Below are 72089 nucleotides of genomic sequence, written 5' to 3'. Positions count from 1 at the left end.
GTCAGTAGCAGTAGTTCAGGTTGCTGTAATTTTAAATTAACTGTGAGATGAATCTGACATTTCCCTACCGCTGAATAGAGGACTTGAGCAATTCTTTAGCTCTTCACAAAGATGACATAATTAATTCAGTAACATCACTTCTATAAGCAGATATAGAAAAGGAAGACACAGAAGCACCTACTCTGTGACTAAGAGCTGAATGAACAACAGGGTTACTTACTCCAGTGTTCCTGAAATTGATTGTATTTTTTTTAACATTCAACACAATTTGTGCTGCAAAGACCCATCTTCCCCTCTCCTGTCAGCACACAATCAGGACTTACTAGCTGGTGATAATTTACAGCCAAAAGGCCAGATAATCTTTCCCCAGCTGGTTCCAAGAAGCATTTCTAACCCCTGATTAACCCAGAGCAAATTCTTCTTCAATCCAAGTCTAGCTGCTCTTCTCTGTCTCCTTTCTGAGGGGGCAGAGTGTGCGGGGAAACAGATCCCCTGCCAATATAAACCACCATTGCTTTGCTGGCTGAAGGGGACCTCTGTCAAGATGAACAACAGATGCTCCATCGCACCCCACCCCATACCATCCCCTTCCTCTTGCCAGGGGAGCACAAGAGATCACCTCCCATCCTCATCTGAAGAGGAGCTTTCCCTGCTGCCAGGGACACCTGGTTAGAAATCTCCACCCAGCTGAAGCACACAATGTTCTAATGCAGTGGAAATTAAACAGAACCATGAACTGGGACCAAAGTCTCTATTGACAGTGATATTATTTGAAAAGATAAGACTTTAAATGTGTACTGCACAAGATAAAGCCTGGACAAGCAGACAATAAAAAAGCAGCTTTTTTCCCACTTTTTTTTAGTCTTTTTAATGCAAGATTGCTTAGCATAGTGTTATAATAAATATGATTTTAAATGGTTTCGAGGAATTAGAAATATAAAGCCCCAGAACATTACCATTTACTGTAACTGCCTCAAAGAAATAGACAAAAATTAGTTCTTTCATTTCAAAGCAGCTATGTCTCCTTAAGCCACCTGTTAAAGAAAGATGAATTAATGTATTGTCTTGAATTTAAAGCACCCAATGCTCAAAAGATGTGTGTATAAAAGCACCAGTCCTCCCAGGCAGCATATACCTGCACACTTGCTGTATTTCTAAACACAGCATGCAGGAGGTATTTTCAAAAGATAAAACTTACCTGAAATGTTTATCATTTGTACCTGAAACACTGAGCAGTTTCAGATCAAAGGAGTTACATCCTGGACCAATTTTGATCCCTGGCTTGGCCTGCTCAGGTAACTCTGACAGACAAAGACCCTCAAAGGCCTTCCCAGCTGTTGACTTGTCACAGAAAATGCAGAGGAGTGCATACAGTTTCTGGACCCTGCTGATGCTTCCCAACAGCTGGCCAACCTCAGAGGGACCAGATGATTTGGGATGTTACTACTGCCTGCACCTGAAATGCAGCTTCTGCATTTCATCCTAAAAGACCATTTTTTTCTTTTTTTCCGTACTAGAACTTTATTTTCTGCTCTATTTTCCAATTCATTTTACAAGAAAATTTGTTGGCATTTTGAAATTTTTAGTTTGGTTGTTTTTTCTTACCTTTTTACATTTTAAAACATTTCAAGAAACTTCAAGAACAAGCTGGAGAACAGCAGAACCAATAAAGCCCTTTTTCCTATGCATTTATGCTCTCTGTCCCCTACATCCTCCCAACCAACCAAATTCCACCATGTCCCCTTGAACACCTCCAGCTCTAGCAGAGACTGCACAAGAGGCAGCACAAGCTGTACCTGTTCCTGAGCTGCATGCTGTTTTGATGGACCTACCCTTGCCTAGTTCTTTCTGTTTCTCTGTAAATGATCCTCTGTCAGGTGATAACATTTGTAGAATGTATAAATTTGTAGAAGCACAATTGTCTTTGAGACAGTTACTCTTATTTCAAATGTGATTGAAATTGGCCAACCTGTTAAAAAATTACGATGGTGGAAGAGAGACTGGCAAGGAGACAGATGGCAGACAGCTCAGCTTCTCTAGCCTCAACTGAGCTGATTGAGAAGTGGGAATGTTTTCACCCTCTCACGAAAAATTATATCACTCTTTCATTAAAATTCAAAACTTAGTTTCCCGACATTAAAAATGTGACTTTTCCAACTGGTCAAAATTAGCATGAAAGCAGGGATGTCTCAGCAAAACAATACTTGGTACTTCACCAAGGAATGAAGCCATTCTAAGCAAGGAATTACAATACAGTGGGAGGAAGAACATGATAATCAGAACAATAAAACAAAACACACCCAGAAGCCTGGCGAGTCCCACATGTGCTCATGCTGAACAGTGGGCATCCCAGCAAGAGCAGCAACAAGCAGATTGCTAAACCCAACCTCATATATGCACAGCAATGCTGTACACCAAGCACATAGAGAACCTGACATACTTTACCAGCAGCTTTATGGGTGGCCTCATTCAGGCCAAGCTGCTCAAGTCTTGGCACCATGACATATGGCCCATTCCCCACTCTCCCTGAGTTCAATGCCAGCAGCTTCACCATAGGGTGTGCTGAGCTTGCATGGGGACACAGGCAAGTCTGTCCAAAGGAATAAAACCCACTCTGGGTAGCCCTATGCTAGTGATCAGACTCAGAAAACCCACCCAATGTGACAATACCTTCACCTTCCTTTTCACCCCACAGTGGCTGGGGACATTCCCACAAGGATGTTGTGAGACTGCAGGAGCAGCAAAGCAAGTGTAGCGTTCCCAGCAGTGCCAAAGTCCTTTAAAGTAATTGCTGGTACTCCTTTGTGTTGGGTTTACATGGGACAAATAGCGCAGAGCTGGTGAGGGGTCAGCTGACGGTCAGGGTGAATTTAAGTGGTTTTTAGAAAAACGCATAGGGTGAAACAGCATTTGAATAATCAGGCCAGGAAAGTACTGCCCTGCTAACAACCCAGGCCATGCCACTCCTTTGGCAGCAGTGCCCACCTGAGCTCCCAGACCCCAGAGTAAAACACCTACTTCATCATCAGTATGCATCAAGGAAGGTGAGTTTTTCAGAACTCCATGTCTCCCTGGGCAGCTGAGGTTGAAAAAAGTTAGTGTAGTACCCCATTTCCTTGCCATCTTTTAGATTAAGGACTCTGGCCTGGCTTTTCTGTGCACCCAGACATGGTTCATATTGGCTGCCGTTGCTGAGGCTTCCAGGGACTGAAGCTACCAACTGTTGCCAGGAAAAGAAACTATTTCTGGGCTGGTCCTGGAAAGCCAGCTCTGTGGATGCCAGCAGGGATTCAGAAATCATGGTTTCTTATGTCTCCCTCAAAGATAGCACTGCTATTCTGAGAGGAACAAACTACTCCCAGCTCAAAATCACCAATTTGGACATTTTTTTTAGCTTACATCTTTTTCTGTCTCAATGGAGGCACAGATTACAACTGTGACCTGGCAGAAATATACCACACACAAAAATACATCGTGATCAAAGGTACACGCAAGCAAATGTAGCCATAAGATAAAGACATACCCCTCACCACTGTGGTGATGTGCACAGCCTTATGACAGCCCAATTTCAGTTTTCCAGCCCAATGCTTGAACTCTTACCTGTTTCCAAAGCAAGACACATACACTCCATGGCCATTCCAACTGCTACAGGGGCATCCCTTGGCATGATATACACCTGGTCTGGATGTCAGCAAAGCTGGTATCTACACACAGGAAATATGCTGGTGACATTGACCCCTACATGCCCTGATGCAAGTACCAACACATTCATTGGTGTATAGGAGAACCAGTGGCTGGAGGACCATCACTGAAGGTGTGTGAGGGCCTGCTCCCCAACTCCTGACAGGGGTCAGATAAGGGATGGGGAAACAGCAGACATCACATGCATAGGCAGCCGTTTTCCTTCCCCACATAGAACTGGCTGGAAGGTGGTATACAGGGGGAGGCAGACGTGCAGCATAGGAGCCTCTTCAGTTCCCTAAAGCCCCCAGCAGCCCTCACCTCCTGCCACAGGGCCCCTCTGTCCTTGCAGACAGACAGGGGGACCAAGGGGATATTTCGTGTTCCTCCCAGTTATACATTATACACCAGACACCTGCATCTTTGTTCTGAACAAAGTACATCCACCTCTCCTAGATGCATATTCACTCTGTTCTGTCACAATATGAAAAAAAAGATACACCAGTTTTGCATGTCTACATGAGCCATCTGCTCCTATTTTATTCATAAAAACCTGTAACAACAGCATTTGCCATAACAAAATAAGACTGTTTCTAATATGTGGATGGTTGTACGTGTGAGAGGATAATTTCATCCCAGAATTCTGCGGAAGCTGGGTTTAATGCCTTTTTTTTCCAGCCAGATATCATCTAGACATTAGTATTCCAAACATAGCATATAATTAGCAAGAGACGATATATTGTATGATCATGCACGTTAGCACTTAAATAGAATAAAAACGTTCCATTGTCAAGTCCATAAAAACTAAGAATAAACCCATACCACTCTTTCTGTTGAATAGCCAAACATCTTTTCATTGGTTTTTTCATCTTTTTATCAGTTTTGCACTTCAGCTCTTTCTATCACACACACAGCAAGTGAAATGATGCTCATGCCATTCCAGTGGCCTCACCAGTCAATATCAGCCATTTATTAACTACATTGAATATAAAATTTTCAGTGCAAATCTTTGAACTTTACAAAGTGAAAAGGGTATATGAATTTATTTCTTACAACCTTCTCAGTATGAATAAGTCTCCTTTTATAGTTGTATTTACCATAAAAATAATTCAGCAATAAATTCAAGCTCTGGAAGTCTTACTTTTGAACTGACAGAAGTTAGCAACCTGTTCTTTTATTGATTTGTCTGCACTATTATTTAAAGTTATCAATTTTATAAATCTTGTGCTTGTACATTTCAGGCTGGGAAAGGAGTGTTGAGATCTCTCTTACTCTTGATGCACCCTCAGCCACAGAGCTGAATCACTCTGAATACCAACCAGCTCACTACCTGCCCATGGTCCACGCTGAAAATATGACAACAATTAAAGGAAAAACCTTACAGGTAATTATTGTACTAAACATCAGGAAGGAGATGCAGTGAATTTACAACGCTGTCCTGTGGCAAAGCTGGTGGAAGGGAAAAACTACCACATCACAGAAGAAAACCTGCAGAAGAAAGAAAAGATGCACACATCCCTCAGCACAGCATCACCAGTGTCCAGCTGTGACTGCAACAGTGAGACAACAGAAACTTGTACCTCCCAGAAATGGTATATGGCTCCAATATAGAAATAAACCAATAAACACTAAAAATAACTTATTACGTACAGTATATTTAAATCAACAGTCAAATATACATTGAGATGTGTTTCATGCAAATGCCCTGGGGCATTCTACCATAAAAAACATTTTCATATATACAACATATAAATACCACACAGTATTTAAATGTTGAATCTACCAAATGATTACTTCATTTACTCTTCTTGACAAACAAAACTCTTCTGGGAAAAAGTCAGTGAAGTTACAGTTAAGACTAGAGCCCAGAAAGACAAAAACCACAGCAATGCTAGCAGAGGACTATAGGAGAGATGGAGTACTGGCTTAAATGGAAAACCTGTGCTTGAGGTGCCACATAGTGACAGAAAAGGTTGGAGGATAGGCTTTATCCTGAGCAGCATGAAGATAAAATATTGCTACCAGGCAGATCTCTGTAGATATTAATGAGAGGATGGGAGATGCAATGATGGAGACAGTGTGAAGGAAAAGCACCTGGAAAGTGTTAACGAGACACAACAAGGATGAGGAAAGCTAGCAAAATTGTATGATTTCCCCAGCTGCTAATGAAAGAAATTTGCAGTGCTATCCTAATTCTGAGAAATTAAAGGAGAGTGAAGTATTTGGCACAATGAAGCACCTTCCTTGGAGGTCAAGGCTAATTAATGGCTGTGGGACTCAGGAGAGAATTTAGCTTTTGTCTGAATCCTGAGTTCTCATTCTTCACTCATGGCCAAGATCAGATTTTTGTCTTATTATTCAAAGAGATAAGCCCATGCTGGGTATGATGTTACAGGGGATAGAGACACCTCCAGAGTATTTGTTATTTATTTGATGGTCACCTATTACAGCCAGGAGGAAACACGAGCGCCAGGAGCTAACGTTCTCACTTCCTCACACCTGCAGCTACTCAAGGAGCTGTGGTTTCTGTTAAACCACTTCTGTTAAGTAAAACCCAACTATTTGCTTTCTAATTTTCTAGATAGAAGAGCAACTAACAGGTCCAAATGGAGCTTCATAACACCCATCAGACTCCTGGGTCTCCTTTTCAACTTTTTTCAACCTTAGCTGCCTAATGCTCACTGGATGCAACATGGTGATCATATAGTTTATTGTGGTGCAGGATCATACAGACTACCACAGCTTACCTGCATCACTGCCAAGCAGCAGACTTCCTTCTGATTCATCTGTGATACCCTGTAGGATGCTGTGTTTTATGTCCCTGTGATGGGTAATACCCAAATACCACACAGGTTCCCAAATTAGAATGAAAAAATTCTCAGCATTGGACTTCTACCTGCCTTCTACAAGCACTGGGTTTTCCCTGCTCTGTGTACAGAGACCTGTCTAGTGGCAGTGCTCAGCTCAGGCTGTTCTGCTTTGCAGAGAGATGTCAAAATTCATCCTCCTATGGCAAACTCGGGAGCAGAGCAGGGGGAAGAAAATCTCACCCTCAGCCTTCTATTCTGGGGGAGCAGCACAGGGAGAGCCCAGCCAGCAGCTCTGCTCTTACACCCTCATTTGTACAGATGGCTTGTGTGGAGCAGAGAGGAATTGTTAACACTAGAAGAGATGAATGGTATCTACCAAGTTCTTTATCCAGGCTACAGTATTGACCTATATCTGCTTCATAAAGGTGAAAAAACATGGATAGCTGTGTGGGTTGAGCAGGAACATCTTCCTGCTGCCAGCTGGCAAACAGCTTGGGGATTACAGCATGAAGATTAATAGCCTTTGTCATTTGTAAGTGCAGATGCTAACCTTACTCATATGACAGACTCATCTTCTTTGGATCCTATGCCTGTTTGCTGTTCCAGAAAGATGACCTTGGGCTGCTGTGAGAGGCAAAATATTTACACATTCATTTCTTAGGGCCTACAGCGTAGGCTGCAGGAAGACATGAGCTCACTCAGCACTGAGAAAAAAGGAGGCAAAAAAAAAAGCTGTGTGCCTTCAGCTTGGAACCATGCAGAGAAACTGGGTTTTAGCTCAGGCTTCATGCCAGTGCAGCCCGGCTGCACTGCTTTCTGGAGTACAGAGTGAGCAAACCCCCAGCTCTACAGCAGCACAAGCACACTGAGAGCCTTCCCTCCCCACCACCTTCCTGGCCGCTGCTTGGGGTTTTCATTTCGTGCCTGACAGCTTGTTAAATCTGCACCAGATTCTGAATAAACACCCAAACCAGCTATGCTGAGTTACTCTGTGCATCTTTCCAAGTTTTAGGATCTGTCAGCTTCTGGTTGCTTTTCTCACAGAAGCACATCAGCTGGGAGAAAGCATCACTACCTGGGGCATGAGAATGTATTTGCTGGGGTAGCACACACTGAAGGGAAAAAAACTGCCTCATTCAAAGTGTGAGTACTTCCTCAAACCCTGGCTGCTTTTTTTCCCTCAAACCATAGTCGCAAACATCACACTTAGTACATTTTAAATGGAAAGTGGATGTTCCTGCATACTAATTCCTTCAGGCTCTGTTGTACTTTTACAGAGCATGATGCTATGAACAAAAGAAAGGAGAAAGCAAGCAGAGAACAGGTTGTTTCCTCTGTCATTTACTCAGTCCACACTACAGTGAACGGGTGTCATTACTTCGTAACTATTAAAGTATCACAGCCCAGCCAACAAGCTTCAAACTCCACAAGTGGACTAGAAAGCAGAACAGCAAGGTCTTGGTCATGAGCATCATAACTTTAAGACGACCCCTACAGGAGTCAGCTCCCCTGGAGCCTCAGGGGTAATGTGATAGAGAAGGCCATATTCTTTGCTCAGCCTTTCTGTCCACTTTTCGTGCTGAAGGGCAGAAGGCAGCTGAGAAGCCGAGAGATGAAGTGCTGTGATCACACAGATTAAAGACGATGATAAATATGGGAGCGGAAAGAAAGCTCTGCAGGCATGCTAGCTCCAAGGTCATCACCAGCTTCAACTGGAGGAGAAAATGAGGAAACGCCTGCTCCTATGTCAAGCTGCCACCTTCAGCTTTGTGCTGGATAAATGATCAATAGCAACTGGCAGCCTTTGGCTCTGTGCACCCAGGAACATCTAAAGACATTCATGACTGAAGATCAGTCGATTATGTAAAGCACCAAATAACTTATCGGGATCTGCAGCTGCTAAATATATACCCAAGTATTGTTCGTGTGACCCAGGAGCTGCACAACCCACTTTACCTCTCAAGGGAAACACAGACAAGCCAGAGCAACAGGAGAGAGCAGGCCACAGCAGGGTCCAGGTAATTAAAGACATTGGCAAAAAGGAAACCCAAACAGATCAAACGATGTAGTAGACCATCCAGATAAAGCCTTTACAAATGGGCACTTCAGTAAGCTGTAGCTGTAGCTCAGTGGGCTAAAAGACGTACTCCTTCCTGTGGGCATCAGTTGAAAGTCACCATTATTACAGGGAATACAAACATGGTGAGATCATTCTATTCTGTTGTCAATACACATTAAAAACAATAAATAAATCAAGAGCAGAGTGCCTGGCAGGACAGGGGCATGCTGGCTGGAGAGAAACCAAGGAAGGAACAGACTGCAACTACCTGAACGATGCTGCTCAAGATAGAGAGATGTGTCCAGAGCACTTGCCCACAATATTTTGGGCTTATGCCAGTGCATTTAGCTCCTTCCCACACAATGGTTTTGTGGGTTTTCAGGCTGTGATTTTTATTTTTCTCTCTCAAGAGAAGAAAATTCAAATAAGCTAAAAGGGGATTCCAGGCAGTGGTGTTAGAAAACATGAGTGCATTAGGAAACCTCCATTACCTGGACTTGCAAGTCCCAAGCATTCCCACAACCAGGTCAGCCATTTCTTTCCTGGTTGATAAACTCCCCATGTCCCTCCCACATCTCTTCTCCCCCCCTGGAGCCCCACAGAAGCAGAGATCAGCCACCAGCATCAGCACCCATGTGGACGAAAGTCAGCGGAGCACTGTGGTCAAGTCTACTGACCATTGCCAACTGCAAGCCAAGAATGGCAATCCTTCTGGGAATACAATCTTGTCAACCACTTCCAAAAGAAATAAGGGGTTGAAGCAGTGATTGAAAGGGCAGTTGTATTTACATAAGACAATGAACACAAGCCCAGCCTGTATCAATATTAGCAATGGCTAATTCAATCTGTCAATGGGAAGAATATGGAATATGGAGGAGCCGCTGCAAAGCCTTCATTTCACAGACAGTTAATCCCAAAAAGAGAAATAAGCCACAAAAGCAAGAAAAATCAAGGTAGCAAGCAGGAGCAACCCCAGCATCCAGCACTGTATTAATCCCAAGATTCCTAATTTCTTCCATTGCTTCTGTAGGAACATAATGAATCCCACAAATGCACTAACATTTTAAGCCATAGCATCAAAACCTCAATGTTCCATTTGCATCATCCCTTTTCCCTTGCCTCTAAACTTTTCTAGTAAAAAGTCAGGCCAAAGTGTTGTTGCAAAGATACAGCAACCTGCTTCCATCAGAGAGAAGGTTTTAACATGTGCTCAGATATTAACTTACTTTAAATAAGTTAGTTGCACTTGCTTTGCTCTGACTCCTGATACTCTACACTGAAATTATATATTAAAATTCAATTCCCTTAATGCTGTATCTTCAGAAAAGATCTTGATGTGAAAATGGCATGGAAGTCCAAAACCAGTTTACTTCATTACTTTTTAAGAGTATCTTTTCCACTCTTTTTAATCGCCCTGTTATAAATCTGGCTTATCTCCAGTTCAATGAGAAACATATTATCAGCTTATACTTTTTCCCTTAGCTAATCATGAAACATAAGCAATACTTTGCAGGCTCAAGAGGTTATGAAGAAAACCTCACTAAGTTTATTATACATACACATCCCAGATAATAAAATTAATTATAAACACTTGTATATACATTTTATGCAGTTCAGGAAAAAAAGATGCAGAGACTGGAAAACAACTGAAATCAGCAAATGCACCTTTTCAATTGGGATGCTTCTTTACTTTTTTCTGGAATAAAAGTACATGATAAAAAAACATTTATATTCTGCTGGTTAACACTCACATGCTCATTTTCTCTTGCACTGGTAATGCAGCAATGTTAACAGTGCCGTCAAAAATGTATTTACTTGCTGAGCTGTATTTGGGTTATTTGTGATACAAAGCCCCAGTAGTTCAAAGCAGATATTACACCAGCTTATCTAGGCAGCAACCCTCTTACATAGGATACCCACCATCAGAAAAATGATGCTCAGACAGGTAAGTGATAAGAATATATAAAACCATGTCCTGTCAAATAATTTTTATCACCTATACCAGATGTCCTTCTGCATGCAGATTATTCTGTCTACCTCACGAGGACAGACAAAGACTGTGTGTATGACAAGTGATAACCTGTACGTATCACACCACTGCCCGCAGGGTCTGGCTAGCCTGGATTTATATGATGTAAACCTGCACCGAGTATCAATTTTGGTCAAACAGCCAGTGCCAAAATTTGCATTAGTTAGATTTGCACAGCACCGTTGAAGGGAAGGAGACACTGTGGTGCAGTGGAAGGCAGAATTTGGTGCCAGGTCTCAGTAAATGACAAAAACAAAACATGAAGTGATTCAGCACAGACAAACCTTTTCAGCAAAATAATTCATATGTCTTGCTATCATCAGCAGGAAAGGGGAGTTGATAGTATTTGAAGATCTCAGCACCTTACTGCCTACATACCACTACCACAGTGGAGGATGAACATCCTCTGCTGTGTCACACACAACATTGCAACAGCTAACAACTGCTGAACTTTCAATAGTTTAGTAGCAGACTAAGCCACGTCCCCTATCCATCATCTCTATAACTTCAAGTCACAGAGACAGGAAATAAGATTAAAATAGAAAATGACAATATAGTCTGTACCACAACTACATAAAAGTGTCATCACCTCCTCCAGCAAGATTGCTCCTTGCATTGTTTTTAGTTAAAGGCAGGAAGCATAATACTTTTCTCTGGTGTTAGTTCAACAGAGCCAGCAGCTGCTCAAGGGGGGGTCCCCTGGATCCCGTTCCTTGCCTGCAGGAGAGCTTGCCCCAGAGATGAGGTGACATGGTCTGGCATCCTCCGCTGCATTGTGTGTCAAAACCAGTCCCCTTTCAGATGCTGAGAAGATAGTACAGGACAGCACATTCAAAGAGCCCTCAGCACTGAGTTGTGCTTAACAGAGTCAAAAAGCAACCACAATCTAAAACCTTTTTGTATAATGCTCACAGAAATGCTTTTCTGAATGAACCTTGCTTAAAAAGCAAAGTAACATATGAGTAAAACAGTGATGCAGAAGAGAGTGATTCAGGCACAAAGGTGGATGTGCAGCTTGTTCTGGTCTTTTTTGGTATTTGTGATGACAGAAGCCAGGAACTTCAAGTAAACTTCTAAACATGCATTGCATAACTGCAATATAAAATTTATATTAGGTATCTCTCATGCAAACCCATGGCAATGCAGGCTAACAAGTGCACAGGATGCTTAATTAAAAATACTGATAGTCCTTAGTGCTAATAACAGTTTTTAGTACAGAAAAACAGTAGTAATATCTAGGCACTTGAAAGTTGACAAAAAATTCAAGTGTGTTTTCCCATGCTGCCTGGAAAATATACCATTCAGTTTACAGTAGTACAAAATGCTTATTTCTAGGACTTAGAAACACCATAATACAAAGGGAGAGAATGTGATCTGCATGCAGGTTAGCCTCTCTGTGAGCTATCTGCATGTCAAGAATATCTGCAAACTTCACTAATATAAATAAGGGAGGAACGGAAGAGAAAGTTTACTCCAGAAGGAAATAGCATCAAAATTGTCCTGTGAGGATCAAACCTGTGACAAAATGAGTGAGACAATGACCAAGGAAAGGATTTTGTAGGTATTCCCACTGCTTCTCCCCAGGATTAATTATTTGGATGTACAATAGGCAGGACAACCTGGAAAGACAAGAACTAAACTTGCTTCCCAGGCCTTGCCATCTTTAATACCTGTGACTGCTGATACTGAAGTCAGGTTAAAGCGCAAGTGACCTGTCAGAGCACTGTGCTTGCCATGGCACAGCTTTTTGCTGCTGACTGAGAACAAGGAAAGACAGCTCATCACATCAAGACCCACAGGCTGTCCTGGTAACCACTAGGACTCCAGCAGCATGTGCCACCTGCAGACCTGTGTCCCCTTCGATTCCTTCATTTCTTGCCAATGACTTTGTTCTTCCTCTCCACTGCTGTTCTGACCCATAGAAATCCATCCAATCATCTCTTTACGCTTCATGCTGCGTCTGTTGTATATGGAGATCATTAGTGTGACATCAGAGAGCTGGAAGAGAGCAACCTGGAAGATGAAAGTTTCTTTGTAGACAGGGTTGGGCTGTCCTCGACGGATGGAGGTTTTGCAGTGAGACATCTCCTGACCCACAGAGTTGCGCAGGCAGAGCTTTCCATAAGTATCTAGGACAAAAAAGAGGAAATAGTATGTTAGGCACAGACGGCAGAATAAATGAAAGCCCCAAGCAATCAAAAAAACACCCCCAAAACCTCCAGGTATAGTAGCTTTGTCTACAGTGAATAATAGATGAGGGCTGGACTGCTGTCATTAGAAAATCCTTGAGATGAGAAACAGCAGGATTGGATTTCCTCATATTCAGCTGAGGAGAAAAAGGATGAAACTGATGCATGTTTCAGACCTACTTTCTTGAAAAGAGGAGGAAATCTGGCTCCCAAGACTAGCTAACCTGTCTAAGACTAACAGAAACTATCAGCAATCTCTATGGATTCTCCCCATCAAATAATGAGTCTCTACCTTCACCCTTCTCCCTCACAGTCAAGTTTCATTGGGGCTGTCTTACCAGGGCTTGCCTTGGTTTCACTTGCCTATCCACCCCTCTCCTTTGGAAGAATGCCTCTATGACCTTTATCTAATACAGCAAACAAAAAGGGTCCTGAAAGAGATGGAAAGGAAACCTGCATGCATTGTGAAATTATTTGATCTCACATGACAGTTTCTAGGCTTTTTCCAAATTTTCATTTGTCCTGATTTTGAAGGAAAGTATAATGATGTAATTGTTTAAACTATTTTGGTGGACTCAAGGTCAGTTTTATTCACTGTTTAAAGTCAATACAAGGAATAAAAAGGCTTAGTAGATACAGAAGAGGGATGGTTCAGGTCAGTGTTCCTATAAATCCACCCTTAAAACTCTTGTTGCTCCTGTATTAATTAATTTACCTCTGTTACATGATCACTAATACCTTGGTCTCAGGCTGAGCTCTGTTGTTCCAATGCTCTACAGACCCAGCTCAGTGTAAGTTTTCACCTCGCTCTGCACGTGATGGTAACAGATTACTTGTCAAGAAAAGTCCCCTCCTAACCCCTTTGTGATCTGTGCTTGAGATTCTCTGCAAGTGAAGCTTATTTCAGAGTATGCTGAAGATAAGAAATAAATAACAAGCCTCCGTCTATGGCATTTCTATCGTCTTCTGTTCCCTTCTGATGTGATATTTTACGCACTTATCTACTGAGCAACACAAGGTGTGAAATTACACTTCAGGTGTGAAAACACTTCTGTGTCTCCAAAGCAGGGCTTTCCACTCCTCTCAAACTGTTTTACTGAAAAAGCTGTCAGGAGACTGACAATCAAGGAGCAAATTGTGAGCCTGCACAGCTGTACAGCTATCTAGTTACTGCGGGGGAAAGTTCAGTCCAGTCATTAGCTGGGGGTGCTAACCTGTCTCCCAGCGTAACCCTGGAGATGAAGTAGATAACAAAGACCTACCCGTTAGACAGAAAAGCAGAGCTCTGACCTGAAATGTTTTCCTGATTGTTTCTGGGAAGAAAAGAACTGCTATACCTAGAGGTGAATTAATTCCCACAGTAATATTCAATGTTGGTGGTGCTGAGGGGCTGAAAACTATAACGACTTCGCACACATCAGAAACACAAAGCCCAAGAGAGGAGTCTGTTCTAGCTTGACTCAATGTGAAACAACGCAAGCAAACTACCAGACACAGTCTCTTGCAGAGCTTGTAGGGATGTCACTTGCTTTTCACTGACAAACTGCAACACTCACTGCTCCTCCTATGAAAGTCCTGGCTGCTGGTCTGAGGCTGTGAGGAACTCGCTGGAAATAAAGTGGGGAGTAGGGGTTTTATGGGTCTTTTAAATGTCTTAATATTCTTCTTTTTTTGTAAGGAGGGGATTTCAAAATAATGAAAAATCTCCACCAGGTTGATTCTTAAATACAAACAAACAGCTAATTAGTACAATTCCCAGTTTGAATTTTAGGTTTTTTTCTTTCTTTCAAATTGGAAGCTTCCATTTTCATGTAATTTCTGTGCATTTTCCAGACCAATCCCATTTATAGGCAGAAAGCAGAAAGCTGAAGACGCTTGTTTCTGCTGACACAAAAAAGAGGTAGGTGCTGAGACCTAGGAATTTATGGAGGTGAGAGACTATCTCTGTTTGCTCCTGGACCAATAACTCAATTTTTTTTCTAGATGTGTCCTTGGTGTTATACTGATTGTTACTTGGTGTTAAACTGATTTCCCCACTACCCTCTGAGAAGTGCTTTGCTGAGTGTGAGGGCATTTGAGTGGGATCATGGTAGGACTGGGTCAACAAGGACAGACTGGGGGCATGCAGCAGCACTGGAAAGGTCCTGCTTTTTGATCTCTTGGCAGCTCCTGGGAGGGTTTCCCCAGCTGAGGACTGCTACAAACACTGTCACTGCTCTCCTATCTGGCTATGGCAATGTGCAATATAACCAACAGCAGATGAAGTACGTTTTAGCTTACCTTCCCATGCTACTTGAGGGAAAGGGCACCCACACATGCTTGTGTCTCTTTTTCTGAGAAGACAGGAAGAGGACTGAAATCTAGATTTTCCTCTCAGTTCCTTCTGACTGCTGCCAGTATTGGCAGCAGCTCAGGTGAGATTCATCACACCTAACTGCAGGCACATTCAATTGAGTGCTCCCCAGAGGAGTCAACCAATTTATAATCAATACCACCAGAAGAAGCACAAGGCACAATTCAGCAGCGATCTAGTAGACAATGCTACCATTACAGATGATATAAGTTTTAACACTAAATCAAGTACCACAGCTAAAATACTTCATAGGATGCTGTTTCAGGATGTCCCAGTTAATTTTCCAGGCAATGAATGGGTGAGTTTCTTGCAATTGGAAACTCTAGGATGCCAAACCTTTGACTGATGCCTCCACTTTTGCAAGTGAGGAGTAATATAGCTGGCTTCAAAGAAAAACAAGCATCACATGACTGGTGACTTGTATCCAACAGAGATCAAAGTCATAAAATTGGGCTTTTTCTTTAATACACATCAGATCCACTACATAATTCTGCACCAATGCCCTTTCTATATGGTATCAAGGTAGATGAGGATTGTGCATGTATCCTCTGGATCAGGCAAGAACATGAAGGCAGGGAGGAGACTATGCTCAGGGCAAAGACAATACCATGAGCCCTTTTCATGCCCATGTAAACACAGGCACAAAACCAGTGTAAGTGACAACTAAAACAGATTGCTAACTCTTCTCAAATTTATTCCATTGGATGTAATTTACCCGCCAAAAAAATCAGGCTTGCCTGAACAGAAAAGAGTAGGTGTGAATAATTTATTTAGCATTTAAAATTTGCTTTGCAGAGCTGGTACATATGAGGCTGAGCTGATATTCTGCTCCACTAACTACATTTTAAGACTGTGGTTTGCCCTTATTCCATTGTGCTCTTTGCAGCATCTTTTAGGTGTCTCATTAGGAAACACTTCATAGTTCTCCTTATGGGTCAGTCTGGTTCTCCCTTCCATTTGGCTTTGTCAAAGAAAAATCATCCCCAGATACACAGTGAAATTTGTGGAACTACAGCAAGGATGAACTTGAAAATTTACTGAGGAATGTATGTGCAAGAGCATCCATTCATTATGAAGGCAAACGTTTTCCACCTAATGACATGCTCAGATTCAATAATGGCCTCATTACTGTGGTATCTCAGCACTCTTTGCTCTTCAGTGTATTTACTCTCAGGCCACCTCTGTCAAGCACAAAAGAAGAGAGATTAAGGCTTGACATTCTTTAAAATGCCTAAGTGCTCACCTTCTATTTAGGCACCTATCCCCCTGACATGAAGGAGAGTGAGACCTCTTAATATCTGTGAGCCTGAGACTGCAGCTTGCCCACAGTTACACAGAAGCCTGTGAAGAAGCGAGAACAACATCTAATTTTGCCAAGACCTATTTTAGCACTGCATCCATCAGGCTCTCCTTTCCATATAGGCTTTGAAACAGAAGTTCTTTCTACAGCTCATCTTTAAACTAATTTTTCATCTCTGGTATGAGTGGATTGAACAATGTTACCGCATACATAAAATATCAACACCTCTGCATTTAATACCAGAGTGAAAAGCACTGAATCAAGGAAGGCTGCAAGAAGCCAGACACATTTTGGGCTGGCGCTGCATAATCTTACTCCAGAGGTTTGGCCAAACCTCTCCTTGTGCAGACTGCTCTGTCTCCATCAATACTGCCCTAACCATAAAACACCTCTTGAGAGCTCATCTGCAAAGCCAATCACTTTATCTGTGATTCTTCTAATGACCCATTTCTGTCATCATCCTTCTAAGGGAGCTAACTGAAAATGACAACTCAGGGGAATAATCAACTATAATTTATATGTTCACGTTTTTCAAGCAGGGACCGTAATGTTCATTCTGTTTTCATTTACCCTAAGTTCCACCATTATTAATAAAACTAAGCCATGAACAAGAACACTGCAAGTACAAAAGCATCTAACAACCTGCTTGAATTTATATTTAGAAAGGAAATAAACAACCAAAGACTCCTGACCCTTTAGGTCTGTGGATTGCAGAGTACAAAACAGTGCCGTACAGACTTTCCCACCCGCACACCAGGCAAGCTAGCTCATTTCCAAAAGCAGTATAACCATGTCAGCATGCTGCAATCCAGACTAATAGCAGCCACAGTAAAATAAAGCCTTGGGCCTAGAGCTTAATTTCACCCAGCTGGCATGCCCACGCTCCTAGCCTACATGATAAATGGTAGTATTGCATGGCAAAGCAGCCCCAGAGCTTGCTTCTGTGCTATCTGTACAGAACAGCTCAACACGAGGTCTCTGAGACCCAGAAGACCATTTCTCCACCAGGCATGGCTTTACCTCTCAATTAAACCAACAGTGAGCAGAAATACTCTGAACCTAGCTCATTATAACTGGATTGGAGAAAGAGCAGGGAGGAGAATTAGACCCAAGCTTTTGTTCCCAGCCCCACATGGTGAGTATCTGCATGAGGCCAGAGGCAGGTTATGGCCTATTCTATAAATTGTACAAGAGCTCAGAGCTGCTTGTTAAGTTGCTGAGGAGACAACTTGTCTTCCCTTAGTACACCAAGTCTCTGCTGCTCAGGTCCCCTCTCCTGTGGCTGGCCGCTTTCACACAAGGAAAAAGCTGGGATCAGGCAACCTTCAAAACACGAGTCATTAGAGAACTGACCAGCAGTGCCTTTAATTTAGAGTGCAGCAGAAATGAGTGCTCTACTCTCTGGAAGCACTGTTAGGCCTTGTTGTGGTTTAAGCCCAGCTGGTAACTCAGAACCATTCAGCCATTTGCTCACTCCTGCCCTCTTCTCCTCCAGTCCCATGTAATTCCCATGTGTTGAGATAAGAACAGTCCAGTAACTAAGGTATAACACAAACCACTGCTGCTACCACCAGTAATAATGATAAGGGAAATAACAAGGGAAGAGAATATAAATCTAAGAGGGGAAAAGGAAAACAATAAACACATGCAATGCGCAATATAACTGCTCACCACCTGCTAACCGATACCCAGCATAACCCAAGCAGTGACCTGGGCTGTCTGGGTGACTCCCCCCCAGTTTATATACTGGACATGACATGCTGTGGTATGGAATACCCCTTTGGCTAGTTCAGGTCAGGTGCTCTGTCTCTGCTTCCTCCTGGCTTCTTGTGCCCCTCGTCACTGACAGAGCATGAGACTGAAAAGTCCTTGATCAGAGTAAACATTACTTAGCAACTACTAAAACAATGGTGTGCTAACAGCGCTGTTCTCAGACTAAATCCAAAAACACAGCACTGCACCAGCTACTAGGAAGAGAAAAATAGCTGCTATAGATGAACCCAGGACAGGCCTAGGGGAGGAAATTGACAGCATGGACTTGTTTCATGCAAAGAGACAGGCTAAAGAGGAGCAGACCAGGGCTGTCTGGAAGCAATGCCCAGGTGTCTCAGGAAAGAAAGCTGCTTCCAGAGAGCCTCCGAGCTCAGTTCCTTGGTGAACTCCATGTCCACTCCTTTTTACAGTGCCAGCTCTCACCTGGCACACGAGTTGGACTGGAGAGCCAGCTTACCACCTCCCTACACTCTCCAACCCTGAGGAGGTGCAGCTTGTTTTGGGAGGGGAAAGAAAAAAGAATTTTTTTTCCTTGTCCACAGCTGTGAGCCTGGGGGAGGCATCACCACACATTCTACTTCAAATGCACTCCTTTGATTCAGAAATATCTTCATTTTTATACCCAGCAAGTGTAACACATATGATACTTTTCATAGACCTTTTAGAAATATAAAACTATTGAAAACATTACTGGATAACTACATGCTATCATTGGACATCCAATTATCATGGGATATCCCCCACAAAAATCTCACAATATCTTCTTGAAAATCCATTATTCTGTGACTTGTTTTTCTGAGCCTGATCAGTCCCAGGTCTCACGTGTGATGGGAAGAGCTGTACCAAGCCAGTCCATCCACCCAACAGTACCCAATACCAAATGCCTTATTAAGTCCATTGAAATATGGCAAATACAGCATATGCTGATTCTCTCCCAAATACCCTCCCAGCCTCCAGCCATTTGTGAGTCAAGTCAGAGGCAGTGCTTTTGTATATGTTGGTCATCAGTGAAGTTTTCTCTGTGACCTTGTCCTGTGTTGTACCGGACTTAAGCATCCACAATGTTCTTTAGTGAGGAATTCAATAACATTGAAGAGCTGTCCCCTCTTCAGGACCTGCTACCTCCTTGCTTCATTTCGTGATCCTTTGGTTTTGTAACAGGAAATACAACAAGTAACTGTTGCCAATTCACTTTCTCAATGACACTTATGATTGCATAGACCTTTGTGAAATATTCCTTTTTCTCCTTTTGTCATAGCATGATGGGAGGCACAGTCTGTTCAGCTGCAGCTTGCTGCAGCTGCTCCCATACCTGTGATTGTCTCTAATACAGGTCTTTCTAATTCTGCTGTATTCTATTTTAATAAAGAGAGCCAAAACTGTACACAGTATTTATTACACTGGTGACTGTATATTTACAGTCAAATACCAATTATTCATTTTGTCCTGTGTGTATTTCTAACCTTTAATTTGTTTGGGATATGTTTTCATTACTACTGCTCATGCTTGATTTTCCTGGACATATTTATTATAAGTATAATAAATATATTACTCCCAAGTAGCTCCAAGTCCATCCAGATTAAGTTTGTATTTCACACCTTCCCCCATGCAATATCGTACATTCATCCATACTTCATCTTCCACCTTACTACCCAGCTGCTCATTACAAAGACATCTTTCTGGAGCTCCTTGTATCTGCCTTCATCTTTAATAGCCTGAGCAAAACTTTCTTAGCTGATCTTATAATAAATTTATTCAAGCTATATTCAAGAATGCAACAAAAAGATGTAGGACAATTGGTCTTGTACAAACTTACTGTAAGGAACCGGCAAGTACTTGGCAGCAAGTAGCTGTCCAACACCTCTATTGCTCTGTTAACCAAGATCTTTGGAGGACTGAATACATCCCAGCTTGCTTTGGTACAGATCCCCCTTCTATTACTGATAAGATGGAAGCATGAATTGGAAATCTTTAGAAGCCCATGCAAGTTCCCTGTTCAGCTCTAGATATGCAGGTTAAAAGCAGGGGTTTGGTTTGTTTGGGTTTGCTTGTTTTTTGTTGTTGTTTTTGTTGTTTGGGTTTTTTTTTCTTTTGTTTAGTTTTGGGGTTTTTTTCCCAGCTTCCTGGTCTGATTTGGAGTAATTAAAAAACTTAACCTGTGCCTCGGTTATCCAGGAATGAAATAGATATAGTAACTTTTCTTCTCTCATAAACAAGTTCATAAAATAAAATCCACTAACGGGTTTCAACCACTCTGATACCAGAGCAATCAGGATCCTAGTTTTTCTAAGGAAGCATCTTCTGTACTCCTCAGCATTGTTGTATGTGGCTCAGATGTTTGTTTTCAGACAAGGCTTTATGCCAAGAATTTATCCTGTTCTAAATAGAAATCCTGATAGCTTGTTCTCTCCCTCCTGTCTTCTCCAGCATTAATGCTATTATATTTGTTTAATGGGGTTAATATGCTGCTGGTATAATAATGATCATGTATGGATGTAATAATTATGTGTGATTAATTCTGCAGCTGCTGAAAAACTTGGAAGACTTTCCTTAGGCAAGGGAATATCTTCACAATAGTCCTTCTCAAATTGCATTACACACAGATGTAAACCATAAAAGAAACGCAGAAGGGGAAAGAATTAAGGATGGATTAGAAGAGAGAGAACTGCACCCAGCAAATCAGCTGATGAAGAGAAGACTGAGGGGTGACCTCATCAATGTTTACAAATATGTAAAGAGTGGGTGTCAGAATGATGGAGCTAGGTTTTTTTCAGTGATATCCAGTGATAGGACAAGGGGCAATGGGTGTAAACTGGAGCATAGGAGGTTCCATGTGAACATCAGGAAGAACTTCTTTACTGTGAAAGTCACAGAGCACTGGAACAGGTTGCCCAGGGGGGTTGTGGAGTCTCCTACGTTGGAGATATTCAAGGCCTGCCTGGACAAGTTCCTGTGTGATGTACTCTAGGTTACCCTGCTCTTGCAGGGGGGTTGGACCAGATGATCTTTTGAGGTCCCTTCCTACCCTTGGGATTCTGGGATTCTGTGATGAAGGTTGAACATCATGTGAACAGAGACCATCACTCTGTTGCATGTTTATACATTGACTAGCACAAATGATTCCTGGTCTATCACTATGGATTCAAGGTACCATGCACATAGCATGTAACTGGTTATGAATTTTTTTAAGATATGTCTGCCAGTGGTATAGGTTTCGCTTGTTACTTTTATAATAATGAACATCCTTCAAACTAACACACTGTGTTTTGTTCTAAGAAGACACAATAACACAGACCAAAATATGAACCTCTGCATAATGTTAGCATAAGTTAATGATATTTACAAGAACCAAAGAGAATGAGGTGCACAGCATACAAGCCATTAGGACTAAAATACAAAGAGTGTCCACACCTGACAAAACCGTAGATGTTTTTCTGCATAAGGCTTTTTGGCACACACTAATAATTTACAGTCCAATGCTGCAGCCATACTCTTGAGTGCTCTTAAGTGCTCTGAGTGATAATGGATCTATTTGTGTGATCAGAGATTGTAGACCCAGGCCTATAGCTCAGCGTGTTCCCAAAACAATACCTGGACACTTATCTTTGACCAAACTGTCCTTAAATTCCACATATGTGACCTGAAGAGAAGACACTGCCTACAAGATATAAGTCTCCAAGTTGTCCACCTGTTTTCTAACCCAGTTATTACTCATATAATCACCCATGACTTTGATGTTTACCTTACTCAGTTTAAAGGTTTAAGTGAAGGAGAAGATACACCCAGGAAAAACTGAGATGTGCACAATCTTCCTGTTCTTCTCTAGAAAACCATCTGGTTTAGCCTCTGCTGTCTTTAACACCTAGAATCACCAATGCTCCAGTCCAGATCCTTCTGTACACAGTGAAATCCCTGTGCAAGGATGCCAAGCAATGAGCACACACAATGTAGGAGATTCTGAGCTCACCTATGCAGGACTGCAGGTATCAGATGAGAAGGTCAAGGTGGGCAAACAGCACACCTGGAGAATCTGCTGTTGTGCATGACTCTCGTGACATTCCCCATAGCTGCAGTTGTCAGCAGCAGCCAATACTAGACACTGGGCTGCAAGAGGACCACATATGGGTACTGTACAGGCTCTGTACATGCAGGGCTAGGAATGGAGATGGATTCTGCCCGTTGACTTCTTTCAGTCGTACCATAAATGGCTGCCCTGAACAGCAGTCTGTGCTTGATATTTCAGTGTCCTGAAGCACTGTTATATTTGAAATCCCCACAACAATTTCAAGAAATAAATCACTCCCTCTGAGCCTCAAACAACAGAACTGCAGATAGGATATATTTGAGAAAACACAGAGGCTATTTGCTCACCCTCCAGAAAGGGAGATAGCAGTTTTAGTTTTCACCCAGAGAAGCACTTATTGAGCATCTCATTCAGCCACCAGCATGTTTCAGACAGTAACGATCGGACCTCACAGCACTCCTCTGCAGTGCCTGCACGACTTATCAGTGAAATGCTACTCAAGCATCTGAGACAAGGGCTGGTTTTCTTCTTTCTAACTTCTTTCAGTTTCTGCTTCACCGGGTTTTCCTTTTCTCATCACACTATAGGGAACTTCATAGGAGCAGAAGAATAATGTTCAATGCAGAAGCAACAATGTGACTTGGAATAAAAGAAGCAGGTTGTGATAGGTTCAGAATTCACCTGTAATCATTTATGAATTTCTGTGTTTTACCTATAAACTGATTTAATGCTACAAGATACTGGTCTGACAATGCTGAAGTTGACCTGGATACAGAAAGGATGTAAAGAAACAGCTCAATATAACCTTAACAGTGAAGACTGGAGAACTGTTATGAAGCAATGCCAGGACTATTAGTTTGGATGTCTGACAGAAGTTATTGTCCAGTTTATTAAACTAATTAGACTAGGCTTATCTGAATTCCTGCAAACACAAACATGGAAAATTCAGGCAGAATCTAAATCAAAAAGTCCCTCAAGATATGTATCATTTTCCCATAAGCTGCTCCTGTTCTCCTCTCATCAACACAGAATGCTTCTCAGGTTTAAAGTTGCTGCCAACCGAACTACTGCACTTCGGTACACCCACCAGCTAAGAAGCTGAATGGGATGTCTAATCAAGGCAGCTAAACTTTCCCACGCTGAAAACTAACATGTACACACATGGCTAACCTGCCAAACACTATCCAACCGGAGGCCCAGGACAGACACAACTCGCCAGCATTTATAGACAAGTTATAGGGCTGCTCAGCTTACTGTATCACATGGAGCTACACAACATGCGCCCAGAAAGACATCTGTTAGAAGAATACCAAAACCTGTGAATAATTTAGACATAATATTGCAATTAGGAAGCTGGAAGGCAATTATTTGAGTTCTATATAGCGAAGACATTCAATTTATGGGAAAAGAGTGGGCACTACATATGCCTGACCAAGCCAGACACAAGACAACTTGTGCAGGGCCTGATTTAAGAACAGAAGTGCTGCACAATGCACATCTTCAGGCAGCTAAGGAACAAAACTCCAATACCACAGGTAGACATGAAAACATGCCAGAAAAAAATTGTAATGAATTAACCTGGAGCTGTATTTGGACTACTTGAATTTCATTTCTGAGAATAAAACTTTAGGATGTATCTCCACTGCAGCATATATAAACACAGGTGAGCTTGCTTGCTACAGCATGTACTAAGACATTTGCCTTAGTCTGCCTTTGCTTTTAATTACTAAAAAGGTGTCAACTTGAAACCTTCTAGTAAAACATGTTCTTGCAAACAAGACCATATCTTTAACTCACATGGACACCTATGTTGCCACAGCTAATGCAGGACTTGCAAAGACTGTACAGGCTGGGGTCATGGTCTTTTACTGCTGCATAGACTTGCCCTTAATTCTCAAGGGACTAATGACAGATTATTTCTGTAATATACTTAAGTATAGTTTAGTGGAAACTTAAGTCTGCACATCCATATACTGAAATATTACATAAATATTCTGTTAGCTCTGACCCAAAATGCACAGCATCTTGCAAAAGCAACCTTAGCTTTTTGCAAGTTGGAGATACTGTGTCAAATCCAATGAAGGCAAGTGGCTGTCAAAGGTTACTACCTGTGACAGGCAGGCAAGCACATCACAGAAAGCAAACACATGGACAAACAAGAAAATGTTATTTCACATAGCCATTAGCTGATGATTTCAGACAGGAGGCAAACGAACAATACAAGATGAATACACCACTGCCATTCAACCCCTGAATGAGAGACCCCAGCAACAAAGCAGGTAACACCATACACTATGGCTGCACGACGTCATCTGTATCATGGACATTAGCACCACTATCTTTGTCAGGGAGTAACTACAGCTCAGGCACTAACTAAACCTCCTGTAATGCAGTTCTCATTTTTTCCTTTAGGTATTGCAGGAAGAGAACTCAACTGCTGCAACCCAGAAGAGCAACTTTCAAAACTTCTTTCTGCAGAAAATTTCATTTTGTGGCAGCAGAGAATTCCCATCAGCAGGATCCCAAAGGGCCCCAAGCACCAGGTCACCTAGCCCTCAGCAGCACAGCAAGGGGACTAAACAAAGTATAGCCCAGGGAAACACTTAATGGCACTAGGCAGGGCCTCTGCAGGTCACATGGTAACATATAATTGCTTGAAAAGTGCTTCTTTCTTTCTATGGATCTGCTGAGAATTGCTCTGTTCTTTGGGTATAATAGCACTTCTGCCATAATCAGATCATGTCAAGGTATATGCAATAAAAGAGACATTCAAGTATTACTGTCCCATCAGCTGTGTCTTCATGATTGCTTCCAATTACATGGTAAAATTTATCAGCACACGTATTTGAAATAATGCTTTAAATTTTCAATCAAATGTTCTCCAAGGAAACCTACCTCAGCAATGACATAATTGAGTATCCTGAGGAAGAAAATAAAAAGCAAATTTTGACTCAATGGTGTTATTTAATAGCAGTGAAAGTACTTACCAGGTGGCCTATTAATGGCGAGGTTTCGGAAATGACTGCCTTTGATCACTTCCACTGACAGCCGCCCTGTAGTGGCATTGTATGACAATCCCACGAGCAGCTCTGGCACACCTCCATGTGACAGGGACTGTGTTGAAGAAGCACTATCGCTGTGAGAGATTGCTGACAGACTAAGCTGAGAGTCTGCACTCTGTAGGGAAAGAGCACTGAAAGACTCATCAGGACATTCACCACCACCCTCCCTTAATTTATATCTTTTACCCTTGTTTAGTAAGATCTTTCTTAAGAAACAACAATGACTAAGAATGAATTACAATGGGGCTCCAGCAGAATCAGAGCATCACTTTTACAAAAACACACCTCTGAACTTACTCTTTAAAGATGAGGAACTCTGAGTAATGTGTTATCACTAGTGTAAATTAAAGCCTCTGAGGTAAGTATACATTGTACTACCTCAAACACACAGTAAATCTCCTTGACAATGTCTTTTGGATGGAATGCATTTTGCAGTTTGGGGGTTTTGGGTCATGTATAGTGTATTTTCTTACTTTCTTTCTTTGCTACTATGATGCTCTCTCTATCCCACCCTACCCCCCCTGCCACCTTCAGCTGGAAAATAGTTTATTGATTTCATGTGCACCACCTCTCACTCAGCTTTTTTTAGACAATGAATCATGACAGAGCTCATCTATACAAATTGATTGGCAGAGCCAGAGCAAGATACGACTGTGATGTGCATGGAAGACTGTAAAGGAGCACAACCAGTTCTTTCTCACATGACCCACCTTTTCACTTCCACTCTCATGAAAAGGCACATTACTAGGCATTTCTGATAATGTGGGAACTGCACAACACAGAAATCCATAAGCCAAAGTTAGTGCCAAATGATGTAGTTCCTGCAGTGGTAGTAGTACAGATCCACCTATGTAACAATGCACAAAAAACTACTGTCCTTGTTGAAATTAAGACATAATTAGCCCTTGGTGGTTCCAGGACCAGCCTATTATTTCTGAATGACACAGCATTTGATGATGTATTTATATGTAGTACCTCTACATGATTTTGTTTAAGCTTGCTAGCTGAGCCACTGTTAATAACACACAGCTTTCTGTGGGGAAGGTATGCCCTTACTGATAAATTTTCAAGTGACAGTAGGACAGATCCACCAGTTGAACCCTAACAGCTCTGAATGAAAGGTGTCAGTACAGCTGGTCCTCATTCACCAGGTGAACAATTTTACAGAGTCCATGTTTCTTCCATCAGACTTACACTCAAGTTACTCCTTGGCTCCAAGACCAGTGTCACTTTTGCTTCCCCTTCCTGGCTGATGTTGCTCAGGCAGAACAACTGCTCTCCCATCATCTTCTCTCCAATTATCTTGTGCACTGCATAGAGCCGGAAACGAATGCCATGGCTGCTTAACTCCTCTGGCTCCAGCTTACTGAAGGTAATTTTATCCTTGAACACAGGGATCGGTCCCCTCTGAACACTTGTCTTACCCCTCTGTTTCTTGCTAGGCATCAGCACTGTGTGCACTTGCCAGGTGTTCACTCCACTGCGGTCTTTGTCTGGGATATCCCGTGCTTCTAAGACAGTAACTACTAACTTTTGACTTGAGGCTTTATAGTTGAAGAGGATGTCTAGATCACCACATTTACAGATGGGTTCATGAGCACTATGATGAGCTGGTATGCTATTCACTTCAATATGTTCCTGCAAAGAGAAGGAAGAAATAAAAGTCCCATTGAAGTTCAACTGCTTCTGTGATCCCAACTCTATTTGAAAGAAATTGTTCTCCTCACTTGCAGTTGCAAGTGTAGGCAGTTGCTCTGCAAAATAAGGATCCCACTGTTTCTAGAAAGGCCAGGGACAGTTAATTGCCTCATTTTGTGTACTACTCCTCAAACAATCTAGTAAGCAACACCACTTGTTGAAGCATTTCCAAATAAAAGTTTTATCAATGTTTTGCAGGCGACTTCATTTGGCAAAAAAATCTAGAAAAAAACTAAAAAAAACCCCACCCCAAAACAAACCAAAAAACCCTCAATTTTGAGATATTAATGATTAATCCTGAGACATCGAGGTTTAGTTTGATTAAAAAAACCCTATTTTCATCTATTACTTCGAATATACACTGGAATTATTTCAAAAAATTTTTTTTCCATTACTAAAATCAAACAATTCAGTCAAACCTGTTAACTCTTTAGATATTTTGTTCTGCTGGAAATTAAAACAAAAATTAAGCACTGCATTTGGGTTGATGGGAGGGGAAATCAAGATGTCAGAATTTCTTGCAGAATAGAAATTCCATTTCTAGATGTTGCCTTATAATTCAATGGCTTTTCTACAGCTAAAGCAACGATAATGAAGAAAAACAGTCTGATTAAATACATATTTACTCTTTATTCTCTTTTTAAATCTCCTCAAAAAAAAGCATCTATTCCAGTTTGGATACTAATACATTTGGAATAAAAATTCAAAATAAACAATCAAAACATGCTGAAACCAATCTTTTATCTGCTTTTAAAACCAAAACCACTCTGATAAAACAAGATAAAAAGCATGGATGCTCACCTTATCTTTTGATGAGTAGGCGTGTGCATTTCTGTTCAAAAGTACTTTTTTATCTTAGAGCTAGAATGTGCTTCATATGATAAAGTGGTTGCTATAGAGATCAATGACTTGTATTTAAACATGAGTATACACTGTACTAGGGAAAGATTTTCAGTTAATAGCCAGAAGGTGAATTAAGGCCTGTCACTAGCAGTCTGAGTCACCCTCCTCCTCAAACATTTATCTTCTTTCACATTTCAAGTAACACTTCTTTTCAATATCTTATTGTTTAGAGTACAGATCAGGAATCTTATTGGTAAGAGTACAATTGATGGGCCACAGGACTTCTGACGTAATTCCCTTCACAAGTGTCTAGGGTGGCATGTCTCTCAAACAAGACCTTGGACAAACCTCAAAAATTTTATCTACTTGCTGTCAATCTGCTTTTTGAGCACTCAAATTCATCTGCCATGATGTGCAATGCTCCAGCTTTTCATATGTGCTTAAGATTCATACATATGAATACAAAAGTCCATGCATGCATATTAGTGACGGAGACCTGCTGCCATCACTGCTTGGATAACACACAGAATTACTTGGTTGCCCATAGAAATGCCTTTCTGCATGAACAGCAGGCTGCAAAGACAAAAATGCAAGGCAGGCCAGCTTGCCTGAAGGGAATATGATGTTATGTAAATGCTAAGTGCTGCTGTGTAGCTGTCAAGTTATTTCTGTCTGGCTGATGAAATAATATCTAAGAAGGAAACGTAACGGGATTGCACTTGACTCATGTTCCACATGTTCATTCCTCCCCACTTTCATCTGTGCATTTGCTATTGAGGAGATGGAATCAAGGCACATTTAAGAACTGCTGCTAAAGTGAGGAGATAACTGTGCCTGCAGCATAACTTTGCTTTCATCAACATGCCTGAGCTAGAGAATGCAAATTCATCATAAATCCACAGGTACAAAGATTGAAGAGCACTTTTCTGCCCCAACAGGGCTGAGTATCTCACCTCCTGGCAGCATGTAGAGTAGTCTGAAGATCAGCTATCATCTGGTTTTTGACAGAAAAACTAGAAAGAGTCTAGATTTCAGGAAATTTCAGTATATACTACTATAGCTCTGGCCACATCCACTGCAGAGAAAACTGAATGAACTGGAGGCAAAGAGGGAAAGAGAAATGACAGATTCTGTGGCACTGACCTTTCTGTGGGCAGCCAAGCTTTAGAGACATCATGGGCTGGTCCTATCAGACTATTTGGGACTCACCCCTGTACAGGTTTTCAGCACATGAAGCTTACAGATGCTCTATCATCTTTTTGTGGAAGTCATTAACAGAATTCCCCTCAGCTTCCAGACCTGGGCTGGGGTTGTCCTTTCATGAACATACCAGTTATACAGACATTTAAACTGAAATACAAGGAAAGTGTGGATTTTAGGTACATCATCCAAATTTCTTTCTTTCTCTTTTCTCAACACAAGCTGTTGAGACTTCAAGCCAAGTATACAGATTGATACTGTATGTCTAACCCAGTTGTCCAGTACAGCCAATATCCACTTCACTGGGTAAAATAAGTAAATATCTGCCAGAGAAACCTGAAAGAGTTTCACAGACAAGGTTTAAAATAGTACTTGTGGTTGCACCCCAGGGGCACAAAATTACCATTTTTGTTTCTAAAGAGAGGTCCTTTGAGTGGAGCATAACAGTGCTTGGACATTTCTGGCTTGTCAGAACATTTAGTTCCTACAATAAAGTCTTTCATTAATCTACACAATACTTTTGGGTGAGAAGCTGCTTGTAGTACATAAACTGGGACTTAGTCATACCTGCCTCCTGATTCTATAATCATTCTTTGCATTTTTAAAATGTAGATACCAGGAGGAAAACAAGAAATGTATTCCAAAGAAATGCAAGAGGACACTGGAGACATCGCAGCACATGTAAACCATGGGAATGTACATCAAATGTGGAAAAGGAGAAATGATCCTCAGAAAGGCAGACAAACAGTGCATGTCAGAGGCACACAGCAAAGAGAGAAAAGGGCTGCCAGTGCATGGAGCTCCCATGTGTAGTGTAGTATCTGGGGGAACCGGATTGTACAGCAAATCAAAATCTGTTCAAAACTCCTCTTAGGGCTGCAGCAGATGCACCAGGAACTGCTTTCCATCTCCTTAACTTGCTGCAGGCAGCATACTCTGAGGAAAAGAACCTTTTCCCTCAAAGCCTTGTTGCTCAGAATTTGATGATGGTATTCATTCCACAGCTAAAGAACAGTCCCTTATAACTAAGGCTGAAGATGTGACCTTTGTACTGTTCTTTTAATATATCTGGTGCAGGCTGATTTATTTTTTTTTTTCAAGAAATTTAATCTTGTGGTAAAGTAATAATGAAAACCCACCCATGACACTGAAAAAATAGGAGAGAAAAGGGAGATGCTAAGTCATCAGGTGTTTACAATGCCTTAAAATCTGCAGTGTTTTCTTAAGTCTTCAAATTAAAGGTGCAGAGCTAAGGAAAAGCAGAGGCACTCCAACCTCAGGCTCCCTCCTTCCCTGGAAGGATGCCTAGTATCAATGAGGACCAGAATTCTGATCACTTGGCTAAGTCATGGGCCACCCTCACCAGCTCCTTCAGCTTTCCAGATGCTTCCACTGCCTAAGCCATAGAAACTACCTGGAAAAAGAGGCACAGGTCTCACCCAGCGACCACACACCAGGTTCCTAGACACTCACCCTGCACATACAGCCAATAACAAAGCCCTGGGCTGCTACAGAGTGCTCTTTGCTAAATGATAGTAAATGCTGTCAGGCAGCTGATGGCTCCAATTTCAATTCAGAGATTGCAGTCAGAAATGAAGCTATAAAACAGCTTCTCTGAATGAGTGTTAGTAGCAAGAGGTAAAATACCAGAAAAAGGGAAAACATGTAGAGAGGAGCATATGTTCAAGCACACATGCACGGGGAAGTAGCACTATCTTATTCTGTGCTGACCAATTTTTCACTTCATTTCTCCTCTAATATTTTTTGGCCTCAATACTCTTTGAAAGCTTACACTGTGTGTAATACATGATAATTCACCATACCTTGGGGCTCCAAGGCGATGAGCTGTCAGTAGCATCATTTACTTCAAATCTCTGGTTGGTATCCACTTCCAAACATCCTTCTGTGGCTTGCCGCCTAATGCCATCAGCAATACTGGACTCCATCCTAGGCTCTTTATGCTGCCCCATGCCCCTACTCTCAGTTGTTGCTCTTGAATCAACAGATAAATGGTCATCTTCACCATAGGATAGGTTGTCTTGGTAACTCAGTTGGCTTAGTCCATCCAGACCTAATAATTTTCAAAATAAAATAATTTCAGAGGGATTAGAAAAAATTCCTCTCTCTCCACCTCCCAAAATGTGCTTTTCTCTCTTTTCCTTTCTTTTGCACTTATCTCCAGTGCACGCAAGACAGTTTCTGAACTTACAAAACACCATAGACTGTATAAATTACTCAGTGGAGTGGACATGGCTGCTTCTCACCCCATCCTGACCTGAGAAACCGTCTGCCTTTACTTGAAGAAGTTAACTAACAAATGTAATTATCAGTTGAGTTTTGGGGATATTGAAGTGCCTTGGGGCTGCCTTGCAACCCCAAAGCAACTGTTTCCATGCAAACACAGGTCAGACAAAAAACTGAAAGGCACTGCACAGGCCTGATGAACAGGTATCAGCAATTTGCTTATACGCAGGAGGATAAGGAGGAGGAAACAAACGGAGTTAGCGTTGCCCCATGTGGGTGGTGCTGGTGAGGAAAGGAGTTTCCTAACAGGGTGCCACCACAACCCTACTACTCATCCCGGGGAACATGGGAGCACATGACCAGTCCCACAAGCCAACTAGGAATCTCCAAATCCCATAATGGGGCTAAATTGTCTAAAGAGAGACAGAAGGGAGATGTGCTCCTTCATTTCCTGGAGCATTCACAAACTCCGTGGCAACTCATTCCAGTGCCTCACCACCCTCACAGTAAAGAACTTTCTCCTTATATCCAATCGAAACTTCCCCTGTTTAAGTTTTAACCTGTTATCCCTTTTCCTATCACTACAGTCCCTAATGAATAGTCCATCCCCAGCATCCCTGTAGGCCCCCTTCAGATACTGGAAGGCTGCTATGAGGTTTCCATGCAGCCTTCTCTTCTCCAGGCTCAACAGCCCCAACTTTCTCAGCCTGTCTTCATACAGGAGGTGCTCCAGTCCCCTGATCATCCTCGTGGCCCTCCTCTGGACTTGTTCCAACACTACCATGTTCTTTTTATGTTGAGGACACCAGAACTGCACACAATGCTCCAAGTGAGGTCTCACAAGAGCAGAGTAGAGGGGCAGGATCACCTCCTTCAACCTGCTGGTCACACTCCTTTTGATGCAGCCCAGAATACGGTTGGCTTTCTGGGTTGTGAGTGCACACTGAAGCTGGCTCATGTTCATTTTCTCATCAACCAACATTCCCAAGTCCTTTTCCACAGGGCTGCTCTGAATCTCTTCTCTGTCCATCCTGTAGCTGTGCCTGGGATTGCTCCAACCCAGGTGTAGAACCTTGCATTTGTCATGGTTAAACTTCATAAGTTTGGAATCAGCTCACCGCACAAGCATGTCACGGTCTCTCTGAATGGCATTCCTTCCCTCCAGCATTATCAACTGAACCACACAGCTTGGTGTCATCAGCAAACTTGCTGAGGGCACACTCAGTCCCACTGCCCATGTCACTGACAATGATGTTGAACAAGATCGGTCCCAACACTGATCCCTGAGGAGCACCACTTGTTACTGGTCTCCAGCTGAACACTGAGCCATTGACCACAACTCTTTGCATGAGGCAAAGTCCACGCGACCTGGTGAGATGCATCCCAGGGTTCTGAGGGAACTGGTTGATGTAGTTGCTAAGTTGCTCTCCATTATACTTGAAAAGTCATGCCAGTCAGGTGAAGACACCAAAAAAAGGGGAACTCCATACTCATTCTTTAAAAGGGTAAAAAGGGGGACCCTGGGAACTACCAGTCAGTCTCATCTCTGTGCCCAGCAGGGTCATGGAACAGGTCTTTCCTGGAAGATATCCAGGAATACAGGTGACAGAAAAGTTATTAGACACAGCCAATATAGCATCACAGAGGGAAAACCCTACCTGAGTAATCTGGTGGCCATCTGTGCTGGACAGACTGCATTGGTGGATAAGAGAAGACCAAAAGATGTCATGCAACTTAAATTCTGTAAGGCCTTTGACATGGCCCCACACAATATCCTCAATGTCCAATCAGAGATTAGTGAAAGTGGTGTAACTCAGTGGTCTATACTGAGACCAGTACTGTTCAGTATCTTTACTAATGACATAAAGGGATTGAGTGCACCTTCAGCAAGTTTGCAGATAACTTCAAGCTGAGTGGCACATTTGAAACTTTTGAGGGAAGGAATGCCAACCAGAGGTACTTTGACAGACATTAGAAGTGGGCTAATATCAACCTCATGAAGTTCAACAAGGCCAAGTATAAAATCCCACATATGGGTCAGTATCAGTACAGTAGAGGCTGAAGGATGAAGGGATTAAGAGCAGCCCTGCAGAAACCTCAGCAGTAAATGTAATGTTTCTGATTCATACCTGCTCCACAAAAAAAGAGGGGAAAAAACAAAACAAAAAACCCCAAACAAACAAACAAACAATAACCACAAAGGCCCCAGCCCAAAACAACAAAGGGAATGGGGATTAAACACAGGAAATATTTCCTGGAAGTGTGCAGAAATCCCTGCCCTCCTTGACTGCTCTTTCAATTTAACAGCTCAGAGATTAGAATAACTTTATCCTATTTTTTCACTTATGAATGTTCTCACATCCTCCCTCCCAGTAAAATGCATCATACATGGGCACTTCAACAGAGAAGTCGGAGGGCACCTCACAGCTTTGTAATTATGTGTACATATTGCATGTGTAATTATGGTCCTCTTCTGAGACATGGGAGATGATCCTTCAGGAGGAAAAAGGAATCCAAATTCAGATCTCCCTGTGCTCTTCCCACTCCCTTCCGAAATGCAAAGCCCACCTCTTCTCCTCCTCATGCTCCCCTGGCAGACCTAGTACTAAATCCGAAAGCCCTCATTGTCTCAACAATACCATGAGCTGAAACTCTTGAGTAAGGACAGAAAGCAGTTTGATATTTTTATATTACTCCCATTTTTCTCTACAAAATCAGAAAATAGAAAGAAGTAAACACAAGAACGTAAGCAAGAAATAAAATAACAGAAATTTCACAAATTTACTGAGACTGAATGGGTACAGGCACTCCTTAAGGCATTTAATTAGCAAGCCAATGTCTAATACACATTTTAAACAGCGGGTCATCCATCAAAGCACACACCACACAGCAGGCTTTCAGAATAAAATGCTACTGTAGTAAGAAATTATCCTTACACAATTGTCTCGTGGTTTTGACTCCTGCTGAGATAATATCTAGATCAATAATAGAGGAATTTACAAAAACTACATTAAAGCCATAAAAGGCTATTCATAACAGAACTCCAGAAACATATTAATAGAGCAAGCCATCTCCCTAAGACTTGGGCACAAAATGTGTTAGGAAAGCAAATGTAGTATTCACGGAAAGGAACAGAAAAGGTGATTCACCAAAACCATTCAGTGAAACAGTCTTTAAATTTAAAGTAGTTTGGTAAGAGATGATCATTTACAAATATCAGTATTATAGGATCATTACAGGTAATAACTATACAGACTGGAGCAACTACACCTCTCCAATTACGTCTGTTCTAAAATTATATTCACCAAAAAAAATGGTGAAAACAGAAGTTCTTCATGTAAAGGAAAAGGTCAGAGCAGTAAAATGCCTGTAATTTACCTGAGAGATCTTTAAGGAATAAAATGTCAAATGTCTTATGTATACCTGACATGAATAAACAGTACAGCATCAGGAATATACATTGAGACAGCATTATCTAACTATTTCAAATTTAGTTAGCCAAAAGTCCCCACAGAGCAATAGCAGTCAGTTCTAAAATTAAGGGTAGATAGTACTTTATACTAAAAGAATGTGATTTGATTATTTTTTTTCCAGTCCTGCTTCCCAGACTTTCCCTGTTGTGTCACACGTGTCCACAGGCCAGGAAGGAGGCAAGGGGAATACTGAGGAACAGAAATCACCAATAAAACAGGAAAGTCTGCATTCAGGGTTGGAGAAGTGGCTATGAAGAAACTGAAGAAAATGATGAGCATCACCTCCAAACAGAACCCAAAGGCACTGGTACATGGAAGCATCTCTCCAAAGACACAGGAAAGCTCAGCACATCAAACACTGAAAATCAGGCTGAAAAATGCCCCCTCACATCTGCAGATAAGTGGCCTGGTTAACCTACAGTATCTTTCTTTTTCAGTAGTACACAATCTCTCAGTTTATGAAGAGTTACAATGGGCCAAAGAAAAGTCCCGAGAGGCCTCATCACTCCCTAACCCACACTGCCAGAGTTAAAAGATGGAGTTCAGTAGATCTTGTTAAATTAACGCCACACAGTTCATTGACCAGCAAGAAACACTGAGATGAAGAGTTCCATGTATGCCTATTACCTGTGCTGACCAAGGTGATATTTGCTTTGTGGCTTGCAATGAATCACTGCGCTTTTACAAGAAAAAGTAAGTCTTTTGTTTGTGATTTTCCAGAATGAAAGAAATTTGATCCTGTCTTCTAGAGTGTATGGAAACTGTACATAAACATATGCTGAAAGTTAAAAGCCTGTTTAAATATGGATCAGAGGAGGGAAGGATTTCAATATGAATCTAGGTACTTCTGGACTTGAAATCCTCCTACCTACTAACAATGATTTTCAAATCTTTTTTCCTGAAAGACAGTAACAGCAGCAGAGAGATGAGTCTGTGAGACTGAGGCATATTTGTCCTCATGCAGCACTAATCCTCTGACCTGGTTTTTGGTACAGTCCCAGCCCCAAATCACTGTATGGTATGCCATCATACCATACACTGTAAGGTATGCTCCCTTATACTGAACTAAATCAGATGCAGGGAGACAAAGCAGTGCTCCTGCCCCTAGATATTTTGAGATTAGCCATCAAAAAGTGATAAAAAACTTCCTAGAAGAGCCTCAAAGGAGAAGAATTATTATCCAATTACAATAAATCTAAACAAAAATGCCTTGTAAATTTTAGGGGTTAAAGAGAAAAAGGATCTTAAATTTCAAGTGACATTTTGTAATCAGGCCAAGATTGTTTAATTTACCACATGCTGGGTAATGCCTGAGAAGACTCCATGTTTCCAGAACTAAAATAGGCTCTTTATTAACAGGGTGATTTGCAGAGAGGCTGTGGGCAGAGCTGGCATTCAAACCATTCAGCTCCCCAAGAGCATCCTCCAAACACTTCCTTCCTGCAGTGAGCACTCCTCTTTCCAAGCTCTATTCAGCTTACTACAGAGATTTTTAACAGGCGAAAGTTAAAGCTAAATGAGTCCGAAAAGCAGACTGCCATGACACTGATAACAGAAACAGGGGGTCAAGGAAAATCTCATGTAAGAAAATCTCATGATGTGAGAAAACTTTGCCGTATGTCAAGGCTGAGTGGGAGAGAAGCTATTCAGGGCTCTCTGAGATGCTCAACTTCGCTGCATGCCTAAATTGGTTACAAAGTTCTGATTTTGTGAGAAAACTACCAGCTACATGAGGAAAAGGTCTGGTAAGAGAACACAAGGAGAAGAGAAGTCTTGGGCAGAGTCCAAAGAAGGTCTGAAAGTGCCAGGAGCCTTGGCATTTTCAAAAGATCCTTCATCACTCTCACCCAGAAAGGACCAGAGGGCACACTCAGCTGAAACAGTGTTTGATACACCCTTAGGGCACAATGATCTCTTCATATCCACATACCTGTCTGTGTTTTGTGATCACACTAGAGACCAAAATGGTCTCTCACATAAATGGAGTTCTCAGACCAGCAACTGGAGCAGCAGGCTGTGGAGTTATCTAGGATTTACCCCAACCATTCAGCTTTTCTCCCAAGCATATTGGCAGCCGTGGGTGTGTGCAACTATTGCTGTACACCCAGTAACAGCAGCTCTACATGCCTCAAGCCTCTCTGGGTTTGAAGGAGACCTGACATACCCAAAGATTAGCTAGATCTTAGGCACCTGTTCATAACAAAGGGTCTAATCTTGAGCTTATTTAAGAATGAGGCAGAGTACTGAATGTCTTAGTGGAAGTAAGCTTCAACATCTGGTTTCATCTAGTTTCTGAACACCTATTTCAACAATATCAATATTACCTCTGAAAAGAAAATTAAGAGGAACTCTGCACCATCTTATGTCAGAAGAAGAGTTCAATGGAGAGCCATCTTTTAAAAAGATTGCTCTAATCAGATGGTGCAATAAAATCAAGCAATTATATTTCAAAACTAAAACATCCTACAGAATTAGAAACAAAGGGCACTTTCACGCCTCTTCCCTCTAATAAGCTTCTCCAGATTTTAGAATGTGTTCAGGCCAATTTTCTAAGTAGCTATGTTTTTAAATGCATTTCATCTCTGTTTGTATAAAAGAGTCATTACATTAGTCCATATAAGATCATAAAAGACTTCCCTTCTGTGCCATAAATTTTAGTTTCTGTCATTGCCTGACATTTGGCGTATGTGCTGGCAAATGATACAGCATAATTCACTGTTCACCTCGTGTTTGCAAAGCTGCTAACAAAAGGAGACATTCAACTTCTAAAAAAGGCTTGCTAAAGAAATTATTTTGGTAGCACAGATAAAAATAATTAGAACAAAGTCCTGTAATCTTTACTCTGGCAAAATTTGTGATAAAATACATGAAAATCCCAGTTGATTAAGAGACAGAATTCAAAAGCCATATACAGTTAATGGAAAGATCTTCATGGACTTCAGTAGGACATGGATCCAGACCTTTCCCTCTAAGCATTTTAGAAACGAGCTGCAGGTAACCAATAAGGAAACCAAGTAAGAGAGAAAGCAAGATTCAGGACTTGCTCTCCACAACAAAAGAACCTCTCCACGTTGAGGCTTTGGAGTCTTAGACTCCAACTTCCTAAACCTTATTGCATGCAAACAGTACCTTTGCATTCAGATACCTATGTACCATACTCCTCATGTCTGGAGAGCAAACAGCTAAATTTGGGTCTATGGTCCACCCCTGCTGGTGTTGCTTTTTCAGATACTTCTGATCAAAAAATTTGTTAGCATGACAGAGATATCAAACTGCTTAATCACCTCAGCATCGCTGCCTGGAGATGCTGTCTGTTATTCATCCTCCCTGTAATGGTTTACTGGCAAAAAAAGTCACAACTCAGGCTTTAGACTGTCTGCTGCCCTTAGCCAAGAAACCAGAAGACACAGGACATTCCTAGCTCTCAGAAGGACCTTCCAGGGAGAAAAAGGGGATCCAGGGTTCAGGGAGGATTAGGAAATGAACTGGAGAATCACCTGCTTCTTCAAACCTCTGTAAAGCCTGTGAATTTTATACTGTATCAGCAACATTTATATATTATTAGACCTTGCCCAACTCTGCATGTGACTCTATTGGGTTTTTATTAAGGTGTTTGACAGAGTAGAGTACTAAGACACAACACAGAGAACCACTTGTAAAATCATTAGCATGTGCAAAGACTAAGTAGTAAGCAAAGTACTTGAAAACTTTTTCATGTTTCCAGGCCTCTGCAGTTCCTGCTAAGGTGGAGAGGGAACTTCTTTTGTGTAGAAAAAGTAACTCAGACATAACCTGCTCTGGGTTAATACCAGGAACACATAATTACAGCACTTGGCTAACAGGCACTGCTGACTCCATCTGCCAGCAGCAGAGGAACTCAGGAGACCAATGTAAATTATAACCTTTAAAAGTGAAGATACGCATTTGAGCATGTCCCTGTGAGTGCCCTTCCCCTCCTGCTACCAAGACGTGTTTTGAATATGAGATGACTGCACCCTCATTAGTGCGTGAATATCCACCAGATGGGTGAAGGAGGGTTCAATACATACTATATATACTTGGCCTTGCTTTATCAGGATGAAAATGCAGAGGCATTTTGCTGATCTCCCTGCCATCAGCATGAAGGAAGTGCAACAGCAGGACATTTAGATCCACTGACAGCACAGAGAAAGGAGCAGTGGGGACAAAGGGCAGTTGGTGTGCACATGCATGTTTGTGTGTGAACAAGCCAGCTGTCGAGTATGGTTGGTGCACTTGAGCATGGAATGTACGATATGGTTGCCAAGACTCACTTTGATAATCACTATGGTAAACCCAAGCAGCTGAAATAAAGGACATTGCCGATGAGCAATGAGTAGGGGGCAGCTTTCTCAGTGACACTGCCTGGTTTGGGAGGGAAAGCATGCTTTTTCACCTCAAATCTCACAACAGTCATACAGCCAGAGGTGGGGAAACTGGATCCTGATTTTACATACTGTGTTAGGTCTATTAAAAATCTGTAGTATAAACTTAATGACAACTGCTGTCACTGCTCCATAAATTTATCTGCACAGAAGACAGCACTCAGCTCCGCAGGCAGAGAGGACAAAGCAAGGAAGCTGGCAGTACCAGAGCAAACTGCTCCCACCACCAGCCCAGCAGGAGCTGGCTTCTTCCATGCTGACACGCTGGTAGACTTGACCCTCTGGTCTGATTGGCCACTGTTTGACAATAAGCTTGCTGTTCCTTCTAGAAAATTGTTCTCAACTGGAGGAAAAAGCTAACAGTTCCTAACTTTTACACATTAGTTTGTAAATTATCAGTGACCAGCTGTCATAAAAATCAATTATTTTTATATAAGCTGTTAAAAATAAGTTTATTGGAAATATTTTAGGACTTATTTCAAACTGTATAAACCCTATAGCCTAAATGTGCTATGATCTAAAGCTCTTCAACTGTGTTGTCAGTTCAACATGAGCATATAGAATGATAGAATCATAGAATAGTTAGGGTTGGAAAGGACCTTAAGATCATCCAGTTCCAACCCCCCTGCCATGGGCAGGGACACCTCACACTAAACCATATCACCTAAAGCTCATGCAACCTCTACAGAATTATTTTAAATGCTCAGCAAATCCTGTTAAGTTCTATTTATATGTGTAGAACCTTTGGATATTTAGGATAAATAAAAATTATTCTACTTAAAATGAAGTCCACTTTTTACTCAAACAGCTTACCAAAAAATCAGGAGTAAAATATCATCCTTAGTAATTAAGCCACATCTTCCACCATTTTATAAAACAACCATAACACTATAAACCCAGTTACGTGGACATGAGGCTGTATACCTGATGTGCTTTAACGTAGTGTGCAGTTCTGGTTATTACAAGAAATTTCACAAAGGGCATGTGAATGAGCACTCCTGGGCTGCTCCTGTGAGAACAACCCCTGGATGACCTGCATGTAACTCCCTGCAAAAGAGAGCACAGCTCATTTTCTAAGACAGAATAAGAAAGGTGAAGGGATGGAAGGGAAGAGTTTGACCTTGATTTTAACTTTACTAATACTCAAAGCATGACTCCATCACTTGCTATAACACTGGATGCTATTTCTTACTGGCATCCAGGAAAATTAAACAGCGACACTGGACAATCTGTATCAGCTTGATATGTCTGCTGTTGAACCTCCACCTGAGCAGCAGACAGCTCCATGTCAACTTAATATCTCTGTATTAATAAAACTAACTTTACCCAGGGGAGAGAAAAATGTTCACCATTCAAATATACAAGTGTCCTGATTAGGAAAGGACAAGGGGGAAACATTTTCTGTATCACCATGGAAACTGAAATAAAGGACCCATAATTACAATCTAAATTCTGGAAAGATAATGAATACATCTTGAGATCTGCAGATGTTGCAGAGCATATACATATTTCTAGCAACTTCAACTCAATTACCCCTATGCAGCATCTGGTTTACAAATCAACTTCCCAGCACTCACAAGGAGGCATGTGGGATGTTTTTTCCTCTGGAGGAGATAGTGGGGGAGGAAGGAGGGTGACCTCTTTTTCTTGAAAGATATTTCAAACTACCACTATTTATTCAGAAATCTCAAACAATCAGTCACAAAGTAAGCTCACAGGCAACCAAACACACGAAGCTAAAATGCGTAAAATAAATAATTCAAGAATTCTCCCCAATGTTAGCAAGTATAAAGAATAACTTATTATTTGTTCAAAGCTTATCCAAGAAAAAAAAAGGGAAAAAAAAGAACAAAATACATAGTGTAGGTGTAAAATATAGATGTACTGCATGTGTCCTGTCTGCCTGCATGTCAAAAACCCAGCAATAACAAACGGCAGTCATTTTGGCTGAACAATGAAAAGTTTGCAAATGCCAAGTCTCTGCTTTTCCTACACATTTAATGCTGCCCTTGTGTGCCTGCTTTCTTCTTAAAGGTTTTGATCCTGTTTCACAGAAGTCAGTGACAACATCACCAAGCCCTGAAGGAAGCAGAAGTACTAAACAAAAAAAAATCTATTTGACCATGTAACCAAAGACAATATCAGTACCTCTATGCATAATGCATATACTTGGAGCATCCCAGGAGCACTCTGTGGTGTGTTCTTTGCTATTATAGAAACAGTCACATAGACCTGGCCTTAAAATTTTCATGATCAGGATGACAGAGAGAAACAGTGATCTGCAACAGCTCCCAAATCATCAACATCCAGAATACCCAATGCACATAGAAAGAAAACAGCTTTTCTTCTGAACAACTGGAAAGGTCTGCTGCAAACAAGGGATTTGTTAAAGCTTCTCAGAAAAAAAGAAGAAACATTTTGTAAAGGGAACATGCAGCAACATATGTGGAGTTGCTACAACCCATTCCTATGCAACTACAGCTCTGATTTGCACTGTCTTCAATCTGTAATATTCTTGCTTTTGCTGTCAACCGTCTAAATTGAAGTTCAGACTGAAGTTCAAAGCAACGTAAGTACCCAATTTACAGTCTTGACTAAGGAAAACACCCTGTAGCTTCACAAAAAATCCAAAACATCCATCTAGACCACAAATGTATTTAAAATTGATGAAGAACGTGCTGTGATACAGTAAACCCATGCTTCTGCACATACCATTATGGGCAAAGAGACTGTGCACAGTGACTGTGCATCATTGACTAACATGGACTGGTCATTTCCTAACACACAAAAGGCTACCTTCAGCTGGGCTTTCTCCTTGCACCCTGACCTATGTGGTTTTGTCACTTTCTGATAGGTAAAGCAACCAGGGAACCATTTGGTACCCAGTCTTAAAGGCAAGGTCCATTTGACGAGTGTCAAGTGACAGCGTCCTGCTTCTGCAACATATCAATCCCTACCTGTTAATCTGTTCTCACCCTATAACCAAATCAACTGGGAAGCTCTCAGAGGTGAACACAGTGGGTTGTCTAGATGTCTGCATGCAATGCAGGCAGAGAGAATCACAACTTGGCAGCTTTCATACCAGGGGAGTTTTCCAACAAAAATTGAAATGTCAGAGAGTATTTGGAAGCAAGACATTATTTGTCTCTGTCCATCAAGCATCTCTATAGTCGAACAACACAGCACTCAGAGCAATAAACTCCAATTCTGCACACTGCTGTGCAAAGAGAGAGAGAACTGCCAACAGAAAACAGCATGAAAATCAACATATTTTCCTGTTGCTTTTTTCTTACTCCCAGATTTGGATTTCAAAAACAGGAACATGGGATTCAGCTTCAAACTGACTCTTACTTTGCCACCTAAGGTTCTTCCTTAGCTGAAGGAAATGGCAGCCAAGAAGCAGAAGCACAATCATCCCTGATTTTATCAGTCACCTACTTTACATTTTATGTGTAGAGTAAGTTTAAGTCAGGCATCATTTATGCTATGGGGATTTATCAGCACAGGTCCAGGATATGTGGAAAAGTGGAAGAAAAAAGAGATTACACACTGTAGGAGACACTGCTAAATCAGGAAATCCCTTAGTGTGGATGCAGTTACATACCTTTGCCAGTACAGGTTAGGCTGCTTGAAGAAAACATGCAGCTGCAGAGGCAGAAAAGCACCTCCTGTCAGCAGATGCTGTGTCTAAGCTGGAGACACTCCAGGGTGCAGTGTATGCTCTGGAGTGGGGGGCTGTAAATGCTCATGGCTTTGGAAAAAGAACAAACTCCTGGATCCCAATGGCTGATGAGTTAGAAAACACTGTATTTTTCTTCCAACAGAAAAATAACTCTAACTTTTTAAGCATTATATTTATGACAGGTTTCCTGGTAGCTTTTGTTCTACAATGGGGTCCCAGTCAATCGCCTCTTCTACATTGCTTGGCTTGGATACACACTTCTCCTTCTAATGAAAAGGAGCCACTTCGAAGGCCTCTCCACTACATTTAAGGAAGTTTCTCTGAATTGGCACTAGGTTTTTACACAGGGGAAGTTCAGGTTGGATATAATTAAGTTCTTCACTGTGAGGGTGTTGAGGCCCTGGAATGGGTTGTCCAGAGAAGTGGTAAATGCTCCATCCCTGGCAGTGTCCAAGGCCATGTTGAACAGAGCCTTGGGTGACATGGTCTAGTGTGAGGTGTCCCTGCCCATGGCAGGGTTGTTGGAAATAGATGATTTTAAAGTCATTTCAAACCTAAACCATTCTATGATTCTTCCAGAAAATGGCCTTCCACCTAGTAGAAATCAGACTGGCCAAAGAAATGCTCAGGAAACCCAGGACACTGACTCTTGCTCCTCTTCGAAGCAGTTTCACTACCCTGCACTCACAACCTGGCAGACCCAGCATATGCATGCTGACTATACAACATTCATAGCACCCAACATTGTAAACATAAGGCTCTGTTTGCTGATTAACAAGGTGAAAACCAACTCCCTTGCAAGGATATTTGCTTGGGGTTGCTACAGATAACAACTGCATTGCAGCAGGGCAGATATTTATTTTCCCACTGATTTTTCTAATTAAACTCTGTTTGCTACCAGAGGGTTGATTCACCACAGCCCAGTTTCACCACTGTTGTAACACCACCGTTTCCATAGCACTCCTGGGGAAATCACAGATTTCAGCAGCAGCAGTGGGTGAGTGTGTAGTGCAACAAGACTCACATGCATTCAGGATCAAAGCGGTTACACAAAAGGGACAATCCTGTCCTCCTTCCCTTCCCCTTGTTTCAGTTTTAGCAATAATGTGGCCAGCTCACCTGATGCAGTAGTACTAGGGAAGGGGCAGGTAACCCTCAGCTGAAGCAAAGAGCTGGTCCAGTTCACTCTACAGTGGCATCCTTGTGAGGACAGACATGGAAAGTAGCACAACTGTGTGATCGGGGAAGGGCAATATATCTCAGCTGCAGTTTTACATCAGCTACAGATAATTGCAAAACTGGACCCTCAGGCCCAATGGTTATATAGCTACATTATTTACAGCAATAAGTCTAGACCCCAAAACTGACCCTGTGAAGCAGAAGTTCAGCAAACCTCTGTGCTCTCATTAATCCAAATTCCAGGCTTTCTCTCCATCACCACCATTCTCATACTATTTGCTGGAAAATACTCCCACACAGATTATGCTGCTACATATAGAGCATATGTGCTCCTCAGCCTGAGGAGAAAAAATGCCTCCAAGCTCCCGGCTTGTGTGGGCAAGCACTCATGACCAGTGCAATGAGTTTCCTCCAGGGATGTTTCATTTCACATGGATACTGAGCTCTCCAAACAGCAAAGCACCCATTTGAATGTCAGGTAGGGTGGTGAAGCCATGAGATCATGAGCTATTATCAGGGTCACCAGAAAGGATTTTCTGTAGGTTTTTCTATGCACTGATTTAAAATTTAACCTAAGTCATCCATGTTGGTCTACAAATAGGTACTGATGAAGCCTCCCTAACTCCATCTGGGGAAACTGCAAGAGAACCACACAAACAGCATTTGCAGAGGTACAGCCCAACCACACCCTCCTCACCTACTTTACATTTTTCATGTGGATTAAGGACCTGTTGGTCCATGGAAGACCAACACAGCCCAACAGTACCATCAACTGTATATAAAACTGCACACTTTTTCCTCCATGGCTGTAATCTTCCTCTCTTCTTTCACTGCAGCCTTTCCCTTCAGGAAACTTTCAGGAGGCTGTGATGCCACTGAAAATGATGACTGCTGCCAACAGGTCATTCCAACAGCCAAAAATCAACTGGGCACAAAGAAGTCGTATCTTATCTGGCAAGAAGTGAGGACCAACATCAGCTCATCTTTTGGCAGTGATCTCATCTCATGTAAGCTTACATTAGCAATTTTTGTGCTGTTAAGCAATGCAAAGATGCTAGGAAGAAACAAAAATGAATTATGCATGCTTCCAAAGGTCTTAATGGTCATTCCCTTCTGCAAGCATTTGCCTGCCATCATGGGTTTGCACAAGTAGCTTTCTACAAAGTGGGCCAAGCTAGCAACACCAACCAAAATAAAATAAAATACAGTAAATACTACTGTTTGTATCAGCACATTGAAATACTATGCTCCAGCTCTGCACAGAGTGCTCCTAGTATGCCTTCACGTAACCCCCACCACAACACAATGAGATCATTCACACCTGCCTCGTCTGTAGTAGGAGATGGAAGGTGAGGAGGCAGGGTTTCTAGGAGAGAGGCAGCACTTCCCAGATGCTGCCAAGATGCTGTTTATCAGTAAATGAAGCCTCTTGAGTCCCAAACAACCTTCCCAGAGGAAGATAGTGTTGCAATTGCCATATGGGGAGTGGGAAGAGGATGCCACTTAGCAAAAGTGGATCAGAAAATACATGCACAAATGCACACAATTTGTTCTGTAACCACATTGAATGGTAAAATCCATTTCTTCCTCTCAAATACACCCTTCTACATACAGCTTATGCAACCTTCTAGATGGCAAGAGCAGATGACAAGTACTACTCAACACAGCATTCTTCCTCAGGCCCCCGAAAGACCTAGACACAAAGAAGCTCTGCCCACCAGATGAGGAACTTAGTGAAAACCCAAACTACTGATCTCCTCTGAGCTTGCAAAGATACTGTGTCTAAAATCACTGAGTGAGGGTAAACGGCAATGATGACATGCACAAGACAGAGCCCACAATGGCAAGACCTTTGAAAATTGTGTTTTCAACCACTCTTTGGTTTCATCCCCTCAGCTGTAAATCTGATATGCCACAATCCACCCTCCTTTCAGAGCTATTGTGTACTCTCATCAGCATACACTTTGGCACCAGCAATGAAGATCTTTCATAATTTGAAACTTTGAAAAGACAGAATTGCAAAGGAGTACTTTAAATATAAAAAGAAACATGGTACCACCTTCACAAGGACAAAAGTCTGTGCACAAACACTTTCTGAGTGGTTCTGAATCTCCCAGAGAGAAAGCCTTCAGTGCAAATTCACGTCTGCACTTCATTTCAGAAAGCAGAGGACTCATACCGCTTTCTTCAGAGAGCAGATGCATATCCACAGTCACGTTAGCGCTTTCTCCCACTTGAGCAGCCTGGAGTATTTTCTGTGAAGTGCTCCTGTCCACTGCCTGTCTTTGCTTTCCTTCACTTAGTCCTACTGGTGCTATTGATTCAGTGCAGCCCCTAAATGTCCTGTTTTGAGTACAGGCAGTGATTTTTAGAGGGCTACATTCTGGCTAGAACACTGGCTGGCTCCATAGCCAGACAGGTGATAAAGTTTACAAACACCTGGGATCTTAACATGGAAACTGGCCATCTATCTACTTTAGTCTTAGGCTCAGGCAGACATTTATTTATCACACATGCAGCATCTTTTTGTTATGGGTATATTTTGTTATATGGGTTTATAGGACATCACAAAAATTTCCTTTTTGCCTACAAATTCCTGGCTGTAGGAAGGGTCATTTACTGAGGTCAGGAGTGTTCATATACAGCAGAAAGAATAATTTCCTCCATGACTGCAATTACTGGCAAAAAAAAAAAACAGTGACCTCTGTTAAGCTGGAGGCCAAGGTAAGTAAATGCAATAGTGCTTCCTAGTTCTAAAATCTCCCAGAGCATCAGAGGAGGCCTCCCCTTACACACGTATTGAGGATAGCTATCTAGCCATCTAGACAAGACTCCTATTAGGACATTAAAATTCTGAGTGGTCTAAAGTCGGAAATAATTATTTTAGTGCAACTGAAATGCAATCTTTAGCTAGCACTGAGATTGTCTAATTGGGGGGGGGGGGGGGAAGTCTCCAAGGACTTCATGCAGTTTAAGTGTAGTGATTACCTATCTGTTACCCTAGGGTTATGAAAACAATGTCAGGTATCTCAGGAGACTCTTCAATCACAGAACTCTCTGTGCAAAAAAAGTCCAGCTCTGATTCAGTAGACTGAGCTCTGCTGATGTGCCTGTCCCCACGCCTTTTTAGAGTCTGCTGAAACTGCTAATTTAATGGTAACTTTGACTTTTTGTTTCCAAAGGACACAGTCCCTGACTAAGAAGTGGGCTAAAGCCATTGCCCTCATGGCACAATTATTGCTGCTCTTCACCTTTTTCATTATTACGTTTTTTTTTTCTCTACAGATTCAGGCTGGGAAGTGGATGGACCGGCCAGCTCTACCTCTCTGCTTGTGGTGCATTACATTTAGAAGTGTCTTACTGCTTCACTGCTTTTTTTAACCGCAGATTTTTAGCCAAATGTGTAATGATGGATTTTACAGCCACAGTCTTGCCAGCCACCCCAGTCAGCTGAGCAGCAGTGTCTTAGTTGCAGGGGAATGCAAAGGCTGCTCTCCCCCCATTCTGCAATGGGAGACAGTTTCTCTGTCAGAAACACTGAAGTTTGATTATTAAGGAAGGTCTCAAAGAAGCTGCAATAGAAAGTTCATCTGTCACACCTATATGATTTGCAAACGGTGGCAGCGATCTGCATGCATGGAAGGGTCTGCCTTCCCATCACTAACCTCTTAAATCAAGCACCTGGCATTACAGTATTTCCTGCTGAACTACTTTCTCGTTTTTAAACTGTGAATCAAAAGCATCCAAAGTGAAAAAAAAAAAAAAAATCCTGCATTTTCTTGAGTCCTTGTCACAACATTATTAGCATCATTTAAGTACAGACCAGGACCTGGCAGCAGCCAAACCTGCACCCTGCTGATTGTCATGCCTCACTGTGTCTAACAGACTCTTGACTTAAGAACCCAGTATTTCATTGCTCAAACATTTCATTAGATCCCTAAGCCTAAAAATGGTTTTCAATAACGTGTGTGCTGCTTTGGGGCCTCAGAAAAGCCACTTTGGGAGCTAGGAAACATTTCCTGGGAGGCAAAATGACATCAAAAACATATTTGATAAAAAGAAGAAGGCATAATGATGGTTTTTACTCTAATGTTATTTTACTTCATTTCGGAAGCATATTGTAAGCTTAAGAGAGGGGAAAAAACATTGCATTTTGCTTTTCCTATTTTTTAAAACAAAATGATTCTCATCTGAAGTTTGGTTGTTGGCTTTTTTTCCCCTAAACCAAATAAACTATATATTGGAATGACCTTGTAGCGAGATTCTGTGGCTCTTTAATCACCAGTGGCTGCTAAATGAAGCATATCTATTTTCTGTTACATTACTATTGGCAACCAGGTCTTCAGTAAGTGCCCAGAAATATTTCCATGGCAACAAAAAGCATTCAGCATTGCTACTGTTTTGTGCCAATCTAGCTTTAAAATATTCTATTGTGGAGAGAAATATGGTACATTAAGTGAAATAAACTCAAGATGCAATGTTCTGAAAAGAATATAAGGATAAACAAGAAACATGTATTTTTCAGAAATGGGGTAAAAAAATGCCAAATGGAAGGAAAAATATTCAAAGCTAATATAATGCTACTGAACGTCTTTGCTGAATGTCAGCAAGCCCATATGCTCACTTACATTGACAGGTTTAGGTAACAAAGCTAACAGAAATAAGGATACCTCAAACATCTTCTCTTGATCTTTTTAATCCATGACTGAAATTTTAAGTTGCCAGGATATTACAGTCTCTCTGCATGTCTAGGTTATCATCAGAAGAGTTCACACTCTTGATGCTAGAGAATGAATCTAAAGGAAAAAGAGGAAATAAAGAGTTGAAAAATAAAATACAAAGAGCATGTGTGTGTTTTGGAAGTGAAGGGTCATGTAGAAGAGCAAAACAAGTTCTTCCACATCAAAGAGCTTGTGGAAGACATTTTCAAAACACAGCTCAGCACTTTCCCATTATACAACTGAGTTTTGAGAAAAAAGGCATCATCTCCCAGCCCTCCAACTCTCAAGCTTTGAGACCACTGGACAGCCTTTTGTCCAGAGCATTACAGAGATAAAAAGATAAATGACTATTTGAGAGCATTTGAAGTGACATTCTCTCTGGTGTAAAAAGTTATGCAATGCCCCAGAGGGCTTCACATTGAAGTAGAGAGCTTAAGGAGGCAGCAATGTGTATGCTGGGGAGCTCTCTGTGGCCAGCCTTCGGATCCACAATGGCTCCATACAGCTTACTATGAAGGAAAGCCAGTAATATCAACAGAGTTGAACAACTACTCAATCAATTCCTGCTCTCAGCTGTGAGAGAGGTTCAGAGTGACCTTCCCTTTTAGCTGCAGTGACACTGGCATCTGTCTGTCATCCTATGTGTCTCTCACCAAGAAAATTAATCTGGTTCATCACATACTCCTAAGGATGCTCTTTCTCAGATGCTGCTGCCGACAAGACTGCAGGTAAGAAACTGCACTGATGTGACAGCATCCCATTCTTGTCCCCCCTTTCCCTGAAATCTCACTACCTTCTCTCCGATCCAGGGAGCCACAGTGTAGTTCAGAGACAGGACAAAGATGTGGAAGCCACCATCAAAACAATGCATTCAGCACACAGCTGCTCCTCAGCCCTCTCTGAGGGATTTGCCATGAATTTCTTAACAGCCCCTCTTTGGGGGTAGAGGCTCTGCAGAAGACAAGGTTGAGCCCTGGACAGCACTTTTCCAGGAGGATCCACGGCCCTACCAGCACTTGGAAGGACACTACCATGCCCTGCTCCATGGCACCTGTGCACACACTGGACATGTAATCCAAACACACATAGATATATAATAGCAAATCCAGACCTGCAGCAATAACTTGATGCCTATGAACAAATCCTGTGGGCAAGATATCATGCAGGCATGTATAGGGGTACCAGAAGGCAGGGGATATGTACAGGTTAGAGGTTGTGCTCCAAGAGACAGAGCTCTAGGGTGCTTAACCTGAGAACCGGCAATCATTCATTTGGAATATGAAACAAGAAGTCCCAGTTTGGGAGACAGAACAGCTAGACCAAAAGCTCTTTTTAATTATTTACTCGCCAGCCATGGCAGAGTGAGGAATAGTAATAAAGAAAAGAGCTAATTTTAAGATTCTTAAAGAACACCGTCAAGGTTTATACCCTCTCAGTCTGATATTCCTATTAAATACAAAAGCAAACAGTCTGCACAGAAAAGGCTAAATATGTAAGACTTCCCTAGAAGCCAAGAGTGATGAAAAGCCCTTGGTCATCATAAACCAAACATTTTCAAGAGCATCTACTGCCTGCTTCAGAAGAAGGAATTTACATATTTGAAGCTAAATTCCGAAGACCGCCAGTGAGTCTCAAGTTCTTCAGCAACTTCAAATGGTAGATTCAGTGCTCCCACCCCATTTCCTCCCTTGTCCCCCTTTCTAGGATGTTGCTAAGGAGCAGTTTTAACACAGTAAGACCAAAGGATGGTGTCAGCGCAACTGCACCTTCCTGCTTGTGGTTGGGACATACATCTCCATCACTCCTCTGTGACTAAGGTAAATTCTAGCCACATTTACAGCAATATTCAGTGAGTACAAGTCACATGGCTGAAATCCAGTCCTGAGCACAATCATCTGAAAAGCTGTTCACATCACTTAGTGATCAGGAGTTATAGTTAGGCTTATTTAAAACTGAAAATATCAAATTCAGTTCTCCTTCCCCTAATCTCCTGCCTGCTGTCCTCTTCAGCCTTATTTGAAAAGCCTGTGGGGGTGGTGGGAGGGAAGGAAAGTGATTTGGGTGCCTCTCATCCATAAAATCATGAGATATGGCTGGCTTTTTAGTACAGCATTCACAGCACATGGCACAGTAACATCTTGAGATTCCTGGCACAAAGAAACAAGGTTTGAGATTATATATATCTTTAATAGCAATGACGCAAAGGCAGATGGTTCTCAAAGCAAAGGCTTAAGGCTAAACACTCCCTTTGAAGGGTCCTGCTACCAGAAACAAAATAGGGAGGTGGCAAAATACTCCTTGCTGCAGCAATAGGACCCAGTTGCCTTCTAACACATGACATTTCACCCTGGAGATTTCCATTTATTGCAAGATTAGTCTCATGAATAAGAGAAGAACTGGAAAGAAGAGGAAAGGTTAGATTTTTCTTTAGGATTTGGTGAGTCTTCTTTCAGCTGTGGGAAACAAAGACAACACAGAACATAATGAGCAGATTAGCAACTAAATCAAATTGATACCAGAAAAGTGAGGTCTGGATAATACTGTCAGGGTGCATGCTAGCTGCTTACCTGCAAAACTTGCCTTGCCAATATTACTTTTTAAGGTGCTACCCAAGCTGAGGTTGTGCTCATGACCTCCCATCTTCATGGAGGATTCACCTTCTTCCTCAAAAATGGGAGGAAGCCGATCAAGTGTCTGGAGATCTTCATTTGTCCAGTAGGATCCATTGGCTATCAAAGACCTGGTGCTTTCAACACACTGCTCTTGTAAGCTGCTGGTATTTTTAACCTGCTTTTGCTTCTGCTGAATCATGCCAGAGCCATGAGGGAGGTCTTCTGAAGCAAGATCAGGACCTCCAATGTGACTGTCTTCTTTAGGATACAAGTATTCCTCATCCCAGAGGTCCAAGTGTCGTTCATCATCCAATTCCTCAGAATAATCATCGTAAAATTTGTTATTCTCCAAGTCCCTGCTCCTCTCGTCTTCTGATTTACGACCCACTCCACTCAGATTCAGCAGTGAAGCAGATATAGAGTCTCCTGCTTGTTGGATAGCTTCATATATTTGAGACATCCAAGATGACAGTGGCTGAAGGAAATTCTGAGCAGCCTCAGAAGCCATGTTTAACACTACGTAAGTATTTGGTGATCAGTTCAGCTTTGCCAGCATGTCACTTGTAGGTCAGGTTGCTACAGAATAAGCATTGTAAGAGATTATTGTAAATTATTTGTCCATCAACACCTGTCGACACACTATGTAAAATGTGTAAAACTGAGAGGAGAAATGAAAAAAAGCACTTCTACCCATTGAGAATAGCATTAGAAATCCAGAAATGATGAACAAATTACATGTATTTCTGCAGAGATCTAGAAAGCTTTCATTCAATTGCTAAACCTTACATAAAAATAAAAACAGAACATTGGAACAGAAGTACCTTTTCTGAAGCACACACATGCTGGTTACAGCTGTCAACAGACCTGGAAAAGAAGTACAAAACAACCTGCAGTCAAATATCTCAAACAATCTCCTGGCCCTGACTTCCATCATTAGCATTACCATGTCCAGATGGGAAAACTGAAGGGTGGACAATTTGGAAAAAAAGTATGTTTTGAATTATTTAAGTGATAGGCCAAAGGTATGCAGAACCAGTTCACAGCAGACAAGTATGTCAAGTGTTTTGCTCCAGAAAGGCTCTGAAGAAGACCCCTCTGTCCACAGGGTAACATAACCCAAACTTGTTTTGTCCTTCATGGAAATCAAAAACAAACAAGAAAACACACTCCAAAACAAACAAACAAAACCCCACCACCAATCAAAACACATGCGGTAGAATATTATAAGTATGAAATTACAGGGAACAGAAGCAAGTTAACAAGAGCACCGGAATCCTGTCAATGTATATTTTCTCAAAATTTATGTAAAGCCTAAATAAAAACATGACTTGCAGAAAGTTAAGGTGACTTTTTGCCCAATATACATCTTCCCACATTATCACAAGACAGATATTCTCCTAGGAACCCTGAGAATGAGAAATCTACAAATAGGATGATGGGGTTAGGAAGAAAGAATTAAACAGTTGCAGATTTTAGGCTAAAAGACAACCAAAAAGAAACAAAAAGAAGCATCAAAATAAATACCAGTTTCTTGCTGAACTTAGAGATCTAGGTGTAGTCAAACTGTAAAAGGGTAAACACAGTATGAGCAGCAAGAAAATAAACTCAACAGCAATGTGTATTACCTTCTGGAATGGTCTCCAGAGAAATGTAGTGGGAATCCCAGTTACTTGTTCTTTTAAAGGGAGCAGGGACTACAAAGATCCCACCCCGCTCAGTGAGCAGCTTTTTTACAGATGAGACTTAAGATGTTGTTACCTTTTGAAACACTTGTGCCAAATAATTTTGTTCAGTGATGTTGACTTACACTGCATATACTCCCAGCAAGTTTATTATCAGCTTCAGTACGTACTAAGAATTACAGTCCTAACAAGGGCAGTAAAGGAATATAGGTTACTAAAGCCATTTTAAGAGCTGATGTCTGTTGCAAACTCTCCAGGCATGGGGCACATACTGTTTCAGTATCTACCTGTCAACCAGAAGCCTCTGGTTCAGCCACTAGGACCCAGGTAATGCTCCCTGCCATGCATTAAATCTTTGGCAAAGAACAGACAATGTCATGGCGTAACCTTCCATGAGGTGAGCTGTTCCCTTCATCGACTTTCCTCTTTCCAATCCTGCCCTTGGCAAAGCCTCTCTGCTTTGTGCAATTTTTTGCACAAAGAGAAAAATCTATCTTCTCATAAACCTAAAAAATGATCACACACTTCAAATGACATATTTTTAGCATAATGCAGATTTGTTGCTGGTAAGTCACATCACCAGAGAAATCACTAGCAGGAGATGGTATTTGTAACAGTGAGATTCTCATAGGCAAGGAAGGAGATAAATTTGGGTGGGTAAGTACTGGTTACCGGATACATTTTTAACCTGTCATTTAATTACAGGCAACAGTGAATCAATCTCTGATTTCAGATGAAATGAGAACTTCATAACACTCTGCCTCCGTCTCAGCAGCAAGACACATGACAGCAGTAGCCCTTGGAGGGATGCAGGCATCCAGGAGTGATAGCTAACCAGTGTGGATAAAACATATGGGTGCTAAAATGAAGTGCTGATCTGTTCTAAAAATCAGCAGAACATAGACTTGTGATATTTGCACAGGGAATAATTAGCTCCTCTTGTTATTACATTTCAAAGCTAACACCCAATTGGTCCAACAGAGCCATCCCACTTCTCCCGGATCCTGTGGCTGACTGTACCATGGCTCAGGCAAACACTGTGGTCCTGCACAAGAGACTCCTCGTTGGGTATTGCAACCATAAAGATGGAGGGAATTTTTCAAGGTGAGATTTTACTTTAGTCAGGGAATTAAAGCCATGATCTCCAGTCACCTGCATGGCTTGGATGTGGTCATTCAGCTATCCAAAGAGGCAAATAGGACTTGAACGCACAGATTTCATATACCTAGTAGTTGACCCAATCATCTTGCTATAAGTAGGCTTAGGGGAAAACATGACGCATACATACAGATATATTTATATCCACAATTCTACACAAGATCTGGAAATTTGCCTGAAGTAAAGCTGGAGAATGCCAACAAATGGTTTTATTTCAGTTTATAGACAATGGATAGACACTGAAGTATATTTCACCCAAAAAGTCTGAACCACTTTGTAGTAAAACCTGCAACACATCTGTCCAACTTGCAATCCAGCACCTGCATAATCCCTACAGGTAAAAGCAGTGCAATTTTCACAGTACCTGACTCTATAATCTTTGCTTGGCTGTTCCTCCTGTCCTCTACCCCTTTACAAAGACTCCACAGTCAGTGAAACACTGAACAACTGGAGTTCAACTGAATAATAAGTTGCTTATTTTTGGTCCTGTAGCAGATGGCTAAAATGTGTAACAAGCTGCAGACAAGTTTAAGCGGGCAGCGTTCTTACAAACTCAACAGAGGATCAAAGGGGGCTGAGCTCTGTTACAGACTTGCTGTTTCCCAGGAGCTCTCTCCCTTAATTAGCAGGCGCTGCTCTAACAGGGTGTTTATAATATATTTCACAACATGACCTTTTCAGCATAACAGATTTTTACTTTTGAATTCTCTAATAATTTTGACTTGTATTAGAAAAAAAAAGAACTGAGAAGATAATTTAAAATGTGTGGGAAAGAAAAATCCATTCCTTTTTGAAAGCATTCATGAAGAAAGAGAGAGGGGAAAAAAAAACAGTTTAGCAAATTCACTTCAAGTTCCATCTTCTAAAACTAACAACAAGAATCTTCACACTGAATCGCTTGCTTAACTCAAAGCTTTTTTTTTTGTTTTCCTCTTGGAAAATCAGCTAAAAGGATCAATGTTAAGCCTCTCACAGAAACCATCATAACCTTTACTACAATCTATATTCCCTTGTCTTGATCAGATCATTATTACTGAGTAGCGTTCCCATTGAGAGGTGCAATTACTGTATGGCTAAAAAAAGAAAACTATTAGCAGAATTTCAAACCTACCACAATGCAGAGGTTTGTAATATTAACAAAATGTCTTTCCATTGTCTTGATATGCACGCTGCTAAAACATTGCCATCAGATGAGGATTTCTTAGAAAATTTCCCTTATTCAAGCTGTCATAGAGCGTAGGCACAAACTGCCTTTTCTGCAATCACTTTTTGTGTGGCCTTGCAGAAGCTGACTACCAAACTCTTCCGTTGTAGGGAGGTTCATAGACCACAGGCTGAAAATTGTGTCTCTGCATATAACAACTGAACAATTTTAAGTAAGTGCTTATTTCTAAAACACTAGATGATGAAGAAATCTACATCCTCCCCCCTCTGCCTGGAAATGCAGTGTCCCATGTAGAGACATAAGAAGAGATCAGCTCCCAGTTTTCAAAGGTCCTAAGACATCTTTGTCACATCAGTGTTTTAGGAAGATGCACTTCTTTTGCCACTGCCAAGAAAACTGTTCCAAAAAACTTTTTGAGCAGTTTGGGTAAGTTATTGAATCCATCTGTCCACAACTGAAACTCTGAGTGGTGAGCTGGGTCACCCGTTTAGACAGCCACACTTCATGTATCCAGATGAATGATTCCTCTGCCTTCCCCACTTTCCAGAAATTTTATTTAAGATAGTGATAATGATTTATCTTCTGAGCTCATTGGCTCCTCATGTCCACCTGACATGACATGGATCATATCCATGGACAGGAGCTTTATTTGTGTGAACATCTAGGAAAAGCAGTGTTACAGACCCACCATGAAGTCCTCCTCCAAGCTTAGGAGGAAAGATCTAAACCAAAGTGTGAATCTCAGCTTTTGCCTAGAATATCAAGGTTCTACCCAAAACACAAGGTCATTTTGCTGTTCATGAAAGAAGGAAGCAAGGAAGGCTTGGAGGGGTGAGATAACTTAATAACTTTTTTTAAACTATTCAAAACTATAATGACCCTGATCCTGCTTTTGGATTGGAGTCCAAATTATCATACATGTAAAATAGCAGAGGAAAGATTATAAATGTACTCCACTGAAGGCAGGCAGCAGCAGTACTGGGCCAAGAAATCCTCTGTCCCAGTTCTGGGAGCAATCTGGGCTCCTCACTCCTCCTGCGGTTGCCAGAATCGTATTTAAGGAGATGCTAGCAGAGTCCTTCCAACCTCAGAGTGAAGGATAACCAAGGAATTGGTTTGAAGTTGTTGATGCCCCATTCCTGGAAGTGTTCAAGGCCAGACTGGATGGGGATTTGAGCAACCTGGTCTAGTGGAACATGTTCCTGCCTGTGGCAGGGTGGTTGGAAAAAGATGATCTCTAATGTCCCTTCCAACCCAAACCGTTCTGTGATTCCATGATTCTATGAAACTGTATTTCCAATGAAAATTTCAGTGTCAAAACCAGCCTCTGCACTTGAAGCTGCTCAGTTGATTGGAGCCCTTGCAGAAGCATTATGAGGGAAGTTCAGAGACAGTGCCCAAGATTCACATTAACTGTGGGTGTCACTGCTGAACAAGTTTCCCTAAGGTAAAACAAAACAGAAATAGAGAACATCTTGGTACCTTTTTGGCCTACATGGTATAAAAATGCTATTTATGTAGCTGACTTTAATGCATAAAATGAAAAGACAGAGGCACTTTCCAAGTGATTATGTGCTCTGTAATAATAGTTTTCAGCTGGTGATTCAGAAACTCCAGGGCATTCAAGGAAGATCTAATGGTTTATACCGATAAATTACACACATCTCATTGGAAGCATTCATGGGTTACAAACCAACAAGGCAATAAACCCACTGCTGCAAGGCATTGGTCCTGCAAGCCTCAAAATGGTGAACTGAAAACAAACAGATCAAACAGACAGCAATGCACCCTGCTGCACAGAATTTAGCCTACGTAGAGGAAGCCTGCAGACTTATTCCTCACTCCCAAATCATCTCATGTCTTTGCAGGCAGCTTGGTACTAGTGATGCTGTGCCAAATTAGTTGTAAAAATGATACTAAATGACGTAAGTGATTTTGATCAGGATATTTAGCCCTATGGTGTCTCCTTCTTTCTTCCCATTCCTTTGTTGCATGCTCTCACTTTGTCAAAAATAATGGCAACAATTACTGATTCTCACAGTTGCAGTGGGATGGAGAGGAGAGGAAAGGGATAAAATTAAAAAAAAATAATATGCAAATGTGATATTAATTGTTCAAATCTGTGCAGCCTTTTCCAAAAAAAACAAAAAAGAAGCTACAACATTAACAGGGCTGAGGAGATGATGACAATTTCCTATACTGACCACTTCCCTGCTTTGTTTTTGCTTAGACTGTAAAGCCTCCTGAACTCAGAAGCATGCTCATTTCAGTACACTCACAAAACAGGCAATCTGTGACTGCACAGATAGATACTACTGCCACCAAAATACTTATATAAAACTTACAGAATCATAGAATAGTTAGGATTGGAAAGGACCTCAAGATCATCTAGTTCCAACCCCCCTGCCATGGCCAGGGACACCTCACACTAAACCATACCACCCAAGGCTCTGTCCAACCAGGCCTGGAACACCATCAAAAAGCTCGAGGGATAATTGACTATAATATTTGGTCTGGATGTACCAGAGAGACAGATTCTGCTTCAGCACTGGTGTTAAGTCCAGACTCACTCCACTGAAACCAATCACATCCTCCAAATCAAAACAAGGTCCTTTGTGTTTAAAGAGCCACTTGCTACCATAGGCACAAAAACCTAACAGTTCTGTACCAAGTGGTAGTACAAAAAGCAACAATGAATAACTTTAATTATTTGCACTTCTCAAACAGAGGGTTTCAAAAAGAGCATCAAGAAAATCACAGATCATTGGAGTATTAGAAAACTGATGTTAGTAGTGGTAACTGTGCTCTTTTCAAGGTAAAGGAGTAAGAAACATCTGTAATTACTGTATTAAGGGAATGAAAGAAAAAACCCGGAGTCAGAAATCACAGCACATTCTGTAACTGAGCTGCTGTCATTCATCTAATTGAAGACAGAAGAACCAAAAGGAAATCACAAGTTCAAAAGTCTGGAAAACACCAAGTTACATCACCACTCGAACCCACCCACCTGTTCTGTCAAGCTGTTGCAAAGAGCAGACCCAGTAAGACTGACTCTCCACCCTGCCTGCAACCATGCTACCCAGTCTGCAGCAACTCAACAAGCTAGGATCAATAGGAGCAATTACTTGCATGGAAATCAGCAGTGGCAGAGCATGTCTAGCTGTTTAACACAATGAATATGTTTTAGAAACATTCTGAGAAGTCACCCAGTTACTGTTACTCCTTCTTCCCCCACACACACTCCATCATTACAGAGTCTATGGAAATTGCTCTGTGTGGACCATCATTGAGCAGTGCAGACAGTGCTTTTTGGGAACGACAGCCCTAAGTAGCAAAAGCAGTGGATAATTATTCATTCCTGGTTATCCATGTGTACGCACATGGCTAAATGCATAGCTCTCATCTCCTTTCACTTGGTCTAAGTCAAACCATCAGTCCAACCTGATATGCTGGGAGACTAAGGGGTCACTGGGAAAGCCAGACCTGGTTTCAAATGGTTTAAAAGAATTCAGAGACATAAATCTCAGTGTACAGTTGTCCCTACCAACTTAAGAACTGCTCCCTCACCTTTTACCCTTCATTTAATTTAGCCTTGTTGCAAACCAGGTTCTCTGGTATCTAGGGTAGATATCAGTGGCAACAGTCACACTGTTCCATGTCCAGCCACTGTTCCTACAAGCCTCTACAGAAGCAATTAAGAAAAAAAGCAATTTAGAAGAGCAGCTTCATTTGGGCACTGAGGAACTTCCTTTTCAAGGCTTTCTCTCCCTCCTGCCACTGGCTAATCAAGGAACCTAACACCATGGCTGAGATATATACCTCAAGTAGGTGCTATGAATAACCCCATACTCATTCCCAACCCGCACCTCACCAAGGACAATGGAGCTACTGGATACTCAGCAACAGGGTTACAAAGAGCAACCACAATTGCATTTCTTTGGAAAAGGACATTCCTTACCATGCTGTTGGAGGAAGATAGTCTACTGTGCACTCCAGACTGGTACTGTTCATTTACCCATGAACTTTTGAAGCAAAGGGCTCACCAATGCCTCATGTAAGAACACCATCACCACCTCTTAGTCCTGAAATTCATGCTATGGCATCACAAGGTCTCACATGAGACCCCACTGACATTTGTCAGACCTCTGTTCAAGGGAAGGTCCTCCTTCTTTGCTTGGGGGGGATGTTCCAAGGGGAAATTTCACCCCCACACACTCTCCTACCACCTGAACCATTACAAATGCTGTATCAGCCCCAGCTGACTATATTAAGGCCAAAGGTCTGATGATTAATCTTTCCCTCACTAAGGGATTCTGCACATGACCTACATAAAGGCTTTACATCAGTCATGTCAGGACTGCTTCATGCCACCACCACTTTCTTCTGCACATGCTTGGGCATAGCCAAGCAAGCAAGCTAGGTACACATGAAGTTAACTCTGTGTGATTGGTTATATGTTTAGTAGGTTCTCTATCAGGTTCCACAGTTTGTTCTGAGCATTCCCTTGCAGTGCCAAGACCATCCTAAATACAGGCTGGCTGTGTACAGATGAACTCCTGCCCTCCACAGTGAATGCACTCCTGCAGCTGAGCAAGAGGCAATCAAGACAGCACATCCTTGCACAACTGATGGGCTCATTACTAATGTCAACGAAGCAGTCAGGAACAGGATCCACAAAAGCTTCAAGTATCAAAAATGTTATCCATTGTGCCCCAGTAATTAAGAGGCTTTGTCCTGGAGTCTCCTGAAAGGTTTTCAATTAATTCTTCACTTTCACAAAGATTTTTTTTTTCTTGTTCCTTGCATAAGGACACAAACTGTGCAATTAAAATAAATTAGGAACAAACCTATATCTGAGAGACATGCCAAGGGAAACACCTATTTCACTCTATCACTTGCCTTGTTCTGAGGTCAGGCTCTACACAGAAACGCAAAAACAACAACAACAAACTTTGACATTTTACAGTACATTTTCTAAATGTCAGCCTGTGCACCTGTAAAGTGCAAAGTAGACAGATTTGCTTATGTTTCTATACCAACATTCATTTTTATCAGTGGATAACTCAAAACTCAACTAGATCCAAGGACAAAAGAAACATCTCATGCACTGAATCCATATACACCTTCTCAGGCTACAGCCTTCATGCATCTATGCTGTTGCAAATTCAGGTTTATCCTACTGCAGATGTTATAGTCAGGCCAGAGGAATCAAAAATGCAAAATGGCTTTTCTTTCCTACTTACACAGACACATTCTAACCACTCTTCATTCACCTCCAGATGTGGAGGAGCAAAAAGATTTCCCTGTGAGAGCTTAGAACTGGAAAGAGCAATCATTAGTGGGTTACATGTTAAAGAACAGCAGAGTCTTTAGAATCAGGATCTCCTTGTAACCAATAGAGCTCACCAGAATAAGTTGAGAGGACAAAAAGTGAACATGTAAGTTACACATTACAAACACTCCCATTCTGCTTCTTTCTACTAAGCAAAGTCAGATTCTGATTCTGAAACAAACTCAGAGAAGTCAACACTCCTTTTGGGAAGTCTCCTTCACCAAGCAACTGCAATGCTAGAAACAGCCTTTCCTGCCTTCCCAGCCCAAGCTTAGGCTCCAGGCTTCTACATTTGTCATATGACACATTACATTAGCCCAGGGTTTAATATATTCTCTCATGCTGCTGTCCTTTAAAAGAATTAGCATTTCCTACATGCATATCCCATATTGGCCTTACAAGTATCTAAATGCTATGGTGAAATTTAAACTAAATATAGAGGCGATATTTTTAAATAGCTCTTAGCTCCAACTCACCAAGCCGATTTTGTCTGAATGGAAAAAACAGGCTCCAACTTTAAGCTTCCATTGTAATTAATGATTACAACACATTCCTCTGCCGTATCAGATTTAGCACCTCATTAATGTGTGTGGTATTTTCCTTGTATGGCACAGCTGTAGTTAAAGTTGAATTAGTGTTTCCATTATAAACCCATGTTTTCAAAGGTTTATTACTCAGACATAAGATTTAGTCTGAAACGAAAATTGCCACCAAGTGTGTCAGCTGGGAAGCAATTTTTTGTCCTTCAAAATTTGGAAGGAACAAAACACAAAAAAAGCCAGCCACCCTGTTTATTAATAATTCACATTTTTAAAAGCATTGCAAATACATGTTTACATGATAGCCTGTGACAGCTCCCTAGAATGTCAACACCCACACACTCCTGGGAGATGTGTCATCTTAAAAACTGAAATAAAAGCCACATTTTTACACCACTTGATGGGAGGCGAAGAGAAGGGAAGAAAGACTTAAAAATAATATTGACGAAGGAAACTTATTAAAAAAACTCCATAGTCTTTGTTTAGAAACATTTAAGTTGGGACTTTCAATGGAGAAGGAAACAATTTCAAGTACTTTTAACTTTCTGGTGCCTGTCCCTGGCTTACTAATGCATTTAGCAAGAAGCAGCCAGTCTCACTGAATTCCTATTGCATATGGCATCCAAGCTTTCGACTTCCCGTAAATCCTGGACTCTTATGGTATGATCAGTTCATGCCCTTTCCAAAAGCATGCTGAGCTCTGTGTACAAGGTAAAATGTACAACAAGAAAATCTCCAGCGGCTCCACGCTTTGCGATTGTGTCTTTCTACAATTAGCTTTAAGAGAGAATCTCTGAGAACAGACCTTTTAATTGTGAGGCTTCTGAGGCCTCCTCTTGGCTGCTTATTACCATGATTATATGCTTTTGACATGCAAATTTACAAACAAATGTATGATGAAAATCATCAAATTCTCAGTTACCACCATTATCAGAATGAATGCATTTTTGATGGCTGAGAAACATTATAATGTTACTTTTGTAACACTGTAAAACTCCCAGTTATTTTGACTCCAGGACTTCTGGGTTTACCCAAGACATGGTTCCAGGTAAAAACAAACACACCAAAGATTACAAACATGTAATAGCTACTGCAAGAAAACTAGGACAGGCGTATCATTCATGAGCAGAAAGGTAGTGTTGTTACTCAGAATTGCTCACATTTTGCTCTTCACTAGATTAACAAAACACTCCCACAAGAGAGAGAGTGGGGAGTGTGGTTTTTACCCAGTGTTGCCCTCCATTTTTCAAGATACTACTCCAGACAACAAAGATAATGGGAACATGGTAGCAATTGTATATCCATTTGATTAAGTTTTGGAGGTTAGTATAGTCTATCAAAAACCCTGCCGTTTTCCACACAAATAACCCAAGACACAGCAAATGGGTTTATCTCTGTTCTCCCAGTAGTCAAAGCTTCAAGAAGAGTCTGTACATCAAAGGCAGTATAATACTGTGATACCTACCAAAACCCTCTTGAACTCTGGACTTCTCTTTGTAGTGTTTTCTTCCCCCTTGTTGCCCCGTGAATGGAAGCTCATCTCTCTTTTCAAAGCAGAGCTTCTTGTAGATGATGTAGAAGAGGACTGCAGGGAGGATAATGAAGACTCCAATGGCAGACAAAACCCCAGCTGTCTCAGGACTAACTAATAACAGAAAGCCAGAAAGAAAACATCAGCACAAGTGGGAAAATTGTCCTGAGAAAGTTGTGGTTTAATCACATCTGTATCCACAGCTCTGCTTCCACATCCCTTCCACAGAAGAAATGGCACTGAAATTCAGCAGAACTTGAACTTGCATTAAATGCATTGAACTTTCTTTTGCCACCATCCTTATTGGGCTAATCTACTGGAGACATTGTGGTACATGTAATGTACCACAGTGGACATTACACACCAAACTTGGTTCTGATCAAGGTCTTCATTTATGTCACATGATGAACTCCAACACAGAAAGGCTCTGATTTTAATAAACTTTCATAACAATGCAGAATTCCACCAGCTTCACGAGAGACACTCTGCAATGCAACAAGAATCAGCCAAGAAACAGCAATTGGTCATAAACCATTTCTGCACAGCATGTGGTAAATTCTCAGAGGCTGCTGTGAGGGGGGAGCAACTTAGGGGCCAAAAGACCCCAACACCTCCTTTGCGATTTTTGCATTTTCTTTTAAATCACCAGATTACACTATAAAGGCGCTCATGAACTTCATTACATTTACTAAGAACCAGGTTAATGTATAGCCTATGATCCTCTTTCAACTGCTGCTTTACCCTTAAGAAGTATATTACTGTACTACACAATTACCATTCGTTACTGCAAAAGACCAGCCTCCAGCTCAGGTAATTCAGTTTAACTCCTTTGGTGTCAGGTTTGGCCACATAATGAGCACAGTGGTTTTGCACCAGCTGACAACCTAGTACTACACATCTAAATGATCCCTATGTCAAACTGCAGAGAAACAGTCTTATTTCAATTTAGTATGTTCTGCCTGTACCACTGGGTCTGCAACAAACCACAGGCGCCAGGAAAAAGCTTTTAAAGCCATTTCACCTCTCTCACACATATCAAAATGCCAAAACAAAGGACAAACACTACATACATCATCTGATATGGATGATGAGGGCACACAAATCAAAAATTGTAAGTTCCATCTAAAAAGAAAAAGACTTGTTTTACTGGTAATTACTTCACCAGGAAGGGGTGAAGTTCAGTTGTTCAATTCAAGTCAAAGACCCTATAAAAATGAAACATCAGCAGCATCAGTGGCACACCAGGGATGCCTGTTATTGCAAAGCTGCAGCTTACAGACAAGATGAGCTCATGAGATGAGATGAGAAAAGGATGTAAACAGAGTCAGCCTTGCCTGTGAAACTTCCCACTGGGAGTTTAGAAGACTTGACTCAGCAAAAGATTTAGGTAAGAAGAGCTACACTGGCCTTAGTTAAAACCTTGATATTGGACAGTAGGACTGTCATCTAGGGGATTAAAAACCCCTAAATTAATACAAGCCAACATGCCTCAAGTGGAAACAAAAATCATCAGTGCATAGCTGCAATCCGTATACAAGTTAGACAAGTGTTTAGGACTGAACCGAGAGGAACATGGCTTACACAGACTCTGGAGGTGGCTCTGATCTTGGTCACTCCAGCCTAAGGAAGGAACAGAAGTATGCACTGAATTACAGCAACTGAAATTACAAGATCAAGTCTACATTTCTTTTGCTCTCTTCTGCATGGGCACAGACACTTCTCTGGCAATTACTTCTGTGTCCCTTTTATGTCACACCAGCACAAAGCAGGGTCCATAAAGACAGTAGGTCTCCCTGCCAGCACTGAAAATCAGTGCCACTGCTTCCCCAGATAATTTGACAGGCACATGCCAGACCTGTCTTCACTTCACACCTCAACCCTGGGAGCAGAGCTGGGAATATGAGAGTGGCTGAGTGACACATCTACTCTGGCTATTTTCAGCTGCTGAAGTCACCATTAAGTGGCTGCTGGAGCCAAGTAAAAATCAAAGGAGCTGAGCATAAATCAAAGTAGCCATAATGCCAGAATGTACATGAAAGCCTAGTTGGGTCCCATCACTGATCCCTCTTTTTCTTGAGCATAGTGATGTAGGAAAAAGGATTATGCTCTACCTTACATATAAAAACCACTCAGGATCACCACATCTCAGCTTGCAAGTGTGTGTGCATGCGAGTGTGTGTGCATGAAGTTAGAGCAGGTATGTAACAAACTGACAGGCTCCATGTGAGTAATTTCATTACCAAGAATGTGATGTAGAGGGGTGGCAGACACCGCTGTTACTATTTGTTAAGCCCTTTTATGAAATCTCAGCTCTGAGCCCAAGGAGATGTCAGGGTTTCCACTTCTCAGACAGGGCACAAACAAGCCACCAATATTTTCAAACATCGATTGTCCAGCACATGCTCCGATATGCCACATGATCCCAGCTGCAGAAATCCTCAAAGTGCCCTTTCTCTAACAGACCTGTGCAATGCCTTGAAAAATTCCAGAAGAAAACACAGACCCTTGACTACACCAGGCAGCTTGAAAGGAAGTTTGGAGACAAATTACAAGCTGCTGTTCACTTGCCATAAAGGGTCTCAGACCAGCACAACAGCATTACTGTCCACCTATTCTTGTTTACTGGTCAGCTATGAAGGAACATGAAAGTTGTAGTGCAGTGGCATAGGACCCTTCAGGCTTCTTTTACTCTGGGACAGAGCTGTAAAAGGCACCTCCTGTCACTGCTCACAAAAAGGTGCAGCAGCAGCTTCTGGGAGGAAGCTGTCAAAGCCAAATATTAACAACTGTGTCCACACAGAGGAAGAGGCTTTGGGAGCGCAGGTAAGAAAGGACTGCACAGACCACTCCTCCACCTCACTCCTCCAGACATCCTGAACAACACAGACTATCAGCCAGCTACTAGGAAGGGCTGAGATCCCTGCACCACTCCCCCCCTTCCCTACAGGCACCAAACAAAGAGGAAAGGTGCCCCAGAAGGACCACCACAGTTCTGGCAGGAACTGACACCTCCTGCTCCCATAGCAAAACACAGAGTCACTTTCCTAAAGACAGGCTGCCTAACCGTAAGGAGGTAGCTGGGAGTTCTGCAGCACAAGGTGCATCCTGCCCCACAGCTTTAAGAAGTTTCCTCTTTTCTCCCCCGTGTTATCTGTGCCAGATATTAGAGGTTTGTGCCAAAATGACTCTGATGTAGGGCTGCAATTTTGCACCTGAGCACTGCCCCATATATGGGGGTAGAAACGTTGCAGTCTGTGCACTTGACTCCAGCTGGAAGCTCATTTTCCTCTGTGGTAGGAGACTTGCAGGCTCTCTGTTCTTCCATCATCAAGAGGAAAACATGCTGCACCTGCATACAGTCCGGACCACTTAAATATCTCTGTCAGCTCTCAGCTGGAGGGCTTTCTCTGCAGACTCGAAACCCTAGGCTAAGACTATACCTGGGAAATTATTGTAAAACTGGTCTGGAGTAGAGCTCTGTTTGGTGTGTGGTGGAATGTCTGGGCCTGGGAGGGAGAGGATGAGCAGCAGAAATGCACACACATCACTTGTGCTACAGCACTGTTGGAGTGTTCAGCCTTACAGCAATAGATGACAGACTGAGGGCAAAAAGAAAATTTACTGAGGTATTCAACTGCTGGTTCAAGCCCTGGGCATCCAAGACCAGGGAAGGAGCTCTCCACCACATGCTTTGGATATGGACAGTCCACTCAGCCAGGAGTCTCCAAATCACCCAGTTTTAAACTAAGGAATTGATGCCAGACACCTTCATGGAATACCCTAGTGGGTTCACACATTCTTTTGCCCAGGTGAGTGTGCAAGCCAAGAAACAGTGTTTGTGCTCCTGGCAGGTTGAGGGCATGTAAAACTGCACACACTCCTTTGCATACACTGCTTAAGAACAAACAAGAGGTGCAATGTGGAGGGCTCCAAGCTAGGAAAGAGGAGATCAGAGATGGAAGTGAGATCAACAGAAGACATCTAACAGAAGGAGCATAAGATATCACAGTGCTGTTCCTGCTCCATACTCTCCCTCAAAGCTACTCCTCTACACTACAGGATGACTTCAGGGAAGAATCCATCTGGAAGAGCAGGAGGGAAGTGTTGGCCACGCCTTTACATGCATTGACAATGGCTGGGTAATTGGCCTGCAGGAGGTTTCACAGCAATTCTGTTGGCAGACTTGATCCATCCGGGCAGACCAGGACAGGGAGAACAAATACAAGAAGTGCCACAGTAGATTCACTTGAAGAGTCTGCAGTTAACAAAACCTTAATCCATTCAGTTTTGCATGGGTTAATTTTTGCATAAAATCCTATTCCAGACAATAGCTCTTTAATTCCATTTGATACAAAGCTTCCTGCAAAAGGGATATTTACTGGTACTTTTTAATTACAAAAAAACCCCCATAAATTGTCTGTTTTACTGTCTGTGCTAATTACATTTCATTATATATTTGGAGTAAGCTATGATTTTCCTGCTGGTTCCCATGACATTTTTCATTATCAGCCACTAATTGTCTAGCACTCACACTGCATTGTGAACCAAGTAGGCTGATGTGTGGGCAGAAGTTCTAGAGAAAGCTGCAAGGCAGTAGAAGTGCACATTATTATTATTATTATTACTATTACGATGTATTAGAAAGGTTCCACCTACTTGCATACCTACATATCCTCATCCCTATCAGCAGCATCACAGTGCAGCAAAGCTCAGGAGTCCATCTGAAACAAGCCTTGTGCTTAACAAGGCTCAGCAACTACTGGAGGAAAGTTATGTGGGGTGAAATGATGACAGCAGCCCCACTGCAAGGACAAGTTCCCTACTATGTGCAATGGAAACACCAAGAAGGTTTCTCAGTCACTTCCTCTACTCAGTGCCCAAAACATGTGGGTATCACTTTGCTCACTCACAGTCTGAGGCCAAGGTTATAAAGGAAAACAGTGCCATACGTGGATTACTAAAGGAATAGATTAACTAATGGGATCTTTGTGAGAGAGATCAGAAAAAGACAGAAAAAAGATAAAGGGTTTTCCTGAGCTACAGCTAACACTGTTTCCATTATAGCAAAACCTCCAAAGAATCCGTATCTATGCAAACTCAGAAAGTGCTACAAAGGGTGAAGCGACTCACTGCACACAGCATTTCATAAATTCAGACCAAAGGAAGCTGTAGGCACTGATTCTTCATACAGCAAGCTGCTAGAATAAGGAGTGCATGACCACTACTTAACATTATCAGCCTTGGACAGGTGGCAATTCTATCCATGTGCACCACACACACAATACACAAACTCTTCAGAGATAAATGTGTGTTTTCACAGGATTGCAGTTCCCTCCTGGTATCTATTTCAAATGAGACAAAGCCTGACCCTTCCTAACAGCACTGTGAGGGAACAGTTGTATAACTCCTCCTCTTCTCTTCAAGGTGATCCACAAATACATTATAAGAAACACAATCAGACCATATTCAGTGCTGTGGCAGAAGAGGCAGAAGGAGGACTTGTTGTGCATTGAAGCTTTATTTTTATGTGCTGATTTACCGATACCAAGAATGAGGAAGTTCTCTAGTCCTTTCATAGAAGGAATGTGGAGGACCAAAAGGCACCTTTGACTTGACTATATTTTTATTAACTTTTAAAGATTTAAGCTGTCCTTGTGTCCTTGTGACATAGGCATGCAATTTCAAAGGTCTCAAAGACAGTACAGCAACTTCATTATTCTTTCTTCTATGACCCACATAACCACAGTACCCAAACACCTTACATGCTTTAACATGTTTATCCCACCAGCAGCTCTGTGAAGCAGGAAAATGCTAACATGACTGCTCTACAGAAGAGGAGCCATAACACAGACACAACATAAAATGGTGGAAGCAAGACTCGAAAGAACAATCAAGAAAAGTCCCATCCATGTACACAGGCACTTCAGTATCTAGAAATACCTCACTTTTCGCAGCAGGGTTGAGGGTCCCAAGCAGACCATCTACAGCACCTTCCTAGAGATAACACCACAGCAACAGCTGCAGGCTTTTGGTCACCTCCTCAGGCACTTTGGGTCACCTGAAAGCCACAGAACTGGCATTTCTGCCCCTAAAGTCTGATTCTTCCTGGGGATGTGATCCAGTAGAGGTGCTAAACACATCCCAGCAGCACTGAGTTCATGGAAAGGTACATCCAGCACAACAAGAGACATGGAGGCAGTGGCACTAAGCCAGGGCACTTATCTAAGAAATGGGACAGACCTGAGTTCTCAGGATGCAGTCTGGACTTCACTGACAACCTGCTATAGATAAAAGACCAAGCTAGAAACACTTGGCAAACTTTGGAGCATCCAGCAGCTCACCTGTGAGAGCCATAAGCCAGCAATGAGGAAGCCCAAGTTCAAGGTTTTCTTTGAGGCCAGATTTCCCACTTTACAAAGGCTGCTATGTATCTTGCTGTATACAGTGTGGCAGCACTGTTTTCCCAGCAGTAGAAATCTCACCCTGGCCTTAAGCAGTGCTCCTGACAACATCTGCAACCAAGCACATATGGCTCTGTGAAATATTCTGCTTTCAACAAAAGCTATTTTCCAATTAGGAAAGATGAACTTTTTGTTTTGCTGGATGTTTCAGACAACTGTGGAGCACTAGTTCAAGTAAACAGCAAGTACAGAGTGTATGCTAATGATGATGCCTGATGTTCTGCATCCAGAAGAGTCCTGTCTTTCACCCAATTCCTCTATGCACACACACCACAAATACAGAGGAAAGAAGAGAACAGAGTTGTGTCTTAATGGAGAGGAGAGCATTCATGCTGGCTAACAGAGGTGATGCAATTAACAGTCTAGGCCTCTAAAGGGTGATTCAGAAATTAACAGTCAATCTTAGAAAAGTCTCCAATTCAGCATGGTATTTAAAATTCACTGAAGTTAACACAGCCAGGGAGACTGAGAATTTTAGTGGCACAGTACTTGAATTGCCATTCACAAACTGAAAACTGGTCCTCTGCACGTCAAGGCTGAAGAGGTTGAGCAGTTACAGCACAAAGAACATCATGGTACCCATCCATGTCCTTGGTCCTCATGTTCCACCACTGGTCCCTGACAGCACTGTCCTCAGAATTGGTCCAGCAGCTGAGACAATCAAACTGATAACCACAGCCTTCACAACGGTTTGTTTCAGTCCTTCTCCAGAGCAGTGAAGAAAAACTAGAACTGGGAGAAAATTACTTTCCTAGTCCATAATCTATGAGTCACCCTCACACTCAAGTCTTTGTTCTGTTGTTTCTTCTCTATCTCAATATTCACCCTAATCTCTGCACTATGCTCAGTTTTGCATGCTGGAACTATTTTTCATTGGAAAAACAGCCATCACACAAAGCAGTGGGAGAACTAACTTGACTTTCACCTAAAACATAGAAAAGCAAGAAGAAGGCTATGGTGATAACTACCTACAACACATAGATTAGATTAAATGAGAGAATGAAAGTAGTCCTGGAAAGCCAGTCTCCTGCTTCTTAGGCCTTTCATGTCAGAAATGAGACCTGTGCTCAAATGCAAGTCTGAATTAAGCAGGACAGAGACTTGAACTTCTCTCTCGCATGTCCTTTGACCAGCTGACCTCCAGAAAACCTACCACAGTGGGAAGAGACAGCTGGTTTCTCCCACCATCATCATGCTCTGCTCAGAGAGGAATTCTATCTTGAATAAGGGCACAACTTGGGTCTAGGAAAGGTTGTTCAATATTATGTATTTCCTAGAAAAATTTGCAATTTAAACAGAATTTAACTGTCTAAGAAGAGCACATCTTCTCAGGAAACTTTCAGCCTGCTCTCACTGTAGTAGGTTTGTCTTTGATCATGTCCCAGGCTTGACTGCAGTCACAGTACAACACAGAGTTCATAATCGGATGCACTTTGTCATAGCTGACACCACCACTGCCTTACTGGTAGAACGGGAAGACTAGGGCTGTCAGTCTGCCACCTTTCTTGAACACTGAAGTCACGCTTCGTTTTTTCTCCTTTTCCTTAAAGACAACTTCTTTGTTGCCATGGTATCACTAATGCAGTATTTTGAGATGGGAAGAGAAGATAACAGTGCATCATCACACTGACACATCTATCAACTGCCAACCCCTCAAAAAGGGTAAATAAGTAAGGATGACAATGTAGACTTTTAAAGGCTCCTCCATCCTTTTTATTTTTCTCCTCTCACATCCAAATTGCTGTCTATAAAGCTCATGCCTTGATTTTGTGACAGAGAAGGTCTGAATTTGTCTCTCAGCAAGCAGTGTCTAGGTTTATTTATTAATTCCTTCTCTTCTCCCCACGCTGCATGACACCAGCTGAAGTACACACAAGAGAACAGAAGCATCTGCATGTTCAAAAAATGCCAGCCTGGTTCCCCATGTTAAGCCATGCAGTGACTGCTTCATCATTCTTGCTTGTACAGTGATTTCTTCCTGAACTAACAAGACATCTACTGCTGAGCACAACCCACGTTTACGTCGAAAGTAAGAGAAAGGAAAACAGGAACTGTGATAGTGTCTCTCATATACCACCTTGAAGTCACAAGGTGTGGTCTTGTTGACTTTGTAGCATATCTTTCCTATCACTGCCAGAAGTACTTTAAAGAAACCTTTACTAACTTAGCAAATCAAGTTCTTGCTCTCAAAACAATGGCATGTCCCTCCTTGATCATGCATACAGGAACACTGCAGAGTCCCTTCCAAAATTTCAGAGAAAGCTCTGCATATGAATGGCTCAACCATGTTATCTCAGTAAAACCAGGGAACAGTCACAGTGAGATTCCCATGTCCCAGCCATGTGCCCAACTTTGAGTCCAGACCAATGAACAGACAATGACAGACACAATGACTTTCAGCCCACCACCACTGTGGCAGTGGTGTTCACAGCGGTGACACAATGAGCTCTTCATCTTGCAGGTGGTGTAAAAGGAGTAATAATGTAATGAAATGAAAACTTCATATAAGCTGGATTTATCAAGCCTTCTGCAACAGAGGAGAGAGCAGAGAGCAGCAAGTGAAGCAGTGACAGAAGGTCAAACTGGAACAATCCCCACTATGGGTCAAGAATTCAACAATAAGCACAGAGTTCTGTAGCAAACAAAATCAAATATCTTACATTTGGGAGAGAGAGGAAAGAGATGGAGAGGAAGGAGAAAGGAGGGTCTTAGTTGCTACTTCTTTCTTGTTTGTGGGGATAGGAAGAATAAGAATTGCCTGTACTCAGAACTGAAGTGCTCTCACCTCTTCAAAGAGGAATATAATTGGGATCTTTATGCTCTCATGTATTTATTTTTCTCATCCACAAAGCCTTGTTCTTAGTTCCACCGATCTGACCCAAGGCA

General features: G+C 41.8%; 1 protein-coding gene across 1 annotated transcript; it reads right to left on the bottom strand.

Annotated features, from left to right (window-relative positions):
• Window positions 1-12186: 12186 nt before the first annotated feature.
• SYT16 (synaptotagmin 16) lies at window positions 12187-51849 on the bottom strand. The gene is made up of 5 exons (XM_005149617.3): window positions 51291-51849; window positions 30845-31092; window positions 26475-26918; window positions 25206-25395; window positions 12187-12708 (listed from the first exon to the last, which is right to left on the bottom strand). The coding sequence occupies exons 1-5, from the start codon at window positions 51841-51843 to the stop codon at window positions 12395-12397; spliced, it is 1749 nt and encodes a 582-aa protein (XP_005149674.2). The 5' UTR covers window positions 51844-51849; the 3' UTR covers window positions 12187-12394.
• Window positions 51850-72089: the final 20240 nt, after the last annotated feature.

This window comes from Melopsittacus undulatus, chromosome 4, assembly GCF_012275295.1.
Source record: "Melopsittacus undulatus isolate bMelUnd1 chromosome 4, bMelUnd1.mat.Z, whole genome shotgun sequence".
NCBI lineage: Eukaryota > Metazoa > Chordata > Aves > Psittaciformes > Psittaculidae > Melopsittacus > Melopsittacus undulatus.
The sequence above is the reverse complement of the archived record's forward strand: the minus strand, read 5'-3'. Positions and strand labels throughout refer to the sequence as shown.

Bases quoted from the DNA above. Each gene is read 5' to 3' on its own strand.
- SYT16 (XM_005149617.3), bottom strand. From the start codon at position 51,843: ATGGCTTCTGAGGCTGCTCAGAATTTCCTTCAGCCACTGTCATCTTGG. The intron at 31,093-51,290 runs GTAAGCAGCTAG...GAAAATTATTAG, and splicing joins TGGCAAGGCAAGTTTTGCAG to GTCTGGATGGACTAAGCCAA. The intron at 25,396-26,474 runs GTAAGTCTGATG...CTTTCCCTACAG, and splicing joins AGCCAAGGAGTAACTTGAGT to AGTGCAGACTCTCAGCTTAG.